This window comes from Vulpes vulpes, chromosome 8, assembly GCF_048418805.1.
Source record: "Vulpes vulpes isolate BD-2025 chromosome 8, VulVul3, whole genome shotgun sequence".
Classification (NCBI taxonomy): domain Eukaryota; kingdom Metazoa; phylum Chordata; class Mammalia; order Carnivora; family Canidae; genus Vulpes; species Vulpes vulpes.
The window spans coordinates 74,838,721-74,910,337 of record NC_132787.1 but is presented as its reverse complement, the minus strand read 5'-3'; the positions used below and the strand labels follow the sequence as shown (position 1 = coordinate 74,910,337).

Here is a 71,617-nt window from a genome sequence, read left to right as displayed (position 1 = left end):
CGGCCTGGGCTGTTGGTCTCTGGTGAGTAGGGTCTCCCTGATAAGCTGCCCAGAAAAAAGATTCCCAGAGGCTTTCTCAAGGACCCACCTGCCAGTCTTCCATGACCCTTGATATTCATCTGTGCACAGCATTTTTCGTTTCTATGAGGCTTGGCCCCTCCACAGAGACCAAAAATGCCCAGGAGAAAAAAGAGAAGGCGTTCATAAGAATGATGATACTATTAATATTATATGATGATAATGCATATGCATTTGTGATATGATGATATATTTATGTTATCATATGATGATATCAGTATATAGCTACCAGGGTGCTATGTCCCTAGCATTCCTGGAAGGCAGGTTGAATATACATTATTCCCTGTATTGGAGGACATCCCCTACTGTTCCCAGGCCCTGAGCTGACCTTCAAGGGGATAGTCACCATGCCAGGGTCCTGCTGTCCAGCTGGGGTCTTCAGGCTGGTTTTCCCTGGGTGTGGCCAACCAACAGATCATTTGATGTGATCTATGAATTTTGGTGATTTTTCTAATGAATACTTTATTATAACAGAAGCAACTACCTACCAAACATGGACTCTTAGCTCAAAAATGTAAGTCAGGAGACAGAGCAGCAGGGTGTGGGTTAGCCAGGCAGAGATAGTGCTGTTGAGCAGAGGAGGGGACTGAGAATGGAAATACCATGTAGAACCAGCCCTGTGGCTCACCAGAGAGACCTTCTGCGATGTCTCCACAAATATCACGAAGATCCAGATAACATAGCCAATTCTATCCAATAATGCCAAACAATATTTGTCAGTGAATTAGATCTTCAAAGTGCTTTTCTGAATTGATATAAAATTTTACAGCCTTAACTTGAACCTGGATAATAATATGTTCTCTGTCTTTAAAGTTTCTCTGAAGATCAAGTGTAATAATTTAACTGAAAGCCTGTAAATCTTAAAGCTGTAAGTACATGTAGGTTGCTATTGTGCTTAATCAGCATTATAAATTTTCTTTCAAACTAGCTGCAATTGGTATTAATCTTTGGAGCTTCTGAGAATACTCCCATTAGAAAGCCCTTGCAATCTTAAATTCTCTGGATAAAAATATGAGTCTGCCCTTGGCCCAGAGCCCGTCTTCTCATTCTAACATATATATATTTCCACGTAGAATTATCAGGAGCTGGCTGGAGCTGGAACTCACAGTAACTTCTCTCTCTTGACCACTCCTCTTCTTACAATCAGAGTGAGAAAGGTGTTCCTCACATTCTTTTAAAAACTTTTAAAATTGAAGTCTAGTTGACATATGATATTAGTTTCAGGTGTACAACATGGTGATTTAACAATTATACACATTCTGCTATACTTGCCACGATTAGTGTAGCATATGAAGTTGTTAAAATCTTCTTGACAGATGTAGATAAGCTTCATCTGTCAGCATATGAAGTTGTTAAAATCTTATTGATTGTATTCCCAATGTAGTACTTTTCATCCCCATGATCGATTTATTTTATAACTGGAAGTTTGTACCTATCTTTTCTTTTTTCTTTTTTAAGATTTTGTTTATTTATTCATGAGAGAGACAGAGAGAGAGGCAGAGACACAGCAGAGGGAGAAGAGGCTCCCTGTGGGGAGCCCGATGTGGTACTCAATCCCAGAACCCCAGGAACACGACCTGAGCCAAAGGCAGACACTCAACCACTGAGCCACCCTGTACCTACCTTTTCTTTTTTCTTTCTTTTTTTTTTGTACCTATCTTTTCTGTACTGCTCCACTTTTCTAGATATGCTGTCCAAGCGAGTGGCCCCCCCCCACCCCCAGCCCTTTTGAAGTCAGGTTTTAAAGATAATTCCTGCTGGGCTGCCCTGCCTCTCAACCTAGGACCTGAAGATCAAGGCTGGGTAGGGCCTGGGCACAGGCCTCTGGCCCTTGAGAGGGAGCGAGTGAGTGAGTTGAGGGCAAGAGCCTGGGGCCTCCTTGGTTTCTCTCCCCACCCCCGAATGGTATCAGGCCGCTCACTCGGTGGGTTGTGCAAGGAGATGGAATGTGGAACTGACAGTGGCAGTCACTGTTATGACTTTTTTGGGTCTGGTTTTCATGATGTTGCTTGCCTATTTCCCAATAGGAGGAATGAACACCAAACCTTGAAAATAAAATGGAAGCTCTGGCCAGCCCACATACCTGATGCTTTCCTGATGAACATGTCCTGAGCTCAGGGCCAGTGAGTTGGTCCTGCTAAGACTGGTAATCAAGAGAACGTCTCTCCTCCTCCAGCATGATTATTCTGAAAGTCTAGCTGGGGCAGTGCCCTTTCACAGATAAGGTACTAATCTGGTGACTGTAGGGCTGAAGTTTGGAATTTACCCTCTTGGAGAAGTGCTGTTGAGATGCCTAGGATGGGGCAGCCCCAGTGGCACAGCGGTTTAGCGCCGCCTGTAGCCCGGGGTGTGATCCTGGAGACTTGGGATCAAGTCCCACGTCGGGCTCCCTGCATGGAGCCTGCTTCTCCCTCTGCCTGTGTCTCTGCCCCCCCCCCCCGTGTGTCTCTATGAATAAATAAATAAAAGCTTAAAAAAAAAAAGATGCCTAGGATGTCTTTTTTTTTTTTTTAAAGATTTTATTTATTTATTTGACAGAGAGAAAGCACAACAAGAAGGGGGAGCAGCAGAGGGAGAGGGAGAAGCATGCTCCCCTCTGAGCAAGGATCCTCCCCAATGTGTGGGACTCGATCCCAGGATCCTGAGATCATGACCTGAGCCAAAGTTGGATGCTCAACCACTGAGCCACCCAGGCACCCCTGACTTCTTTATCATAAACAAGTACTTGGTTTATCAAAAAGATTCTAATAAAATATTTTAAAGCAAAACCAAATTATATCAAGCAGTATGTATTCTTTTGTGTTTGTCAATCCATATGTTTGTGAGGTTTTCTGTGTTGCTGTATCAGCAGTATTTTTCTTTTTGTTGCTGAATAATATTCCATTGTATGGGTATACCACAAGTTTTAGAATTGTTCTTATTTTTGACTTTACAAGAGATGGTCTTTTCAGTTGCCCCCTTGAAACAGGTCACTGGTGGCCTGTATATGTACCGGATCTTTCTCTTCTACTTTTTCTACTTTCTCTTTCTCTTTCTCTTTCTACTTTTTCCTGCTAACCTGAGCCCTTTCTCCCCTATCCCTCTATTGCCTTAGGTCTGCTGTAGAGCAAGCAATTCTTTTGGTTGTTTAAGGTTATGTTAAAAATAATCATTTATTGCATAAGTAGTATAAAGTAACAACAAGAGATGCCAGATAAAAAACTAAAAAAAAAGTGCACTCCTGACAGCCCACCAAATTAAGATTTTTTGCCTGATTTTAGCAGGCTACCAATTCCTTACCATTTGCTTCTTCAAAAGCCTACCCCTTTTTTTGCCAGAATGCATATTTTACTTTATTTTTTTTCTTATGTAGACACTGATATATTTGTGGATGTATCACATTTCTTTTTAGGTGCTTATTTTAAACTGTAAAAACATTTAAAAATAATAGATGAATATGGCAAAACCAGATTCAAAAGTACAGAAGAAATGTCCGTTGAGAAGTCATTCTACCCAGGTTGTCCTCATTTCTCAGGACAGCCACTGGGGAAGGCTGTGGAAAATCTCCCCCCACATTTCCAACATCCAAAATGCACGTTGTCTGCCCCCCAGATAAAACCAGGCCTCTGCATTCTTGCCTTAGCACAGTGAAATGTGGCCTTGCATTTGAAATTTGTGTAGGTCTTTACTGAAGGTCTCTTGAGAGCATTGAGGAGAGGTACACAGCACACACGTGTCTTGGTCAGGATTCTTGGTTGTAAGCAAGAGAAAGCTCTGTTTTCTATTAGACAATATTAGGTGCTCACACTATCTCTGGATTGCTCACAGCTGGGAGCCTCTGCAGGTGAGACCAACCCAAAAATCATGTCATGGAGTTGGTCTGCTTAAAATGTCCTGACCACTGATGTGGGTGCTGGCGGCTGCAGCCTGCAACACCACCACAGCGCCCACTCTCGCCCCAGCTTGCCAGCTGCTAGGGCCATTGCAACCGCCGCCCTGGAGAATGAATGTACTGCCACCATGGCCACCTGTCTCCTGAGTGGGTTTTCTAGAGCGCTTCATATAACAGCTTTGGGATTCAAACACTGATGGGAACCTCTGAATGCTCAATGATTTTATCCTGGCCAACGTAAACATGTGAGAGGGACCAAAATCTGTGTGCATTTTTTATATGAGTTATGTCCTTCTCTGCACAAGGCTTTGGCACCTGACTTTTTACAGCATAGCTCAGAGGTCATTTCATCGTAGTACAAGTAGAGAGCTGCCGTATGTGTTTTGATGACTGATGAGTGAATGAACCACGATTTACTTAATATATCACTCTGGATGAACATGGAGTCGTTCATCGTTAGGAATTCAAACTGTGCTGCATCCTTGTGCTTGCATATCTCACCTCTGTGCATGCAGGGACATGGCTGGGTCCAGCTGGAGGTGAACGCTAGCCCTTCGCCCTCCTAGGCATGAAGTTATAGGGGCTGCTGCCGGTGAGGTCTCCATGTGCCTGTGGGTGGGTGTAGGCACCTGAGTGAGGCTTGGCAGGAAGTCTACAGTGAGAAATGTCACAACCCAAACAGTAGCTATACCTGCAGAGGGCTGCATTTCTTGTTCCACTATGACCAGCTGCATTGTCTGGAGCTCAGAGACTTGGAAGAAAGCCCCAGGAATGGTTATATTAGACGAAGTGCCTGGGACCTGTTTGGCAACTTGGCCTAATATCTCTTGGATATTTTTAAAAAATATTTTATTTATTTATTCATGAGAGAGAGAGAGAGAGAGAGAGAGAGAGAGAGAGAGAGAGGCAGAGACACAGGCAGAGGGAGAAGCAGGTTCCATGCAGGGAGCCTGACGCAGGACTGGATCCCAGGTCTCCAGGATGAGGCCCTGGACTGAAGGCGGTGCTAAACCACTGAGCCACCCGGGCTGCCCTCTCTTGGACGTTTTTTATAGCCACTGAGCAATTCAAATCCTCATTTTGAGGGATAGGTTTGTAGGCTGATCCCTCACCGTGGGACTGGAATGATGTTCGGTTCCCTGTCCCCTTCGTACTCACTCTTTTTCTGAATGCAGCAACCCCATTTCCTTCCACGTGTTCAAGGTCAGGTGCATTCTGGGGAAAGCAGCCCTCCCTAGCTGGTGTGAGGGCAAGTGACTGGCTGAACACTTGATCTGAACCAAAGGCCAAGAAGCGATTCTAGCTGGACTTTGACTTCTGTGTGGAGTGAGGTGAGAGCTGGCGCAGACTCTGGCCAGAGACACGGGGGCAGATGCCCCAGCCCTGCTTGCTCTTCCCATCCCCACAGCTGCCCTTTCTCCCGCCTTCCTGACTTTGGTTTTCGCTGTTTTGTTCTGTGATTCCCACCTTCTCATCAATGGCATTTTTCGTTTGCTACTGTTGGCTACTGCTTGCTACTGTTGCTACTGCCAGAAACCAGCAAGCCTGGATTTGACCTCTGGCTTCTGCGGTGAGGCTATGACAGTAGTCACAAGAACCCCTGACCCCAATCCTCAGGATCTGTGACTGCCCAGTTTCCCTCACTTTGGTCCAGCAGGGTCTGCACTACATGTCTGCTCTCTGCCCAGGCTCTCTGCCATCACAGCTTCCTCCTCCCTGCAGTGGGCCCTCTGGACCCTCCGTAGCTCCCTCACTCCCGCACCCACCCTGGGAGCTGAGGCCAGAGCCAGCCTCGGTCTCTCTGCTGCATCTTCTCCTGTGAGGACTCGCCTTTGCATTCCCTCCTTTGCCTCGCCGAGATTAGATGCTGGAACCTTCTGACCCCAAGAGATTGGGCTCAATCTTTCCCAATCCCATGGCTCTCCTCTGGTCACCCTGAGGCAGGTAGGAGTGTCCTGGTGGGGGTGGATGGGCACAGCTGAGGAACCGGAATGTAGGGGGAGGGTGAGTCACTGGGAGACAGAGCGGGAGCCCCTGAAGAAGGAAATGAGTCACAAATGTGGGCCTGAAGGTTCAACTGATGAATTCTGAGATTTGTGATTTGAAGGTCCTAGAAAATTCTCTTTACTTAGCACTAGCTCTTTTATCAGACTGGGTTAATACAGGATCTTTGGGTTCCTTGTGAAATGAAAATAGTGAAATCATGAACCCATTAAAATCTGGATATTTGAATTTGTTTATCATTAGGTCCTAGTACAGAGCAAGCGCAAGAGGATTAGACACAGGTGTTTTAAGAAGAAAGAAAAACACATCAGAAAATCTGGATTTGAGATCCACCTTCCCACTGAGCAACCTACACAACACATTTGAACTTTCTGGAACCAATCTTCTCATCCATAACAAGGGTGTGATAATTAGCTGTGCACTCTACCTTATAGGATGCTTGGGGGGAGGGGGCAGGGAATCAAACGTAATTAGGAGTTTTGAGCAGCTTAAAGCAGTAGCTGGAGGTTAGTCATTGCAGCTACTTTCCTCCTGGGAAGAGACGCAAGCTCTCTGTTCCCTGGCAGGAGGGGGTACACTGTCAGCCCTTACTGTCCTGGTCTTTGGGCTTGTGGCTGCGTGGGAATGGGGAGCAGAAGGGTGGAGGAAGGGTTTTTCTGGGTGGGCTTGCTCAGTCAGTGTCAAGAGAGAAGAACTGGGCTTTGGATTCAGACTGGGAACCTGCGACGAGACCCCAGGATCAAAGCCACAGGAGCCAGTGTTTTGCAGGATTCTATTGGATGCTTTCCAGACTCTCTCTGGTTTTCTCAGTTTCCAAGTTTGAGTTCATTCTGAAGCTGAGAAGCTCTGGGAATGGACCTTGAGGTTCAAAAGAGGAATGCCCACAATGTGCAGATTAGAAGCACCTAATAAGGCCCCCTCTGCTCTACTTTATCTGCACCTCAGTCAAGCCATTGCCTGCCAACTGTCTGAGAGGAAGCCTCTGTCCCTTTTGGGACAAGATGGTCGCAGAGTGATGGTACAAGAGCTGGGAAGGCTCAGGGAGAGTCAGGGCCTGAAATAGGAAAGACTTGGTGGTTTCAAGGGGTAGAAGGTTGGTGTGACTGGAGAAACTCGAGCCGGGGGAGAAGGAGTGATGAGCTGGGAGAGGCCAGGAGGGGCCCTGGGATAAAGAACTTGAAGCCAGTTTAGGGGGTGAAGCTTTGATACACTCTGCCAGATACCAATTCTTCTTTGGGTTCTTGGGAGGTCTCTCCAGTTCTGGCTGGAGAATGGGTCAGAGCAGGTAAAGGAAGCAATGGCTGTGCTCATGACCTGGAACCAGCTGGGAGGAGAGGCAGCCCTTCCCTCCCCTCCCCATTCCCAAAGAGCCCCTCCTCAAAGCCCCCACTTGTGTCTCCATGGAAATTAGGTGTTGGGCCTGAACACAGGTGTGTTGGATTTTCATTCCCACGCATTTGTGGTTATTGTTTAGGCAGTAAAGACCCACGAAACTCGAGAGAGCCAGCATCTCTGGAACACCAAGCTGGCGGTAAAGTAGGTAGCAGGTGAACAGGTGAAATGAGGTAGCCTCCGGAGAGACCTGCTTGTCCTCCGGGACACTCCTGTGACTAAAAAGGTTTGAGAAGATGTCCTATTTAACAAGAAATCTGGTCGCTGGCTTTGGAAACCCAATGCGCTGCCGGTGGGCCCCAAGCAGAGCCCCGCTCTGTATGGCTGTGGCAGGTCCCAGGGCCAGGCCCGCGGCCAGCCTGGCCTTGGGCCCCAGCAGCTGCAGCCAGCTGGTGTCCTGGGCTCTGGAATGCCACTGGGGCCTGAGGAGCGCCTGGGGTGTTGACTGTGGTTGGAGTGGGGATATCCATCAGGAGGAATTCATGCTTCCCAGGCTCTCCTGACTTTCTTTCCTCCTTCCCCAGAAAGGCCTCCACAGACGGGAGCACAGTTTTTTTTTTCTAACATTTTTTTCTAACAATGTATTAAAAAAATTGATCCCTGGGGTGCTTGGGGGGCTCAGTCGGTTACATGGCTGCCTTTGGCTCAAGTCTTGATCCTGGAGCCCTGGGATCGAGCCCCTGAGTCAGGTTCCCTGCTCAGTGGGGAAGTCTGCTTGAGATTCTCTCTCCTTCTCTCTGTCTCCCCCTCCTCCCCCTGCTCTCTCTCTCTAAAATAAGTAAAATCTTTAAAAAAAAAAAAAGGTTAAAGTGGTAAATTTTCTGTTATGTATATTAGACCACAATAAGAATAAACGAAGTAATACATGCTCATGGTGAGCATAATTTATTCAAGAAAGGAAATGTTTGGGCACCTGGGTGGCTCAGTCAGTTAAGTGTCTGCCTTTGGCTCAGGTCATGATCTCAGGGTCCTGGGGAGGAGCCCCATGTTGTTGGGCTCTCTGCTCAGCAGGGAATCTGCTTCTCCCTCTTCCTCTTCCTCTGCCTCCCTCTGCTTGTGCTCTCTCTCTCTCTCTGTGTCAAATATATATATATATATATATATATATATATATATATATATATATATATTTTAGAGAAAGATATGTTTTCCTATTGATCCTCCCCATCCCCTCCCTCTGGCCCCTGATCCTGTTTACCTCCTCAGAGTTACCCACTGTTAGCAGATGCCGGTGGATCCTTCCAGACATTTTCCCTAGATGTGCTTGTCCTTCACCATGTTTTGTCCTTATACAGATAGAATCATGTTGTTGACTATACCATAATTTGTTTTCCCCTTGCCAATATCCAGGCCATGTTTCCATTTTGGTCTAGACGTATTTGCATCATCCTGTAGAGGGCTGTGTTTTAGGATACTCCACAATTGAGCCAGTTTTCTGCTGATTTTGGTAGCTTCCAGCTTCTTGGCTCTACAAACTATGCTGCACTAAAGATCTTTATATGCCACATTACTTTTGACATCGCTGTGGGAATATATCTGTTGGGTACATTCGCAGACCCCTTCCTGGGTCAAAAGATATGTGTATTAAGTGTTGCTAGATGTTGCAAAATTGCCCTGCAAAAAGGATACTTCCTGTCAATGGGCTCTTTGATCCTTCTTCCCTTCTTTCCTCCCTTCCTGCCTGCTTTCTCCCTTGCTTCCATGGCTCCCTCCTTCCTTCTTGCTTTTTCTCTCTCTCTCCGTCTTTCCTCCCCTCCCTTCCTTCCTTCTTTCTTTCCTTTTTCCTTATATCTGAGAAACAGAGAGGCAAAAACTTTGCCTTTTCCATAGTAACATGACAGGAATAAAAATGAAGTGTACATCACAATTTCCTATAGTTTGGTGGTTCAGCTGGTTCTCTGGCATCTAACTCCTGGGTATATTCATCATCTTGCTTTGTCACATCACCGCATTCCATTAGCATTTGGCCTGTTGATATGGCTTAAATTATCTTGCAAAGTTTGGGTCCGAGGCATTTGTCTTGTCCCTACTGAATTAAAAATACATCTTTAATTCTAATAATGACTGAGCACACTCAGGGTATAATTTTGTATCTGGTTGTAATCACACTTTCTTTATATGATCATTTCCCTATGGTTTTTATTTCATCTTTTGAAGAAGTTAGAAATTTACATGGCTCACAATCCAATAATACAAGTCAGCATACTGTGAAGTTTTTTTCTCCTTATTTCCCATCTCTGATTCCTCCTACCTTCTCTATCCTCTAATATCCTATTTTTAGTTTTTTTTAAGATTTTATTTATTCATGACAGACTCACAGAGAGAGAGAGAGAGAGAGAGAGAGAGAGATACAGGCAGAGGGAGAAGCAGGCTCCATGCAGGGAGCCCAACGTGGGACTCGATCCTCGGTCTCCAGGATCACATCCGGGTTGAAGGCAAAGACCGTGCTAAACTGCTGGGACACTGGGGCTGCCCCCTATTTTTAGTTTCTTATATATTATTCCAGGGTTTCTTTATAAAATACAAGCAAATACAAATATTGATTCTTAACCGCCTCCCCCTTTATACACAGAATGTAGCACACTAATTGTTCTACAACCTCTTTTTCCTCCCATGTTATCAATATACCTTGGAAAATTTTCCTTACTAGTAGATTTTTTCCATAGTTCCATATATATAAGGTATTCTATTATGGAGGGAGCTTATTTATTTAACCAGCCTTCTGTGGATGAGTATTTACTATTTTTTTTCACATTACGAACATTGTTGTAATGAGTATACTTGTATATGTGGTCACTTGAGATGTGTACAAGTCAGTCTTAAGTGTAACAGTGGAGCTTCTGGGTGAGAAGTTTTCTCTTAATTTTGACAGATGCTGCCAAACTTCCTTGCCAAAGGTGTTGTACCACTTCACCATCTCACAAAGAATGTGCGAAAGTTCCTTTTTCCATAGCCTTACCAATGGGGTGGATTATCAACTTGTTGGATTTTTGCCAATCTGATAGGTGAAAATTGGTATCGGCAGTTTTATTTAAAACATTTAAAAATATTTTATTTATTTGAGAGAGAGAGAGAAAGTGAGAGCAAGCATGAGTAGGAGGTGAGCAGAGGGTCTGACACAGGGCCCGGTCCCATGACCCTGAGATCATGATCTGAGCTTAAGTGTAAGCAGATGCATAACCGACTGAGCAGACGTGCAACCGACTGAGCCACCCAGGTGCCCCTAAAACATTTTTTTTATTACCATGTGCATGCATTCATTTTATAACAAATGTCAAGCATTTCTCAAATCACGGGCTTAAGGAAGTTGAGGTAGATTTCTATGCTCATACATGGGAGAATGTCCAGGTTAACAAATGATTTAAGTTACTGAACAATGGTATGCACATCATAATTCTATGCATACATGTGTCTGTGTAGTTGTACATAGAGAAAGGTCTGGAAGGATAGATAGAACTTAACAGTGGTTACCCCTGGACAGTGAGAATAGGGAAGGGCCTTAGTGAGGGAACTTTTAATTTTTTTTTAAATTTATTTATTTATGATAGTTACAGAGAGAGAAAGAGAGAGAGGCAGAGACACAGGCAGAGGGAGAAGCAGGCTCCATGCCCCAGGAGCCTGATGTGGGACTCGATCCCGGGTCTCCAGGATTGCGCCCCGGGCCAAAGGCAGGTGCCAAACCGCTGTGCCACCCAGGGATCCCATGGAACTTTTAATTTTTACGATAGATTTTTCTATGGTTCTTGCCTACTTTTTAAGAAATTTTATTTAAATTAAAATAACAAAAACAGCTCACCCGTTTCTCCTGCCCCCAACGCCCACCTCTGGCAACCACCAATTTGTTCTCTGTATCTATGAGCTTAGTTTGTTCGTTAGTTCAGTCCTTCCTTCCTTCCTTCCTTCCTTCCTTTCTTCTCTCCTCTCTTTCATTCAATTTCTAAAAAGATTTATTTGTATATTTTAGAGAGAGACAGGGAGCATGAGAGGCAAGGAGGAGGGGCAGAAGGAGAGAGAGAGAGAGAGAGAGAGAGAGAGAGAGAATCTCAAGCAGACTCCTCACTGACCATGGAGCCCGACATAGGGCTCAATCTCCGGACCCAGAGATCATGACCTGAGCCGAAACCAAGAATCAGTTGCTTAGCCAACTGAGCCACCCAGGCACCCCTCTTTTTTAAATAACTATATGTTTTAGGTTCCACAGATAAGTGAAATCCTATGGTATTTGTCTTTCTCTGACTTATCTCGTTAGCAAACTGTCCTCCAGGTCCTGCAATTACAAATCCCTGTTCGTTCAAACTGGTTCCCAAACTTATTTAATTACAGCACCTTTGCTTGGTGGAACCCTAGTAACACCTTTGCAGTCGCTGGTTCTGTGGGACACTCCAGGGAGCCTAGGAGCTTGTGCAGGTAATCAAAGTGTCCCAGATCAGGGTCTTAGTGACACGGTGTCCTATGCAAATGTGCTGTGAATCCCGCACTTCCCCAGGGCCTTTCGGGTTTTGCCAGGGTGTGGAAGAGGCCTCAGAGAATGTGAGCCTCCCCTGACAATCCCAGCAGCAGGTGCTGCTGGTGTAGACCACCCTCACCACACCTGCTTATGCAGGACATTCTGTATTCAGCAGCTTTGCTTGTATAACCCAGTGATGGCTGTGGGCTCCAGGCTTATCTAGACATAGGCTTGATCTGAACTCCATATCTCATGCCCTCTAGAAATCCAAAGCACTCCCCAGTGTCCTCACCAACACCCTGAAGATTATGTTCTCATGTTATCTCTGACTTCAGCTCCCGCCCCCATGGGTGCTGTCTCTGTTCTACTCATCCAGATGGTAAATGTCAGCCCTTTATATTTCTACAAAGGGACCTGCTCACACCAAGCATGTGGGGCATGGGAGGTGGTGCTGAAGATCTGGAGCACATGCGGGGATGTGAGGAGGACAGAGGAGGGGTCTTGGCAGCCGATGGCATAGCAGGCAGCCCCACCTTTAAAGTGCCCTGTCTTCGGGGGCGCCACTGGTTTCCGCAGCAAATGTTGCGGCTTTCTCTCTGTCTCCTTTTCTCGCCGTCTGTCTACCTTCCTCTCGGGAGCAAGACTCCTGACTCATGCAAGAGAAGTTCAGCTCTATCTTTTGATCTTACCTTACTGGAAGGGGTTTCTCTGGCGGTCAGTCACGAGCATGATGTGAGGTGGCCTGGCCTGTTGGAGCATGATTTTTTTTTTTTATGACTCTTGCTATTTGTTTTTCTTAGGGTTTTGGGTGTTTTCTGGAAATTCTGCTTTCTGAGGCTCTAGGAATGGGAGTCAGGGCACCCTAATGTGGGAGCGATGGAGGAAGAGGAGCAACAGTGAGTGTGTGAGAAAGGGTTGGGAAAGGACAATGAAAGGTGATATAAACACAAGGAAAACAATCCAAAAAAAAAAAAAAGAAAAGAAAAGAAAAAAGAAAACAATCCAAACTGTAGAAAACCGAATATAGCATGCAAAGCAAGCCTCTCCCCTCCACCATCAGTCCCCACGTTTGCTTTCCTAAAATAACCACTGTTACCAGCTTCTTATTGATTTTTTGGAGATATTTTATGCATATATAAGCATAAATTACATACATTATGTATATGCATTCTCTTTTAAAAATAAATGGTAGCCTGTTATACATAAGGCTTTTCTTTAGACATTTATTTATTTAAGTAATCTCTACACCCCACGTGGGGGTCTAGCTCACGACCCTGAGATCAAGAGCTATATGCTCTTCTGACTGAGCCAGCTGGGCACCCCTTCTTTTGTCTTTTAAAAATTTAACAATATATCTTTACTATTTTTAACGGAGCTACCTATAAATATATACACATAACCACTCACACAAACATATGTATTTTTTCTTGTATTCGTATAAAGGGCAAACCTAAGTGACCCTCTTCATTGGCCAGTGGGAAGCCTTCTAGGGCATCGGGGTTTCTGTATGAGGAGGCATTCTGGCTGCTGGACATTCCGATGTCAGATTCAGTACTGGAGGTGATGACAAATACCAAGCATTGTTTCTGAGGGCTCGTGGCTGTGGTCAATTATAATTTCATTTCCAGGTATTTCCTGTCCACTCCATAGAGCTTCTGTACCCCTGAATATGACCTTCAGTGAGTGCATCCCCGTGGGAGGAGTGGACATGTCCCCTCACTGGCATCAGGCTTGGCCACATTACCTCCCTGGGCTGATGGAAGTGAGCCGAGGTGACACCTGCCATGTTCGAGTCAGAGCTTTCAGAGCCAGCATGGGCTCCTGCTGTGTCTTTGTCCTTGGACATGAGAATGGAGACAGAGATTATTCTGTCAGCCTGGGTCCCAGAACCAGGGGACATTTGGTCAAAAGCCACAGCTGATCCACATCTTATGAGTAATATGGGTGAGAAATAAACCTTGCTTGTCATGAGCTCCTAAAGCTCTGGATCTTTTGTTACCGCAGCCTCACCTTGTGAAAACTGGCTTATGCCGAGCAAATTGCAAGGGCTGTGATCAGTCACAGAGTCCTAGATGGGTCTGGGGAACTGCTTTTTTTTTTTTTTTTGGGTGGGGGGAACTGCTTTACCTGCCCACAGTGGCCTCTGAGTTGGATCTGGATTTACCACCAACTGATAAAGAAGCCCTGGTAATTATAGGAATCAAGGTATGCCATGGGCACTACGAAATCCCATACTTTGCTAGTGGCAGGACCAGTTGCTTGGAATGTTTGAAAAGCCATTTGGCAACGTATAATGAGAGTCCTAAAATAATTTTTACTTCTAGAAATCTAGGTCAAGAAAATAACCGGGGATATGCAGGGAGGTTCATAACAGAGTTATTTGACAAATTGGAAACAACCTAAATGCCCCATCACAAGGTCATAGTTTATATTTTATTCTATATGATGGATACTATGCAGCCATAAGAATCAAGTAGCTGGATGTTTAATACGGGGGAGATGATTGCATTTTAATACTGAGTGGATAAATGGGATACAGAACTATAGACATATGACAATCCTAATTTATATAACAAATACAGGATCATGCTCTCTATAACTTTGTATATTTTTTCACTTACATCATGTGAATAAGCACTTCTGCCAAGTGTCAAACATGTAAGTATGAATAGACAAAGACTGTGAGGAAAGAAGCAAAACTAGTGGTTATCTCTGGCTTGCGTTCTCTTTTCTGTGCTTTCCGTATTTTCCAGATGTTCTATGATGAGTATGTACTACTTTTATAATCAGAAGTAACTGCTATTTAAAATAAGAATTATTCCAGTCGCCTCTAGGGCTGTGCCTTTGCGTGGTGGCTGTCCAGGGGCCCTAACTGGGGCTCCTTGTCTAAGAATAAGGCCAGGTGTTTAATTAGGTCAGTCTCTTGCTGCCCTAGAATCCTTGCACCGAGCTCAGCTTGCGCCGCCCAGAACCCCTGAGACGGATCTCAGGCTGGAGCGCTGAGCCTCCTGGGCCGCTGCTGTGGCTGCTTAGTCTGGATTTGAGAAATCTGTGAACTGTCACCCTGCCCTTCCAGAGCAGCCACCCTCCCGTCCCTCTAACATGTCTCCTTCAAAAAAGTAATTTAGGGACCCCCGGGTTGCTCAGTGGTTGAGCGTCTGCCTTTGGCTCAGGTTCTGATCCCGGGGTCCTGGGATCCAGTCCCGCATGGGTTCCCAGCAGAGAGCCTGCTTCTCCCTCTGCCTGTGTCTCTGCCTCTCTGTGTGTGTCTCTCATGAATAAATAAATAAAATCCTAAAAGAAAAAAAAAGTAACAGACCTCCCAATTTTATGGAAGAGAAAAGTAAGACTCATGAAGTCAACATTCTGAACATTTTGGGTTGATAGTAATCTGGGATGACAATAGCTGCTACGCCAGGCACCTCTTCTGTCTTGCTCCCTGGGGCCTCCTCCGTAAACCGTGTCATACCCTGGGGGCCCTGGAGTGGCTGGCAGGTGGGCCCATGTGGGAGGGAGTATTCTCAGAAATCTCATTTGCAAGAGAGCCCCTCTCCTGGTTTGGGAACCCCATCCAAGGGAAAAAGGAGTCTGCGACCAGCCTGATTGTAAAGGCGCTGGCAAGGGCCACTCCCCTCTATGGATTCCCTAACCTCTTTATCCAGGTTTGCGGGCGTGGTGGGAGGATGTGAGTGAGTGGTGGTGGGCGCTGGGTCCACAGTCCTGGGCAGGGCGGGCCCAGGGGGAGCTGCGGTGCACTGGGGGACTGGGAGTGGACAGCGGGACTGGCAGCCTCAGCGGAGCGGAGCCGGAGTTGCCCAGGGCAGCGCTGTCCGCCTCCAAGAAGAGCTTTCGGAGCTGTCCTTACAATCATCTGCCTCAATGCTGAGTGATTTCTCTGTCAGTGGAGCACAGACCTCCCTTGCCTCCCAGACCCCAGGCTCCCTTGGACCTGCTTCAGCTCCACCCGGCAAGGCAGCACTTGGCCTTGTCTTTTCCCAGACTGCTCCATATCTGAAACCTTAAACTCCATCATCCTGAATTTTTTTTATTGAGGAATAAGGTACATACAATAAAGTACATGAATTCTTATGCATGTCTGTACGATCTGCCCATGGTGTTGTGGATAGTGTAGTTTATTCTTCACTGCTAATTCCATTGGATGGACGTATCTCCATTTATTTATCCATTCTTTGGTGGACACACATTATCTCCATAAGCTGCTTTCTTTTCTCGCCCTCTTTGTTGCTTATTGACACCCCAAACTGGCAGCTGCACCACATTTTTTGGTTTATCAGTCTGGTTACTGTGCCCAGTCTCATTTCTTTTGTGGTCAACACCCCTGCAAGGGGAGCCTCTCCCATGCTACTCCTGCTTCCCTACCCTCTGCCCCACTCAGCTGTCGTCATCTTGACTCTGACGCCCCATTGGTCCAGGTCTCCTCTGACCTACCTTTGTCATTTGTAGGTGACATTTGGGGGTTCTCTGACTTGGCCTTTCTGTGGCTCTGTCCCTGCTTATGGCTCTTTCCCCACAAGGTTTCGGGGACAGCCTTTTCTACTTCTCTCCTGCAAATCTGGCTGCTCCCTCTCAGCCTCCTTTGCTGTCTCCTCTCCTGTGTCTATCCCCACGTGGTTGTTCCTGGGGCTCTGTCCTCAGCTCTCATCTCTACTGAAGGGCCCTCTTGAGTCATTAGCTACCATAGATACCAATGCAACTTCCTTCCTCCTCAATCCCTAGATCCCCAAACTGAAAGGATTTTCCAAACTCATTTGGTGGCAAGCCTTGAACAGGCCCTGACATGAACTTGTTTATTGAAGTTATATACCCACTTCGTGTGAGTGAATATTCATACGTTGGCTGCAGGAATGTTAATGTGTTTGGTTATGGGCTCTTGTCCCAGACCCATCAAGGGTGTGATTGTGCATATATACAGTAAATCATGTATTACATTCTTAAACTCAGAAAATATTGAAACATATCTGGCCCCTTGGACTTCAGGTAAGGTTTTGCAGACCCGGAGCCGTCTCCCCACCTCATGCCCTGCCAACAAACCCTTTTATTTCCTGCTGTCATCTCTGAGTTGGTGGCCCCTATACCTGTGGCTCTTCAGTGTCTTAGCTTTTTCCTTCCTTAGAATCACCTCCAGTTCATCATTCCCCAGGTCCTGATTACCCCAGTGACTCTCTGCTTACCCCTCCTCTCTCTGTTCCCTTTAATTCAGGCACACCACACCACTACCAGGGCTACTGCAGTGACCTCTCAGTAGCTGTCCCTTTTCCTAGCTGGCCAGTCCTTGGCACTGACGCCAGAGGCAGCTTTAAAAAGTTTTAAAAAAAATTTATTCATTTGAGTGATTGAGAGAGTGACAGAGAGAGTTAAGCAGGGGGAGAGGCAGAGGCAGAGAGAGAAGCAGACTCTTCATTGAGGAGAGAGCCACATGCCAAAGCCTTGGGGCTGATCCTAGGACCACAGGGCTCCCAGGATGCAGAGATCATGACCTGAACCTAAGGCAGATGCTTAACCATCTGAGCCACCGAGGCGCCCCCAGAGGTAGCTCCTTTAGGGTCAAGGTCAAGTTTGTTCGTTCTTTTCTTTCTTTTGATTTTTAAAAATTTATTTAAGAGACAGCGAGACAGAAATAGTGAGAGAGCACAGGCAGAGGGGAGAGGGAGTAGCAGGCTCTCCCCGTCCCCCGAACAGGGAACCCAGTGCGGGACTTGATCCGAGGACCCTGATTTTTTTTTTTTTTAAGATTTTATTATTCATTCATGAAAGACACACACAGAGAGAGGCAGACACAGGCAGAGGGAGAAGCAGGCTCCGTGCAGGCAGCCTGAGGTGGGACTCGATCCCGGGTCTCCAGGATCACGCCCTGGGCTGAAGGCAGCGCTAAACCGCTGAGCCACCCAGGCTGCCCAATCCCAGGACCCTGAGACCATGATCTGAGTGGAAAGCAGATGCTTAATCAACTGAGCCCCCTAAGCTCTGTGAGGTCAAGTTCTTTAGTAGAACATAGGACTTTTCCTGATCTGGTTTTGCTTCCCTACCTTACCTCTTTGGGTCTCCTAGAAAGAGTGTGGGCTCGTTGCACCCCTTCTTACTTTCATACTTGTAGTTGTCCTGCTGGGAGTTCTTCACGTGGTCTGTCCAGGGAGCTCCTGTTCTTTGTAAAATCTGGCTGGAATCCTTTCTTCTGGGACTGCCCTCACCCCTAACAGAGGAGTTCCCTGGTTGCTCTGGCTGGCTGCCTCTGGACCTCATGGGCAGCATCCTGTGCTCAGGACATGGGTGCTAGATATTGGTATGATCAGGGGGCCCATTCTTCAGGGGAAATAAAAAGTCTTATTTAAAACAAAAATATCAATTATATAGCATTTTGTATTCTGCTATTTTCATTTGGCATAAGTATTTCTCGAGTTTCTATGTCACTTCATGTAGCTCTTTTTTTTTTTTTTTTCATTTTCAAGCCATGTATCAGACTATTGAGATACTAAAGACAGGAAATTAAATATAACCTTACATTTTGACCACCCCTGGGTGACTCATACGCACATTAAGCTGTTGTTTATTTTGAGTTATTGTCTCCAGTCCTTTTGTGTCTGCATTTTGTAAATGGTTGGCACGCCAGTGCAAAAGCAATTTTGTGTTCTGCTTTTTTTCTTGCATGACATTCTGTCTTTAGCAGTTTTTGAGTTCAGCTTCTTAACCACAATTAGTAAAGTTTGTTCAACTGTTTAAAGATACAGATGTGCTCTTTCGTTGGACATTGAGGTGGTCTATTCTTTTTCATGAATCATCTTACATTTAGCTTTTTTTCTTTCCTAGGTGGTTTTGTAAAGGATGGATTCTCAGAACTGGAGGATTCAAATGAAATGGGAATTCTTGGGACTGGATCTGCCTGAAGCCTGGTTTCCCTGGGGAGGGGATAGTGACTGCTGACAACAAACGGTGTATGTGGAGGGCGTGGTCATTCTCGGAATGTGGCCCGTAGGACAGGCCCAGGTCCCATGCTCTCTCCACGTCCTGCCTGATTCAACAGGAGATAGTGGCCAGGCTTGCAGAGGGTTTCAAGCTCAACAAAAACATTTGGCTGCTGACCCCTCCCCTTCTGCCCTCCACTCCTTTATACCTTGAGCAGGGCTCCTGGCCCAGTGCAACTGTAAGGATTTCTAGTCTTGTTTTTTTTTTTTTTTTTAAAGATGTATTTATCTGAGAGAGAGAGAGAGAGAGAGAGAGAGAGAGAGAGAGAGAGAGAGAGAGAGAGAAGCAGACTCCTTGCTGAGCGCAGAACCAGCCTCAGGGCCTGATTCCACGACTCTGAGACCATGACCTGAGTTGAAATCAAGAGTCAGTTGCTCAACCATCTGAGCTACCTAGGTGCCTGCAACAGGGAAATCTGTTCTTACCCCTGCCCTCCATCTGTCTACTGGGCCAAGTGGAAGAGGGACTAAGGACCACCCCTCCCCAGCCACCCTGCCGACTGGGATGGGGCTGTGGCTGAGACTCAGGGCAGACTACATGGAAATCAGCAGGGATGTTTGCCCCAGAACCTTCTCCAGAGAGTGGGTGGTGGTATTGTTTGTGGTGGCATCAGGTCTTTAAGAGGAGGGTTAGTGAAGGAAAAAGCAAAGCCTCAGAGAATGAAGAGGAAGCAAGCCCTCAACTTGGCTCAGCCTCCATTTCCTCCTCTAGAAAGAGAAGAAGATGGTAATAATAGTAATAATATCCATAGTACAGGGGTGAAGTGAGAATCAAATGAGAAAATGAACTGAAGACATAGTTTTAAAAAAATGCTAGGTGTTTCCATGAGGGATGAGATTCCCAAGGCCCAAGGATAGGGCAGCTTCAGCCTCCATGTGCACCCACTGTATCTGGTGTTGGCTTGATTTGTTAAATGTCTTTTTAAAGTGAAGTCCTGAACATTATAGTACATTATACTCACCTAAGTATATTATACTCACCTAAGGAGTAAAAAATGCCCAATACTTAGGTCCCACTCTGGACCAGTTATATGCGAATCTCAGAGAGGGAGAAGGTCTGCCCACCTGCCAGGCTGTCACTCAATACTCAGCACTCAGTCCTCCTGGGCTCGAATGCCCCCCCACCTGCACTTGCTTGGCTGATGCTCACTCATCAACAGGTGATCTAGCTCCCCAGGTGATTTGCACATGCAGCTAAAGCTACATCCTTGTCACCCAAATGTGGTGAATGTGGCTGGCATCATGCCAGTGATGATTTGGGCACTTGTTAGAGATGTAAACTCTCAGGCCCCACCTCAAACTGCTAAATCAGTAGCTGCACTTAACCAGACCCCAGGTAATTCCTATGCACCTCACAGTTTGAGAAGTGCTGACTGGTATACTGTCCTAAGCACATTTGTGGGGACCAGAGCACAGAGCCTGGCCTCTGGATGCAGTCCTTGCTCTGCTGTGTATTAGTTTTGTACGTCTGGGCAAGATGCTAAACTCCTCGGTGCCTCTGTTCAGTCATTTGTAAATTTGGAATAGCACGAGGCCTGTCTCATAGGGTTGGTCTGAGGCCTGCCTCGTGGTAAGCGCAATGCAAGGATTCTTTTACTGTTACTATGACAAATATTTTCCTGAAGGGTTCTGAAATGAAGCAAGCCTCACATGTGTGACAGTGGCACAGGGGTCAAGGTCAAGAGGGCCCTGTGACAGCCAAAGGTCCTTCTCTAGCTGGACCTGTAGGTAGTTAAGGAGCTCTTCATGTCCTGGGATGGGAGCAGAGACTGGCCACCAGAGACTGGCCACCTGAGAAACACATGAGATCTCCAGCAAATTTTTATATCAACTAACAATAATCTTAATCTTCCACTACTTGGCCTTCTACTAGCAGCTACCGGCAAATCCGCCCAATTCGGACTACACCCATCACTTCCTTCAGTGTTCATCACTGGCAAACACGAGGAGAAGCTGGCTCCTAGCTGTGCCAGCGCAGGTCACAACAGGCCCCACAGAGAAGTGATGGGCAGTAGTTGCCAGCTACAAGCATGACCAGGCATAAGCCTCACATCGTTCAGTCCCCTCTAGGAGGTGGCTGGGAGTGCATTTGGAGAAGTGGCCCAAGAAAGAGCTGAAGTGACAGAGTGTATGAACGTCATTGGCTGACCTCCCTGTCCTCAGGTGAAAGGGAAGCTTTCATGAACATGGAACCCCATGTTTGCCTATAGGAAAAGCAAGTGTTGTGTGTTGACTCCCAGTGGAAGGGCTAGGAACTCCCCAGTGATTTCCTATAACCAGGACCCCCCCTGCGATCCTTTGTTTCTGACTAGATGGGAACCATGCAAAGTACCATAGGAAGGGTACTTTTTATTTTTTTAAAGATTTTATTTATTTATTGAGAGAGAGAGAGAGAGAGAGCATGAGGGGGGAGAGGCAGAGGGAGAGGGAGTGAGAATCTCCAGCAGACTCCATGCCCAGTGTGGAGCTTGACTCAGGGCCTGACATGGGGCCTGATCTCATGACCCTGAGACTGAGACCTGAGCCAAAATCAAGAGTTGGATGCCCAACCAACTGAGCCACCCAGGTGCTCTGGAAAGAGTGATTTTTAAAAGGTTGACTCAACATAAGCAGAAATCACAGGATAATGGGTGAAACGGACTCTGGAAATCCTGCTTTCTGAAGCTTGATATTCCTCTGACACTCTCAATAAAGCCTGCCATTTATGGTCCATCTGTCTGTCCATTCATCTACTCATCTAATTGTCCATCCATCCATCCATCCATCCATCCATCCATCCACCCCCTCACCCACTTATTTATATAAACATCCATCCATCCATCCATCCATCTATCCAACTGTCCATCTGTCTGTCCATCCATCCATCCATCCATCCATCCATCCATCCATCCATCCATCCATCCAGTGAAGGACTATAGCTCCTGAATCTCCAGATTCTTACTTCATCATTCTATTTTTTTTAAGATTTTATTTATTTATTAATATCACACACACACACACACACACACACACACACACACAGAGGCAGAGACACAGGCAGAGGGAGAAGCAGGCTCCATGAAGGGAGCCTGATGTGGGACTCGATCCTGGGTCTCCAGGATCACACCCTGGGCTGAAGGTGGCACTAAACCGCTGAGCCACCAGGGCTGCCCTTGTTTTCCTTTTAAAAAGAGGACATGCTACATCCATATGTCTTTTCAGATGATCCAGGTCGAAGCTGTAAATGGCAGTCATAGTGATTTGTTGTAAAATCAGCACTGAGGGCCCTCAGGACTCTTTGCAGCTCTACACTCAATGTCTCAATTGCTCTGCTCTTGATATTCACTTCATACCACTTTTTTCTGATTCTGAGATTCTGCTCATCGGCCACTTCGATTCCCACAGCTTATAAATCTCTAGCCTATGAGGCACTGGCCTTTGAGTTACTGCTGGAGTGCCCAGTGTGCATGGGGTACCTACGTGAGATCCTGCGTTACACCTGCGACACCTCCTCCCCCACTAGGTGTATGAGCTTGCTGGGGAGGGAGGCAGTGGCCAGTTGCCAGCTCTGGCACCCCCATCCAAGGCCTCTGCATTCTCTCCCTGGGGGGCTGGTGTTTGATGTGCTTGATAGGAACCCGCCGAAGGTGGGCACCCATGGCCTCACCTGCCTTTCAGAGTAAGGGACAAGGGCAAAGATGCTGGAGGAAAGAAGGAGGTGGGAGGAGAAACTGGGGCTCACAGCAGAGGTGTAACACTGCCCTCTGGATAAAAGAGGGAGAGCAGGGGTGGGTGGAGGTGGGATGGAATGGCAGGGCTTGAATGGGCCACTAGGGAGGGGCCATTGAGTGCACCCAGCCCACTCCCCCCCAGGGCAGAGATCTGGAGCTTCTACCCCAGCAAGTTCATTCAGAGGGACGGCCTGTAGAGGTTCCACATCCTCAACAGGCTCTTCAACCTGTCTGGTGAGGGCAGGATAGGGGTGTCCTCGGGGCACCCAGCTCTGGCTTGGGCGGGGTGCTGCCTGGATCCCTGGGCCAGGGACTGACTGGCCTCTCCACTCCAGAAACCTACCTGTAGGTCTGCATGGTGGACTTCTCTGGCTGTTCCCGCTATACCCAGGGTGTCCTGTGCCCTGTCCAGCCCTGGGTGACTGACTGGACACTGCCACTGCCCAGGGCCCAGGCTCTGAACTGGGGTCCCTGTCAAGGAGCAAAGACCCCTGCTGAGGGGCTCTAAGAGCTCAGTGGGAAGACTTTCACTGCAGGCCCCACCCCCCTGCCCCCCAAAGGATGACCCTCAGCACAGGTGACACTCCTTCCAGCATAGCTGGGACATAAACCCAGTGTGGTTCGAGGGCTGACTCTGGTATAGGGTCCAGGTTTGGTGGTCACCTCAGCCGCCTCATCAGCCTCCCCTGTCCTCTCGGCCTGCCCCAGCTGTGACACTAGCTATCGGCATGGGAACCTCTTCACTCCTTCCGAAGCCTCTTCCTTCCAGGACCAGAGTGATGCCTCTCTCCTGTCTGGCTCTCCCCTTGAGGAAGAACCAAGTGTGGGAGGGGGCGTCTCCCACACATGGGCCTCCCTGGAAGTGGTCAGAGAGAGCAGGGGGTGGGAGGCCAGTGACCTCAGCCAGGCTAAGGGAGGACCTTTTGGGGGGTGGGGGGGAGGCCACGAAAAGGCAGTCAGACGTTGGAGGAGATGCAAGGGGGTGAGATCAGGCTGTGGCAGACCCAAGAGAGGGGAGTGTGTGACACACCCTGTGGCACCGTGTGTGACCAGGAGTCACTGGCAGGCTAACGGGTGAGCGGGGCTCTAAGTCACCAATGGCACTCCTATCCTGTGTCCCTGGGTCGCTGACCGGGCATGAGCGCTGCGAGGGGCTCTGGAGGCTGACAGGAGAGCCCGCACAGTATCCTACACCTGCTCCCACGAACTCCTTTTGAGCACTTCCTCATGCCGGCGAGGTCATGGTCAGGGAGGCTGGGAGCCAGATCCAGGGGTGCTGCAGGGCACGTGGATGGGCTATGACCTCGGGGCTGGCAAGCTTCCCCCGGCGCAGAGCGCGGCTGAACCTGGGCCGGTGCCCCTGCCAAGCAAGGGAGGGCGGGGGCAGTGACCGCAGGAGCCGTGGGCTGTGTCACGGTCGGGCCTCAGCCGGGCCCTGGACGTCCTCCTGGGACCAGACTGTGGTAGACACACTGAGCGCGCCTCTCTGCCGAGGGAATGGGGCCCAGACAGAGCAACAGGGTAGTGGCCCTAGTGGGGGGCTGAGGGCCCTATGGCTCGTTGTGGGGAGGGAGGCTGCCCCTCAGGCTTGACCTGCCCTTGGCAGCTGCCTCCCTGCTGCTCTGTCTGTCCCTGGAGCCCGGGAACCAGGGTTCCCCTTCGGGGCTCGCTGTCACGTCGTTCCTCCCGCACCCCGTGGTTATCCCTGCCGCTCCCTGCCGCTTGCTGCCACCGCCTCTCTCTGACCTGGGTGCCCCCTGCCCCAGCAGGACTTGGGCCCCTGCCCGGGGCCCCACCAGCACCGTGCGGTTGACTCTGGACGCACCAGCTCCCTCCTGGCCCCCCTGCCTCCGCAGGCACCGTACCTTGACTGGGAGCCCGTGTCCCCAACCTGTCCACCGGGAGAGGGGCCATAAGCAAGCCTGTGTCCCCTTGGCAGGGCAGGCTCCTCGGACGAGGTGTGTGAGCTGCTCGGGGTGCATGGGAAGGATATTCTGTACATCGGGGACCACATCTTTAAGGACAGCCTCAAGTCTAAGAAGCAGCAGGGCTGTGGACCTGCATGGGGGTTCCTGAGCTGTCCCGGGAGCTGGGCGTCTGGCTCCAAGGGAAGGGTGAGCTGTGGAGGGGTCAGGGCCAGGTAGGGGGGCGCTGGCCACTAGTGCAGAGGCCTGCCCCTTCATCATCTTGCTCTCTTTCCTTTTGGGGGTTGGTAGTGACTATAATAATATGGTCCACTCTGTGGTCTACTTTGTAAACGAGGAAACAGATCCAGAGAGGTTAAGCCGCTTGCCCAAAGTCACACAGCTAGAAAGGGCAAAGCCGACTCAACTTCTGTCTCCTCACTCCTGAGTACTGTGGTGTTTAGGTAGTCTGAGGCTTCCTTCCTCACCTGACTCTGCCCTCCCCACTCATCTGAGGACTCTTAGAGAGTGGAAGGTACACTCCCCGACCTGGGAATGCCTTAAGTATCCTCAGGGGCGGGAGTGACTATGAGCCTTAACAATTCTGGTTTGTTCTAAGAGATGGGTTTGAGTCATTGGCATGTGATTTCGGGTGGGTCACCTGATTCCCTGACCGGCTTCCTTACCTGTCCCACAGGACCTTTGCTGTCTCTGCTTTGCTCTGGGTGGAGCTTCACTTGATGTAAGGAGGGGGTGAACGATGTTATGCACACAGCTTGGGGTGGTGGTGGGGGGAGAGGTGTGTAGACCCCTGGCGACCTCTCTACCCTCACCACATGGTGGACCTGGGCCTGGAGCAGACAAAGGTAGGCAGGACTGTCACTCCCCCCACCCCCCTGCTGTCCCCGGTCAACTTCTCAGAGTGGAGGGAGGAGTTGAAGAGGTTGGACATGCACCTGGTAAAGCTGTACCTCGAGAGCCCTGATGGGCCCAGGGTAGGGTCGATCCCCACCTGCAGAGGGGGGATGGAGGGTCCTGGTCAGGGTAGTCAGGAAATCTAGTTCTGTTCCAGGCTGGGCTTCCCTAGTAAACTGGATTTTTGGGATCCCTGTGGCCCCCTTGGGCCACACTGTGTGTGACCTCTAGGCCCTTCCTCCTTACCCACTCATCATGGACTCAGGTTGCCTATCTTCTCACCCATGTGTATGCGCACCCAGCTCAGGGGCCTCACTGGGTGCCCGTGGATGCCCTCTGACCCCCCTGTGGTCTAGGGAGGTTGTGTCTGGAGCTTGGAGGCCAGGTTCCTCTTCTCCTGGGTCATGTGGCCATTTTTGCACTAGGCACACGGATGGGAGCAGCTATAGGTTGCAAGTCATCAGCTCCATCAAGAGGGAGACGCAGGTAAGAGTGAGTGCTGAGTGAGGAGGAGACCCCGGCGGGGCTGGGGCAGTGGGGTGTGTGCCCCCATCCGCCGGGTCCCAGGTCCCGCAGCCTCCGCCGAGCGCCACCTGTCCTTGTCTGCCGGCGCCCTCTGCCGGCCCACGTTCCAAATGACAGCAGAGGTCCGCCGCGGAAGGGCTGAGCCCGGGGTTGCGGGGAAGGAGGCGGGGCGAGGGGGGGCGAGGGGGGGCGGGGGGGGCGCATCTCGCAGTCTCCGTGAACCCTCCTCGAGACGCGGCAGCCTGCCCGCTTGGGGCCTCCTGTGACCTCCTGTGGCCAGCTGTGATCCGCGTCTGGGGGCAGCTGGAGGCGCCGCCCCGGAGGGTGGGGTTTAGGGTCAGGGAGCTGATGGGTCCTGGGAAAAGGAGGAGGGGAGACGCCCTGTGGCGCTCCTGAGCAGCCACCGAAGCTGGGGGAGTCCCACAGGCCGGGTGGACGGGATTGAGGCCATTTGGCTTACACAGAGCCCGCTGGGCCCAATAATGAAAGATCTCTGCGGAGCCTTTGGCGGGGTATAGGGCCCCTTGCACGCTACTGGATCCTTCCATAGCCCTGAGAAGTGGGCTCGGCAGGGGCAGTTATCTTTATTTTACAGATGAGGAAACGGAGGCTCAGAGAGGGGTGATAGCATGCTTTTGATCAGTCTGGGAGGAAATGTCCAGGCCAGTTCTCTAGATGCTAAAAGCAAGGCCTAGTGATGAGGTGGGGGCCTGCAAGGGGGCAGGCATGGGGTCCAGTGCGCGGGCCTCTGCAGAGCCCTCTGTCGGGGCATCAGAAACTACCTTAAGCTGAGCGTTTAGTCTGGGTGGTCATTCTCCAGGTCCAGGCAGGTAACCATGAGGAAAGCAGGGAGGGGGGCCCGGCGCAAAGTGGAGAGCTGCCCACCTCCCAAAGCACCATGCGCCGCCTCTGGGTTTAGAGAACTTAGCTCCTTCCCTACGGGGAAAGAGGCTCCAATGTCCTGGGGCGACAGACCCAGGGAGGGCAGAGGGGGTCCAGCCCCGGCAGTGTAGGGTTGGCTCTGGGTGATGCAGGTCCAGGTGGGACGGGATCGCTCCTCTCCCAGCGCGTCACGGAGGAGCGGGCCCTGTGCTACAGCACGAAGGGCAGCCTGTTCCGCTGCAGCTTCCGCCAGACGCTCTTCTCCAAGCAGCTGCCGCGCTGTGCAGACCTCCAGGCTGCCACCTGCCTCAACTTCTGCGCTAGCCGCTCAGCTGCTGTTTCAGGCAGGCCCAGAGCTGGTGGGTCCTAGACCATCCTTGGCATCCGCGATCCTCTGCCCCAGCTGGTCCCCAGCCCCGCCAAGAGCTTTCAAGGTCACTATAGACCCAATCTCCCACCTCCAGACACAAGTGGGTCAAAGCCTGGCAGGGAACTGTGGTGACATAAAAAATGCAGGGGAGGAGTTACAGTTATGGAGACAGGATGGCTCTGCTGGGGAGGTTTTCTTCCTGCCCAGCCTTCACACCTGCTTTAAACTGAGACCACATTACCTCGGTATTTCCTTAGTAGAAAGGGTGCCAGCTGCTAGGTGGAAGGCTGCAGTCCCTGGACCCTCAATTAACAGTGACTTCAGAAGAAATGGACGGAGCAGCAGATGATACAGTAAACACCTCTGCTGGTTTTCCTCTGGAACACCTGCACACACTCCTGAGTCAAGAGCAGGGAGTGGGGGTGGCGATGATGCCACTGGGTTAGCGGGAGCCGAGAGACCCACCAGTGCAGCACTTCCCTGAGCACTCGTGCCAGTTCTCCCAACGAAATGTCAGTATTTTCATCGTAGGACATGTGGTCTTGTGTCAAAGATCTGGACTGGCAAGTATTCTCCGGGGCTCCTGGTTTCCTGCTTTGCTTGCCACTGTCAGCTGCCTTCCAGATGTTCAAGAGGGGAAAACCATTTTCTGAGTGTCTCCTGGGTTTCATGCATTGGGCTTGGGGGCCTTTGCCTTTTTTTTTTTTTTTAAGTAATTTTGCTTAATGTTCAGTATAACCCACCAGTAGTTTTTTAAAATCCTCATTGTACCATTGGTGAAATGGAAGTGCAGAGATCCTAAGTAACTTGCTGTGTCACGCTGCTGGGAGACTGCAGAGCCAGGATTTAAACCCGTGCTTTTGAAGAACTGAGGACATGCTCTGTCCCCTGCACTGCACTGCTGCACGCTGGCAGAGGGGAGTGAGCCCTCTGGGTGAAGCCTCATCTCATCTCCAGGTTTTTAGATGAGCAGGGCTGGAGCATTCCTGGGGATCCGAAGCCTAGTTATCGGTGTTATTGGACATCATTATGAAAGTAGTGACCAGACAGGTGAAGAAAAAGCAACCTGAGTACCAGAGTGAAGCATGTAAAGAAATCCGACCTTTACTTAGCCATGCTGGCCTGGGATTTTTGAGAAAGTGATGTCCGTCTGCCAGACCCTGCCTTCTCCACCTGACCCTCCTGAGCTTCCTCTTGCGCAGCATCATTGGACAGGAAGCTGGCAGCTGTGGGCAGAGTGGAATGGGTGGTTGTCTATGCATAACTGAGGGCTTCCAGAAAGCCTTGCCACTGAGGGAGCTGCTCCATCTCCACCTGCATTTGTCTTTACAGATGCCCCATGGGTCAGCTGTGGAGCAAGAACGAGCTAACCTGGATCCCCTCGCCTAACTCTTCTACAGCCAGAGAACGAGTTGCTAGGAGGTGGCAGGTTGCTGATTTCCACAGTGGAGCTGGGAGGAGCCCCTTGGCTGTGTGTGTGGGAGCTCAGCTACCTGGGACTACCATGGGCTAGGTTAGGGGTTCCCAGTGGAATGGTATTAAACTGAGGAGGCATTTTGGAGATTTGTGGGATCTTTGTTGTCTTCAGTGTAATCATTCCTGAATACTTATGTAGAAATAGATATTATTTTATCATAAATTGCTTTTCTTTTTATTTCTCCTGTTATAGTATTACATTGATTTTTAAAGTTATAGAGACAATAATTATATTATCTATGAACCTCAATTCAGGAGAGGAAAGAAGAAATGAAAATGTTTGTTTTTAAAATGGGGCATTGGGTCCCCTAGGGCCGGGAAGCACTGGCTTGAAGCCCAGATTCACAGGTCTTGTTCAGCAGAGGTTAGCTGGTGCCTCCCATCTCTCCAGACCACTTTTGGCTGATTCATCTGACAAATCTATTCCCAACTCTGGAAAAGAACACATGCTCTTCTGAGCCAGGATTCCTCTCCAGACAGCCTTTATAAACACAATGAGAAGGGCCTCTTCTTCAGCTCCTTTGTCACTTTGTGCTCCTGGTCCCCCTGCGAGTGGCTTGGCTCCTAGCCTGGTTTTGCATCCCTGAGCCTGGCATGAGGCTTCCTGGGGCTTGAGTTTTAACATGGCCATTTCATGGGCTTCCTGTGGCTGGGCGGTTCTAGGCTCAGTGTGAATTTTTTCAATCAGTGTTTACCAAGTGCCTCTTGCTTGCCTAGTAATTTAGAAAGCGAATCATAAGCTACTTTACTCATGCCTAGGAGGAGCTCACAATTTAAGTACATTAGCAGTCTTTTATCAGTGGTCTGCAACTATTTTTCCATCTTGACCCACCAGAGGGCTGGACACAATCCCATCAGAACTGCGAGTTCTCTGGGAGGATATGTGTGTGGTTTGATTTCTCTACCCCTCATCTCCATCCCAAACCAGACTAGGGTATTTTGACACATTCTCTACCCTGGATTGGGAGCCATTGTGTGAGCTCAGGAGGGCAGATCCCATGACGAGCTTTCTTTGTTTCTTAGAAGGCTGAGGGCAAAGAGAGATGAGGACCAAGAGGGCTGCGTTGAGGCTGAGTGAATCCTGGACATGGGCTGGCATAATAGTAGTCTTCTACTTGAGATATTTTTCAGATCAATGGAAAAGTATGGAAGAGAGAAAAAGAGGTCATACTGAAATCTAAATGTAACAGATTGGAGCCCCAAAATTTGTCTTTTAGGGAGAAGGGAGTCCTCATCCTAGAAGACATCCCCTGTGGCCTTTGAACCATTTGAAAATGGGCATAACAAGTAGAATTATTTTACCTAGGTCCCCTGAGTTGCATCATCATTCACATCCAGTTTTATTTGTACACATTTCTTTTTAAAAATAGCATTTTTGGGTACTTTGATTCTGTTACTAGTATTAACAATAATACTCAATTGGCCTTACATGCCTTCATTAACTGTTCTTTCTCTCCAGGTCACTGTGAAAGACAGGAAATGAGACAGCCCAACCATCTTTGAGCTTGATGTATACATGGCATTAGAACATATACAAAGGGCGGCCCAGGCGGCTCAGCGGTTTAGCGCAGCCTGCAGCCCGGGGTGTGATCCTGGGGACCTGGGATCGAGTCCCACGTCGGGCTCCCTGCGTGGAGCCTGCTTCTCCCTCTGCCTGTGTCTCTGCAGCCCCCCCTTTCTCTGCGTCTCTCATGAATGAATAAATAAAATCTTAAAAAAAAAGGGAACATATACAAAGTCATACTTATGACATAAAGACTCATTTTATGGGGATCCCTGGGTGGCTCAGCGGTTTCGTGCTTGCCTTTGGCCCAGGGTGCGATCCTGGAGTCCCGGGATGGAGTCCCGCGTTGGGCTCCTGGCATGGAGCCTGCTTCTCCCTCTGCCTGTCTGTCTGTCTGTCTCTCTCTCTCTCTCTATCATAAAATAAAAATAAATCTTTAAAAACAAAAGACTCATTTTATTTTGGCAGGAGCTGCTCTGCGGTGCTAAGCCTGGGCCCTTCATTGTTCTGATGTCACTGATTTGAATTCACTTCTGCGGCTCCTGTTTTGTCTGTTAGTAGCATCATCTGGCATCATCTAGAGGCTTAGGATGAATATACCTACATAACTGAAATGACAAACTCTTGAAGGAACAGGTCTGTGAAACAGTTCACTAGTTTTACTTTCTATGGATAAACAAGGGAAACATTTGGAATATCTGAGGATATATAAGGGTTTATTTCAGAATAAGTTTCAGAAGCTTCTAGGTCTGGCACTAAGGCCTTTTGTTCTTCTTCCTGGATTGACCTTTGGGCCTGAGTCTGTAAGGCGGATTCTCCAGGCAGAGACCAGGTATCCCTGGCCTTATGTTTTCAAACACTACATTCTTATTCAAGGGCCAGAGGGTAGAATTTTATCAGAAAAATTGCCCAGACCCTAGGGCCCATGCTTTTCTGGAAAGATGCTGAAATATGGTGCAGTAGCTAATACTACCCACCAATGCTTAGAATTCCCTCCAAGGGTAGCAAGAATGCAGAGAGGGCTGGAGGATGAATAGTCACCAGAAGAACTCTTTGGATCTGAGGAAGAATGGGGGGGGGGGGGGGAGATGTGGCCAAAGGGCCTTTTGCTTGCTTTCCTTCTGCCTGAAGCATCCTCTACCTCTTCTGTTAAACTTCTCTTTCCTCAGACTTAACAGGCCTCCCTACCTCCCTAACTGGATCAGATCCTTCTCTTAGTCTCTCTCCTAGTGACCTCTCTTTCTGAGGATTATTCCATTTTCACATGTGTCCCCCCAAGACTCTTGGCTTCACTGGGCCAGGTCACGTGGCTCATCGTTGCATCTCTGGCATCTATGGTGTCCTGTTTTACTGAGTGAACTACATCATCTGGTTTATTATTACATTGCAGGGGAAAAGGTGGGGCCAAAGATTATTATAAGACAAGAGGAAGTGGGGAAAGACTAGAAAGCTTTGGATTAGAACTCTTCCAGGGGCACCTGGGTGACTCAGTGGTTGAGTGTCTGCCTTTGGCTCAGGGTGTGATCCTGGAGTCCTGGGATTGAGTCCCTACATCAGGCTCTCCCTGCAGGGGAGAGCTTCTCCCTCTGCCTATGTCTCTGCCTCTCTCTCTGTGTCTCTCATGAATAAAGAAAATCTTAAAAAAAAAAAAAAAAAAAGCTCTTCTTAACTCTTAGGAACTCAGCAGGGGCACGGCAGGGTGGAAGATACTTCCATTCAGGGGCTCTTCATTTAATGCAGTTTTTTTTTTTTTTAAACTAATGTTACCTTTGTACTCATTTTCCTACACCTTAGTTGGAAATGTACTCCATTATTCCAGACTGTAGTAGATACTGATAGTCCATTTCAGGAAGAGTTTTTAGTTGGGCGTGTGGCCACCCAAAATGTTTCCCAGCCTTCTTTGAAGATAAATGCATGTGCCCGATGGCCCTGCAATCCTAAGTAGGAATAATGTATCCAACTTCCAAGTTGTAACCTTAAAAGAAGAAGGGCATGTCTTCCACCTCCTATCTTCCCCCATCCCTCTGACTGGAATATGACATTCTTTGGAGCCATCCCTGGCCATATGAATGAGGCTGTACCCTGGGGATGGCAGAGCCACAAGACAGATGTCACCTGAGCCTGGCACCTGACACTGGACAGGTTCACTTGGATGCTTTCCCTTTGGGATTAGTTACAGCACCTGAATTGATAATTCTGACATCCAGCCCTGAGCAGTCAGAAATAAAGGGAATGGAAGCATCATTCCTGCGTTGGTGGCCTAGTGATTAAAAAAATGTGATCAAGTCACCTCATTTGTAGAATAAACCACAGTACTCTGGCTGTCATAGCAATTTGGCAAATGGGAAGTTCTCTTTCCTTATCACCTTCCTACTCATTATTTTACTTCAAGTAGAGGTGGGGATTGAAAGCTCTGGACTTGGCACCAGACAACTCTGAGTTTGAAATTTCAGCCCTATCATTGACTGTCTAACTATTGTCTCCATCCCTATGTCATAAGGCTATTGTGAAGATGTAGTGAGATAAGATGCCCAGAACATGGCCAAAGGAAGCAGTAAATAACAGTGTCTTACACTATTGTTTGTGTGTGTAGGACTTTTCTCCTAGCAACTGACAGAAACCTAATTGAAACTGGCTTTTAGATTTTGTGATCTCTAAATAACTTCCTGGACATTATTTGGCTTTGCAGGTAAAGGAAGTCTGTCCAAAGGAAAGGACTGGCTGTGTGGATTCCTGTATTTTTGTTATGGTGACTATCTATTCTTATTGAAAAGTAGCGTATTAACTTTATGGTTTTATAGCCCAGTTTTATGGATCTTGTTATTATAAACCTGACATAGAGGGATGGTGCTTCCCTTATTGTGATAAAATCTAGTTCCTGGGTGAGGATGATGGTCAGACCCTTGATCAAGAGGAGTTCTCCATGGCAATGAATGTTCCCTATGAGGCCTCTTAAGATTGTTTATCAGTGTTTCTTGGACAAAACCCTAATTCTCCAGGCTAAGTGATTATCACTGTTTTTTAAAAAAATAATAAATAAATAAGCAGGAATGAACAAAATTTAATTATTTTGTTTTAGATAGTACTTAAATATTAAGAAAGCTAAAATTCTAAAATTCAAAATATGTTGGCTAAGTTTTTCTACACATTATATTTACATAATGATTCTGATTTTACCTAAGAACAGTTGCCCAGGAGGAAGGAAAGGAAAGCCTCTGGGGCTTGTACAGTCTTCTCAGGCCAGGTGTCCCATAGCAAAGAATGGAAGTGAAGAAGCAAGTGACCCTCCCCTCCCCTCTTTCCTGCTCCCTTTTGTTTTTATTTGAAGCATTTCTGAATAACAAATGTAAAATTGGATTTGGATATAAAAAGCTAGATGACTACCCCAATTCAGAACTGTGTTTCATTGGAGAAGCCTTGGCACAGACAGGACGTGAATTGCCTCTCATCTATAGGGACGCTGTGTCAGAAGTCAAAGTTGCACACAAAAAACATGTAGGATCTCTAAGCAAAAGCATAGCTAGCATCAGCTCCATAAAATGAGGGGAATTTGATCAGACAGTCTGTCACATGGCATCTGGTCCAGAAGGCTAGCTTCTAAGCTCCACTGTCGGGGCAGGGAGGACTCACCCTCTCTGCTAAGGCAGATGTAGGAAGAAAAGTCTAGCATACTGTGGCATCAACATTGTGATATAAAAAAGAACTATATTGAGAGTAATTTAGATCAATAGAGTGAAATTTTTTACCATACTTGTGGGGTAAATTAATATTCAATAGTTTAAAATTTATATACTATAAAACTGTGGCAAACTATAGTCTTCAATAAACCAAACACAGTCCTGTGGGGATATTAAATTTGAGAGTAAGCCCAGTGAACACTAAATCTTGAGATCCCACAATCTGTCTGTCCATTATAGTTTTTTCCAGGTCACCTGGAGAAGGGTATTTCTTGGTTCACAGAGGCTCTGAAACATCTTTAAGAAAATAAAGGGCATCAAGAAATTATCACTCGAGGACTTTAAACCCTAATGTTACAGGCAAAGCCTCATTTTTACGGAATATAAAACACTCTGTTTCTTCCACTTCTAACAGCTCATTAAGAGAAGCCACGACTATATCATGTTCCTGCAACATTTCTGGGTAGCGGGACATGGCTCGTTCAATCCTTGCCGAACGCCGTACAGGGGTGATGAGCTTCATGTCTTGCATGTCTGGCATTCCACTTATTCTGTGAGAAAGAAAGATGCATTCAGAATCTTATAATTTCTTTTGAAATTCTTCTGAATTTTTTTCTTCTTCCCTAATAATATACGGTAGACATGTCAAGGAAAGTTGATGTAAGAGTACGTGTAGGGCCACTCTCCTCCGAAGATGGCTTTTCCTTGATCATCAGAATGAACTGGGTGGTATCCATCTGCTCTCAAATGGGATAAGCACAGGGATTTACTGAATGAAGTGTTAAGCGTAGTTTTTATTTGGAGTCAAATACTTGGCATTTGGTGTTTGTTTATTCCATAGACTTTCAGAGAGTTGCTAGGTTTTGAGGAAACTGGGTCTAACACCAAATGGCGTTGGACTAATGAATTCTAACATTCTTTCTAGCTTTGACAGAAAATTATTAAAAAAATACCTTTAAAGATGGGGGACCAAACCACAAACTGAAACTAGAACAAACGGGTCATCTTCCTTGTGAGTTTTAATGTGTTCCAATAAAAAGTAGGCAGGAGGATAGTTTGCAGAGACCTTTCCATGTAGTGAATCTGGTCTACGCCTCACAAACCCACTGACTACATTAGCCTAAGCAAAACTAGCAGGCTAGGCTGGTCTGCTAGAAACTCTCATGAATTCCAGAGATTATTTTCAGATCATCTGCTTGCCTTCATCTGTCTGTGAGCTGGCTGTAATGCCAGGACTGAAGGAGGGGTTTTGGACTGGAAGAGGCCCAGCTGTGCTTTCCAGGGAACTAAAATATAGAACTGAGTGGTCCTGGTACTTTTGTTTGGAATTCCCTTTTAAGATCACAAATAGGGCAGTCCAGGTGGCTCAGTGGTTTAGCGCCACCTTCAGTCCAGAGCCTGTTCCTGGAGACCCAGGATCAAGTCCCACCTTGGGCTCCCTGCAGGGAGCCGGTTTCTCCCTCTGCCTGTGTCTCTGCCTCTCTCTCTCTCTGTGTCTCTCATGAATAAATAAATAAAAATAAAAATTATTTAAGATCACAAATAGAGGGTACCTGGGTGGCACCATTGTTTAAGTGTCTGCCTTTGGCTCAGGTCATGAAACCAGGGTCCTGGGATCGAGTCCTGCATTGGGCTCTCTGCTCAGCAAGGAGCCTGCTTCTCCCTCTCCCTCCTTCCCTCCCTCTTTCTCTCTCTCTCTCTCATGGATAAATAAATAAAATCTTAAAATAAAAATCACAAATAGAGACTGATGTTATATTAACGTTTTAGGAAACAGCACTGGTACCCTGACACAGTTCCTATGAATTCTATCTTAAACTTATACTTATTCAAAAACTGAACACTTTCAATAAAATTAGCAGCTTCTATCTAGTACATACCTGACTGCACAGCCTGTCCTTATAGGCCTATTGGCTGTCCCTTCTCTCCCACAATTACAGAAGTTGTCCCTGCTTAGCACTCTGTGTCCCTCCCTGGGGCTGGGAAGAAAGGCGGGTAGGATCTGTGAGTGCAGGACCAAATCCAGGAGGGAGGGGAAATCCATTCCAACCCGTCTCCACATTCCAGCATCACCTTCCTCATGGTGGGTTAGGTCTCCTTAGAGTGCTGTGTTGGGAGATGGTGTGTATGCACAGAAAGGGCACAGATTTCTTGTCAATGGTTTCAACCCTCCCCTCACCCTCAGCTCCTTTCCTTAATGCCAAAGATGGATTAGACCCCCTTGGTCTTCACATGATGTGGGGGTGTTCCCAAACTGCTGGTACTCTGGATCTATGGAAGTGAGACTGAGAACAGGGCTTGAATTAGATCTGTAAACACATAGCTTACTTTAGAGGTTGCTTACCTAGGGATTGGGGCGATCTGTAGTTTGATACTAGGATGATTATCTTGTTCTGCCTTGGTTATTTGGGGTGTTGCTGTAACCTGTTCTCTCTCGTTCAGAGAAAGACAAGACATTTCAGATTCTGTCTTATTGGCCAGTTCTTCTGTTGATGTTATATTTGTGTCAGTAATTATAGAGTCAGAGGTAACTCCTGTATATGCAAGGTCAAGAAGGAAAATAAGGTTTAACAACTTAATACTGAAACTAAAAGGCAATAAAATGAAAAATCAATATATACAATGATTTCCCAATTAAATAAAGAGCAATTGATTTGAAATGAGATGTATAACTAGTTTTTCCTGCCCAGCCCTCTAGAAACACCCTGCTATATCAGGCCATCCTTCTAACCAGTCCTGCAGACAACCTTTGGGTTTTCTTGCCACTTGAGATGGATCCTTGATACTTTTTCAACATTCTGAACACATCCCTAATCTCTTATTCATTCTTGAGGGAGGTTCCCATAGGGACTAATCATTGTCCTTTACCCTAATGCTGTACCTAGGGTCAATTTCCTTGACTTACTAGGGTTAACTCATTTGACCTTCCAATCTCTTCCTACCCAGGGATGACCTCATGGCTATTATCTTGGGAAGTGGGTGAAAAAATGTCTTGTGATAGCTCAGTCACAACAACTAAAATGAAAGGATGGAAATTAGAATGAGATAGGCAGATATTATGGCTGGAGGCTAAAGCTCTAAGAGAGGTCAATGGGGGCCAAGAAGTGGGAAAGGCATGGATTCCTGTCTTTCTTCTTAGCCTTCAGAAGAATAATGCCATAAATTATAAATAAATATCTGAATAGTAACATCATGCCCAGTATAAGGGTATGATTGCATATATCTTCTCTGTGACCTTATCACCAAAAGTAATGGGCTAGTTAGCCATCATTCCACATGACTTGATTATTCCCCAAAGTTCAATCTGTCTTAAAAGAAAAGCATTTGTCACCTTCCAGAATCAGAAAATGAATCTATTTTATTTTCTCAAAGTAGCTTGTTTTTTCTTTCCATTCATATAACAAATATAAACAACTATAGTGGGCCACTACTGTGTTTGGCACAGTATTTTTCATAGAAGAGTTTTCTAAAGCTTCTGACCAATTACAGCAATGGTTAACTGAGTGAAAAGGTTTCCACTCCAGCTATTTTTAAAGGCTATAATGTGAATTTGGATGTAAGTGCTGGTGGGTTGTTATAACATAGAGGCATCTCTCCCTTCTGCCTCAGTCTTGTCTGAGAAAGAGCCACTTGTCTGCTCCTACCTAGTGCTCCAGGGAAGCAAGACACCTTACTCTAGGCTGCTTTTGTGCAAATAACCTTTGTGTGGTGCTGAGCAATATATTTACCTGTAAAAATAGAAATAAATCAGCTACTGACCGTGGCTAAAAAAATCAGCTACTGACCGTGGCTAAAAAAACTGTGGCTAAAGGAACCAAGAAGTGAGAGGGATTTCAGGGGACTTCTAATTCTTTTCTTTTTTTGCCCTTTTGAATTCCTCAATGACTTTTACTTGAGCAGCTGGAGGGAGTGAATTTAAATACAAAAACAGCAGTACCTTCTGTGGTTCTGTTTGGGTCTTGCAAAATTTTAAGAACAACTTCCCGTAACTCTTGTATTGGCTAGAAGAAAGAAAACACATAAACAGTATTAAAAACATTAATGGAGAAAATGATCTAAGGAATTTTGCTTACCAACCAATGAGCTTTTTTTTAATAATAAAAATGTTTCCTTTTTCCTCTTATCTAACTATAACATTTAAAAAGTTCCAGACTTAGAGCTTTATGTGAAAAATGAAGGAACAAAGATGTTGGTTAAATGCTGGCATGCTTGACTTTAATGAAGAGATATGCTTATGGAAAGCTATCTGTAGTGACATTTCTCTAATCAGTTAATTATCTTAATGACTTATATGATCCCCCTGAAGTGTGTTTCCACATAAAGATTCTGGCTCAAAGATGTAAAGTTAGCTATACAAAAATGTAGCATATGTTTTCAGTGTTGTCTTAAGTGTCTTTGTGTTTATCATAAAAGCCATATACTATTATATCATATTATTATTACAGGAAAACTGAACAATATTCAAACCTAAAAAGAGAAATCACCCACAATCCAATCACCCAAATACAGCCTTTAGTTAGCATTTTGGATAATTTTTCCCAGCCTTTCCTTTCTTCTTTTATTTAGTAATATAACAGCACTAAACATAATATATAAAATAAATATTAAACCTAACATAAAAATATAATATTAGAAAAAATCCATTATTATTAAAAGTACTTTTCTGGTAAAATATTAAACAGTACTTTTCTGGTAAACTTTTCTGAGATAGCCTTCCTTTTTTCAAAGTATCTAAACCACACCATGGAGCAGAACATCACAAATGAACTGTAATTTTTCATAGGAATATTGTATTTGGAGCTTGGTCTTCTTGTCCTGGGATTCTGTATCAAATAAATGATAAATGTAAACTGACAATAAAGCATAATAGCAAAGCTATTTATACATTTTCACAAAGTCTAGTGTGCTTTAAGCTTAAGGGAATGGGAATAAATGTACAGAATACCTTGCAAAAAGTCTGAATTATATAAAACATTTATCAAACATAGTTTACATTTTTACAGTCTTCTAGTTAAAGATGATGGATTCAATATACATTTATTTCTAACCCCCACTGAACTCTACTAAAATGATAATGGGAATAAAGGAAGCAATAGCTACAAAGAATAGAAGAAATATCAAGATTTGGAAGCTAGAATGTAGAAGGAAGAGGTAATCAACTTAGCCAACTTGAAAGACCTGAATCCTAAGCTGGCAGTGTGGCACAACATGATTCAACCCCAGGGCCTTTCGGAAAGGCTCAGGAATGAAGGGTGGGGTCAAAATCAGGAGGACTCAAACATCTGTTCAGCAGTCAGACCTCTAAGTCTTTTTTTTTTTCTTTGTTTAAAGATTTATTTATTTATTTATTCAGAGAGAACGAGAGAGAGGCAGAGACACAGGCAGAGGGAGAAGCAGGCTCCATGCAGGAAGCCCATGTGGGACTTGATCCCCGGTCCCCAGGATCACACCCTGGGCTGCAGGTGGCGCTAAACCGCTGTGCCACCAGGGCTGCCCCTCTTTTTTTTTTTTTTTTCTTTAAAGATTTTCTTTATTTAATTGAGAGAGAGAGAAAGCACAAGGGGGGTGGGGTGGGGTGGGGAGTGGCAGAGGAAGAGGGAGAGGGAAAAGCAGGAAGCCCAATGCAACCTATCAAGCCTGGAATATGTCAGAAAGTTCTGGGAGAAGGGTTTCTAAGAAAAAGAAATTGCTAGGATATCTGATGTTTTAAAAGTATTGGGATATTTTGGACCTCATCAAGATAAAAAGCTTTTGCACAGCAAAGGAAACAATCAACAAAACTAAAAGGCAACCAATGGAATGGGAAAAGATATTTGTAAACGATATATCTGAAAAAGGGTTGATATCTAGAATCTATAAAGAACTTCTCAAAATCAACACTCCAGAAATAAATAATCCAGTTACTTATTGCTTCTTCAGGCAGAGAACATGAACAGACGTTTCTCCAAAGAAGACATACAAATGCCCAACAGACACATGAAAAAATGCTCAACATTACTTGCCATCAGGGAAATACAAATCAAAACTGCAATGAGATACCACCTCACACCTGTCAGAATGGCTAAAATTAACAACTCAGGAAATAACAGATGTTGGCGAGGATGCAGAGAAAGGGGAACCCTCTTGTTTTGTTGGTGGGAATGCAAACTGGTGCAGCCATTCTGGAAAACAGTATGGAGGTTCCTCAAAAAGTTAAAAATAGAATGATAATTCTATTTTTAGAATTATAAATTCTAATCACCAGCAATTGTACTACTGGGTATTTATCCAATAGATACAAAAATGTTGATTCGAAGGGGTACGTGCACCCCAATGTTTATAGCAGCACTATCTACAATAGCCAGAATATTGGAATGGAATATTACTCAGCCATCAAAAAGAATGAAATCTTGCCATTTGCAACAACATGGATGGAACTAGAGTGTATTATGCTAAGTGAAATCAATCAGTCAGAAGAAGACAAATATCATATGATTTCACTCATAGGTAGAATTTAGGAAACCAAACAGATGAACATAGGGGAAGGAAAGGAAAAATAAAATAAGATGAAAACAGAAAGGGAGGTGACGCTTAACTATAGAGAATAAACAGAGTTGCTGGAGGGGAGGTGGGTGTGTGATGGGCATTAAAGAGGGCCTTATTGTGATGAGTACTTGGTATTACGTGTAAGTGATGAATCACTAAATTCTACTCCTGAAACCAATACTAAAATACATGTTAACTAACTTGAGTTTAAAAAAAAAAGCATTGAAAAATACAGACAGAGAAAAGCTTGGGAATTAATTATATAGTAATAAATACTCAGAGAACTAAGCAAAGGACTAAGAACTAAGAAAATAAGACAAAAATTAACTTAAGGAAAGTAGAAAGTTGTGCTTGAAAGGCAAAGTAACCATAGTATATATTACATGGCTGTATGTATTCATGTATTTCTTACATATTCATAACAATATAAACACAGCATTATTCATAACAATAGTGACCAGGATTTCCATATGACTCTAGTGGAAATATGGAGGATGGCAAAAGTTTGCAGGCATGTATCTCTTGCAGGCGTGTATGTGTGTGTGTGTATGTGTGTATGAGAGAAAGAGGGTTAAATCCTCATATTGCACAGTTGGAAGTCTACAAATCATGTCTAAAACTGAAAAATCAAGAAATAGCAATATAAGTATAATATCTCAAACTATCCAGGTAAATATGAAAATAATCAGTTTGCTCTGGGAAGTGGGGAATGGGAAAGAAACTTATTGAATGTTTTTGACTTTAATCCATATGTGTGTACAACTCTGATTTTGAACAATCATGGGAAGAGGCACATTGGAATATAAAATGACATGGTAAGTGACATTTAAGTGAAAAGAGTCATAAAACTGTTGGAGGCAGTCTTTGTTAAAAAAAGTTATATGGAGGGGCAGCCCAGGTGGCTCAGTGGTTTAGCGCTGTCTTTAGCCCAGGGCGTGATCCTAGAGACCCGGGATCGGGGCCCACATTGGGCCCTCTGCATGGAGCCTGCTTCTCCCTCTGCCTATGTCTCTGCCTCTCTCTCTCTCTCTCTCTCTCTCTCTCTGTGTCTCTCATGAATAAATAAATAAAATCTTAAAAAAAAAAAGTTATATGGTGGCAGTGGTTTTACTATGTTTTAGAATTAAATTTTTTCTCATGCCCTGGCTCTGAATTATTGCTGAGTGAATATTGACATGTTGGGCTTAATGTGTTTTTAGGTCCTTTATAGTGGGGTATGACTTTGTAAGTACTGCAAATTGACGTAACTTTCATGCTATTACTTTCCACAAATGCCTATTCTACAATGAGTGTAAAGTGAGACACACTCACTTTACAACAACAGTGATTCTATTGGTTTACATGAAACCCTACTTCTTGCCAAATAAATTAAAAAAAATATTTTCAAAGTTTATTCATTTGAAGGAGAGAGTGCGTGTGCACACGAGTGGTGGGGGGGCAGAGGGAGAGGGAGAGAATCTCAAGCAGACTCCCTACTGAGTGGGGAGCCCCACATGGAGCCCGATCACATGATCCATGGGATCATGACCTGAACTGAAATCATGAGTTTCTATATACATTTTTAATTAAATATACATAAAGGACATGTTGTGCTTTGTATATTGTATATAACTTTATGAAGTGAATTAGAGATTTAACATGACACTGTATGACTGCCACATTGCAAACAACAGACCACTCACATGAGAGGATTTTCAGGAAGTCACCCAGCCAAGACAGATAGATACTCACTGTTGCCCCATTTCTAATGGCCTCTTCATACAGTCCAATAACATCAAAGGTACCTTTACTTGCCAACAACTTTGCTTTAAGGATCCAGAATTTAGCAAATTTTTCAATCTCAGGAATACTGGACAATATGGTTAATATTGCATCAGAAGGTACACCCTGTTAAAAAAAATACCCAGAGGTATTATTACCACTTTGTTGTTATTCTCACATTTCATATTCATCAGTTATATAGAAATCAGTCTGATCACTTTTTCTTAATTTAAAAAAAAATTCAGTCATACTGAGGTACAGTTTACATATAATAAAATGCACCCATTTAAACAGTTTATTTAAATGAATTTTGACACTGGTCATTTAATTTTAAGAGTTATATGAGACCAAATAGGAAAACATTTTTCATAGCTGAAGGTAAGGAATATGTTTACATTTTAATGCAAAACCAACCCCTAAACCGAGCCAAACCTTAGAATAATCAACATGCATATATTTCTTACAAATTTATAATACTGTAAACACTGAATAGTGAATAGAATTTCCATATGCCTCTAACGGAAGTATGAAGTATGTTTTAGAATTAAATTTTTTTTCATGCCCTGGCTCTGAATTATTGCTGGGTGAATATTGACATGTTGGGCTTAATGTGTTTTTAGGTCCTATTTGGCATAGGTAAGCAAGGGTCAAGGGCTATATATATGTGTGTGTTTGGGGATCCATGCAGTGTATATAAAAAGGGCTAATTCTTACAAAAAGTAACTTTGAAATGGCCTCACTGATTTGGTCCCCTTCTGGCTTGTACCTGGAGCAAGGCAGTGACATGGACCCAGAGGAATGTGGGGAGCTACCATGTCCAGAAACCCAGATACTGGCATACCTGGCCAAGCAGTGCCTCCTACTCCTCCTGAGACAGGGGAGCCCCAAAGATAAGCTCATAATCAAGAATCATCAATGTTTGAGTAAACCAACACTACATGAAAGAGACATAAAACTCAACAGAGTTGAAGAAGAAATCAATGAGCTGATAATTTGGCTGTGGAATTCTCCCAGAACTCAGTGCGACAGAACAAAATAATGAAGAGCATGAAAGGAAGTTGAGTTCTGGAGGGTATATCTATTACTCAGGAATTCCAACACTCATCTAAGAGAGGGAACATTCACCAAGACTGATCAGACACTAATTTCAACAAATTCTATCAAGCAGAACACATGTAGGCTACATTTACAATGCAGTATAATTAAAAGTTAAAAGAAAAATAGAAAAAAACCCCACAAAACAAAACAGAACTCTATCTGGAAGTTGAAAAATATTCTTCCAAGATAACTTTCGGGTTAAATGAAAATGGAAATGGAAATTTCAAAATGGAAACCTCAAACTATCTATAGAGATGAACAAAAATGAGAACACGTGTCAATTATTAACTTAGGGTCTCCTAGATCCAAGCCCACCTTTTATCCTCTGCTTTGTGAGGTGGGGGGGCGGGGGGGCGCTGGGATTCTGTAAATCACTCGCTGCTTTCACAGCAGCTCCTTGCTGGACTCTGCCAGTAGGGGGACATTGAGGGAGGTTGTGGGGATGGAGAAGAGAGGGACTTCCTCTTTCCTATTTCCTTTTGCCAAGGCAGCAATGGGCCTTCACTATGGCAGCAGCAGTTAGTTCTACCCTCCACCTTTTTTCCTGGTACTTAGACATCCTGCCTCACTGTGCTCCTTCAGTGGCAAGGGCACCAACAAGGTAGCATCGTTTCCTCAAGGTCTGAGTCCTAGACCTGCTGGGCCCCTCCTCCAGTTCCTCTGGAACCCGCATCTCCTGGCATCTCCTGGCTAGTTCGTTAGAGTTGGAATTTGTCAGTCTCAGCTTCTTGGTTCCTACCCTCAACCTTTCTTTGTCCCCACCCCCCCAGACCCAGTGGGTGATAGCTGCTTCCCAAAGTTACTGCCACTGTTATGTCAGGTTCCCTTTTGCTGCCAGCCCTGTGTGTAGTACCCACATCTCCTCTGATGGTCCCTTTACCATTTTTTGTGCACACAGGCTCACAAAGTGCTTTCATGTCCCACAGCCAGCATCTGCTCCTCTTAGTATGTACCGGGGAGTCAGGGTGCCTGGGAAATTGTCTCTCCAGTGGTGGCTGTTAATCAATGACTAGGGAAGTATTAATACTATAGCTCCTTGCCCCTAATCAGGATGACTCTGAGAGGTCTGATCCAGTCTCCAGAGCTCCCCTGTGGGATTGTGCTCACAGTTATATTCCCTGGATTTTGTTTGATACCACATCCTACTTGTTCTCCTTTCCCTTCCTGGCTTCACATCCCCACTCCCCTCTCAGTTTTCCTTGGGATCCTCTTCCTAATAAATTAATTTCACACAAATTCTCCTCTCCATGGTTTGCTTCTAGGGAACTTACAAAAGACACTGTGAAAACAACCTTTACATTACATTCTTTTTATGAAGATACCTGGTGCAGTTTCTGCTTTTCTGACTTGACTCTAACACAGAACACTACTTAGTCAAATGTAAAGGGTATGACCAAAGCTAAATTCAGAGGCAAATTTATAGCATTAATTATATTTAAAAAAAAATAAGACTGATATAAATGATTTAAGCTTTCAACTAAAAAGGCTAATAAAAAACAAACATAAAAATAGATGCAGACATGGATGCAAGAGAAAAAAAAATCAATAAAACCCCAAAGATGGCCTTTTAAAAAGATTAATAGAGAAATCTTTAAATAAAAGGCACAAAATTACTAACATTACCTGGAGAAATATAAAATCCCAATAAACTAATGATCATAGAAAAAAATTGAAAAGATATACCTAAAACTATCCCCCATAGTCTAGATAACTTTATGGGCAAGTTCTTACTAAACTTTCAAAGAAAAAAATAATTCTCATGTTGTATAAACTATTTTCAGAGTATAGGAGGAAAGGAAAATGCCCAACTTATTTGACAAAGCCAGCACAATACTAATTTTAGAGAAACATAGGAAAAGACAACTAAAGAATATACATAAAAATCTGAAATAAAATATTTGCAATTCACAAAATTATATACTTCCTTTCTCTTCTTTTATGATAATTGTATGAGATCATATAAAGTGTTAGAATAGGGCCTGGCATTCAAGAGCCACTATTTAAGTGCATGTCATCATTATTATTGCTACTCTTCTTCTATAATTAAAAAAAGCACCTGAATTTCTGCTTAGACCGGGTTTTTTTCTCTTAAACCATATTTAAGAAAACTGTTTAAAAACCCTAAGACAAAAAAAATAAAATAAAATAAAAACTCTAAGACTCTAGGCCAAGGCTTTGGGAGCTTATGCTTCTCACCTCCTCAATGAGCTGCAGACATTGTGTTAGGGTGCTGTTAATTTTATTGGACAGTTCAAGTTGTGCTTTCTTTTCTTCATCTTCTTTTTCCATACTCTTCCAGAATGAAATATTCATTTCCTCTATTACTTTTCTTTTTGGTTTAAGTTCCATAGGAGGCCGTTTATAGATTTTCCCCTTAGACTTCTGCCATTCTTCCAGTTGTTTCCTGTTATAAAATTAAAGGGGGTGGGGTGGGAAAATGCTTTAAGTTTCTTTTTGTATATAGTCACAGTTCCGAAGTATAGATATGCATGGATTGAGTACCGCTAAATACCTTCACCGATACACAAAATTAGGAAAATGGAATAAAAACAATTTACAAATGGGTAATGGCAGCACTGGTTGCCCCTACCCTTCAGAAGGCAGACTGCAGAGGGATTACTAGGATTACAGTAATCCCTGTGGTACAGTGGCTAGTTATCTTAGTCTTCAAATTCCTCGACTTCACGATTATTCTTCATTATTTTTTTCTAAAAATTTTCATTTCACCTGTATATTACCTCTGGTATTTGCTTTCCTAGGAGATCCTTCCATCTCTGAGATCTCAAACTCAGTACTCCATTTCTCTTACCATAAACTCTCTGCCATTCAAACAGACCCACCAAACCTGTATTCTGCCCTTATTAGGGTCTTGGGCAGAATGATCCACTTTACCCAGTTCCTTAGCCCTCTCCTGACCACATATGACCCCCTTTCTTCCTAAACAAGATCAGTAATTTCAAGAGTGTTAAGGAGCTAGTCTCTGATGGTGGCCAGGTTCTAATCCTCATTCTCCTCCACTGTTCACATCTTCCACTCCTGTTTCTAAGCAGTCAACAGACTACTGTTGGAGGAGGCATCAAGCCCCATGGATTCAAGCATGTGAATGTAGGGTCTTTAGCTTCTTTAAATTACTACATGTTTATAACTCACAGATATATATTTCAAGCCAGATTTTTCCCTGGAGCCTCAAACTTTGTAAAACCCACTCCTAGTTGGTATTTTTATTAAAAATTTTCTAAAAAAATATTTTATTGGGGCCATCCCTGGATGGCTCAGTGGTTTAGCACCTGCCTTCTGCCCAGGGCATGATCATGGAGTCCTGGGATTGAGTCCCGCATCGGGCTCCCTGCATGGAGCCTGCTTCTCCCTCTGCCTGTGTCTCTGCCTCTCTTTCTGTGTCTCTCATGAATAAATAAAATCCTTGAGAGAAAAAAAAAGATTTTATTTATTTATTTTAGAGAAATAGAGCAAGGACAAGCAGGGGGAGCAGCAGACAGAGGGAGAGGGAAAAGCAGGCTCCCTGCTGAGCAGAGAACCCCCCTCCCCCAACATGGAGCTCAACCCCAGGAACCTGGCACACTCAACTGACTGAGCCACTCAGGCACCCCCTTGTTGGTCTTTTTTCTTTGATGTCTGGCAGGCATTTCAAATTTAATACTGTCTAAAACAAAGGTCTTGATTTTCATCTCTAAACCTGTTCCCAAACAGCCTTTCCTACATTGGTGAATAGTACCCCAATCTACCCAGTTGCTAGGATCTAAAGCTAGGAGTTGTCTTTATGTAGTCCTTTCTTTTTCCACATCTGACAAACCACTGTAGAGGCAGTAGGCTTCTATCCCTCCTACCACCCTCCTAGTCCATATCACTATCACCTTCTGCCTGAAATGCCATAGCAGCCTCTTTCCTAAACCATGTCCTTGCTTCCACTTTCATCCTTATCAAATTCATCATGTGCACAGTAGCCAGAGTGGTTTTTAAAGTGTAAAGTGGACCATGCCACTACCAGAAACTTCCCATGGCTCTTGGAATAAAATTAAACATATTTTCCATGGTGGAAAGGCAGTATAATTTGTGTCCTGCCTGCCTCTCCAACCTCATGTCATACCACTTTCCCTCTCCCTCCCCTCCAGGAGCTCTGGTATCCCTTCAGTTACTTGAGCCACGCTCATTCCTGTTCAGGGTCTTGAATTATCGTCTTCATCCAGTCTTCTGCCCAATGACACCTCTTTAAGAGGTAATTATCGGTAATTATTTTATTTCATCAATGTGTTCATTTTTTGTCTTCTCCACTAGAATGCAAATTCTGTGAAGGCAAACACCATGGATATACCAGTGCCTAGCTCAGTGCCTAGAACACACAAGTGTTCAGTAATCTACAGCAAAATTCACTTTTTTTCAAGTATATAGTTCTGTGAGTTTTGACAAATGCACAAAGCTATCTAACTATAACTACATTCAATATATACCTTCAAAAATTCCCTCATGCTTCTTGGTAGTCACTTCTGTTTCCCTTCCCAGCTCTCGGTGATCACCGATCTATTCTGACCTTATGGTTTTGCTTTTTTCCAGAATATCAGTAATGAATTAAAACCTCTTTGCTTCTCTCCTTGACTCCAGAGCACAATCCATAGCGCTTATTTCAGGCCCAACTGCCCTGCTCCCTTCACCTTCATGTTGATCACCTGCTTATAATGACAGTTGCTGAGATTCTGGTATATGTTTCCTCTATGGTCCTGGCATTCTTCCTATCTTAGCCTTCCTTCCAATGATAAATGAAGAAGAAATTTACCTTTTTCTAAAGCCAACTTATTCCCAGAACCTCAATGCTATGATTTTGTTATTCTAGTACTTTCCATATAGACACCAGAAAAAACTCCACTAAGGCGGACTGTGTGCTCACCCCTGTATCTCTCAGTGTCCAGTACATTATAGGTGCTGAAGGGACATTTGAGCAATGAGTCAGTGGTCTATCCCTCTTCACAGATTCCTCTTATGTAATCAAACATGGTCAGCACTCCACACACTCTCTTAAAGACCCATCATCCCTTATCTGGTCTAGACTATGAGCTCCAGGGGAGAGACCTTGACTTCCTCATTCACCAGCTTGAGGTCTTGTACTCCGTTTCCTCTTTGCTCAGAAGGCTCATCCTTCTTTTTGTCACTATCTTTTCCTAGACCAGATGTCACTGTTGAAAGTATTTCCCTGACCCATCTATCTCAAGAAGTCAACTCAGCCTCATTCTCTCAATCACTTCACCCTAAATTAAACTGTTTATTTTCTGTCTCTTCAGGAGGGCAGAGAGCTTGTTGGTGGTGTGCAGGGCCGTATTCAGGGAATAAATCCTGCCCTCACTTCATCCTGCTATATACCTTTTGGCTACCATCTCATTTTCCACGTTCATTTCACCTTTGTCGGGAATCTCCTTATTTTCTACTCCAACCAAGTATACACAGGTGCTTCTTCTGGGAGGTTCACTGCATTATGAGACTATATCAGGTCCTGTGCAGGCAGACAGTGTGAAATCCCTTGGCTTGGTTTCCAGCTACATGGGTGTTAATGTTAACTCCCAGTACCCTGAGATCCTGATTTCTACCATTTGAACTCTGGATGTGAACTCATTGCTCCCTCTTTGTCCTGGCTTACGTTCCAAACGGCCTGCTCACACTCATGGAAGTTTCCTGTTCCTTCTTCCCTGATAGCTTTTCTGAATTTAACCACTGGTCTGCTTAACAAGGACTACCAGCTCCCCACGTGCTAGCTATGTAAATTCAGTGTTCTAGCTCCTCCCATTTGGCCTCTTGCACTGCTCTTCAGTCCCTGCAGGGTGTTTCTTGAATGAGTAGTCTACATCTTCAACCCCTATTCCTTTCTCAACCATTGTTTCAATTTCTTTTTAAAAATAAATTATTTCTCGCTTCGGCAGCACATATACTAAAAAAATAAATTATTTCAAGCATACAGAAAATTACAGAAAATAATTTCTAACACATGTATGTACTACCCAGCTCTATCAAGTCTTAATATTTGTTATATTTGCTTCCAATCTTCTCTTTTTCAGGGTTGTAGCTAAAAATTACTCAGAATCCATTATTTACAGAAGCCTATCTCCTGATTGAGTATTCCTGATGCTCAGTTTGCCTAATCTTAAATTGCAAAACTATGGAATTAGACAAAGTACCTTCGATCCTCTGCTGTGATCTTCTTAATATTTGGATTGGTCTGGGTCCCATTTGGGACTCTTCCTCCATTTATAGTTTTGTTACCAGCTTGAGTTTTGGGAGCTGTCTTATTAAGAAAGTGGTTCTGGGGAAGAGTCTTTTTCAACTTGGAGTCCAAAGTCTGTGCTTTTTGTTCATAGCTGTTGCGGCATTTATTACCACTGGTTCCATTTGCTGTTATGACAGGGGTGCTTGGAATGACTGAATTAAAACTGCCAACTGCCAAATTAGGCCTTTGGCTTGTGCGTTTTGATTTTTGTGGTGCACATGACGTCTGAGTTTTGAAACAAAGTTGAGTGGATTTCTGATCTTGCTTAATGTTTGGATGTCTGTTGTTAAAGCCTTCCCGAAGCACACTGGGGCATGTCCAGGGTTTGGTTTGTTTTACTTTCTGTTCAGTAACAGTGTGTGACTGTAACTTACTTTCATTTGGTCTTTCAGAGTTATCTCTATTAACCTTTATATCCTTTATGTCCTTGACCAGTGGTTTTTTTGATGCCTGAGTCCTACCAAGGGTCTGAACATTGTGAGATGGAACTGTCTTTGGGAGTTTTTCTCCTGGTCTTGCAAGATTTGTTCCTCTTGAGAGTTGCTGTGACTTTACTGGTGGTATCCTAATTTGTGTTTTTCCAACAAACTGTTTATTAACTCTGTCTTTCAGAACAGCACTATTCCCTGAACCTTTGCCCAAGGCTTGTTTAGGAGCCAAACTGCTCTTGACTTGATTATAAGAGTTAGTCTTTGGCTTACCTATTGCCCATAATTCAGGATTTGGCTTCGTTTCAGAGTCTGGTAAAGTTTGGGGCAAGTTCTCTTTGTTCATCTCTTTTAGAAAGCTATCCAAGGGTTCATTTTCAACATGATTACTGTTCACAGAGTCTGCATATTTAGTATTTCCTTGATCTGCTACTTGCTGCTTTGCAGTTTTCAATTCTTGCATATTAAGTGATCCCATGGTTTTTCTAGATAATTCTTCAGTAGTGGATGATACAGCTTTATGCTGTTGGCCTTTGCTGGAAGGCTTACAGTTTGAGTTAGAAGAAACACATCCTGAAGTCAGCCTTCTACCCAGAAGTTTTGGTGGCTCCAACTTTGGCTTCTGGGATCCCATAAGATTGGCAGGTCTGGGCTGGAGCTTAATGCTGATGGGTCTTGTAGCTTTGATAGGCAAAGCAACATGATTGGTAACATCCTTTTTGGGTATTATATTCTAAAAAGACAAAGAGAAACATCAAAAAAGTAAATTCATCACAATCGCTCACTATTTTTATTTTATTTATTTTATTTTTTATTTATTTTATTTTTTTTATTTTTTAGGGCTCACTATTTTTAAAATAAAAAATTACTAAAAAATAAAAAAAAATATTTTATTTAGAATTTAAGAAAGCTGAATCTGAGAAAACAAATGCTCATTGATGACTTAAAATTTATTTATTTAATTTAGAGAGAGAGCATGAGTGGGTGGGGGCAGGGGCAGAGGGAGAGAATTTCAAGCAGACTCCCCACTGAGCGCAGAGTGTAGAGCCAGAAGAAGGCTTGATCTCCTGACCATGAGATCATGACCTGAGCTGAAACTAAAAGTCAGATGCTCAAATGACTGAGCCACTCAGGTGCCCCTAGATGATCTTGAAAACTTGAACTGTAATCAGAATATACCAGAATATTTAAGCTTGATAGAATTAAGCAGAGATACAGTGAACATCCAAAAATTGCTGTTTAAAAAACAAATTTGCCTCAGTTGAACAAGTACTTGCTGAATGCTCCATTATGTTCCAGATCAAGTGTCCTTCTAGGGAGGGACTCTGGGAAGATAGATACATAATAAACTTCTGTTGAGGTATCTCCCAAGTGCCTCCTAGTAGTACTGTGTATTGCTCCACTAATTTTTTCTTCTTCCTTTCTTTTTTAAACAACACTGCTTTTGTAAAGGTCAGTGTCACACAAGAACCTTTGTCTTGTCTCTGGAGATCAGTGCAAGGATAGGTGGTAGATGCTGGGAGGCCTAAGATACTTTAGAACAGTTTTCAATAAAATCTAACATCTTAGTAGAAAGTTAGTCATAAATTTAAAGCCATGACAGGGTTTTAAGGTTAGATTCTACATTATTATCAAGTAAATATTTTAGTCATGTGATTTTATCTTGGAAAAGAAAGGTAGGACTAGGTCATAGAGAACTTAGAAAACTAGGGATAGGAATTTATAATTGATATGGGAAATAATTAGAGCAAGCCACTGTGGATTCTGGAGCATTTGCACTGAGAACAAGTATTTACTTATTTATTATTATTATTATTATTACTTTTTAAAGATTTATTTATTTATTTATTCATGAGAGACACAGAGAGAAACAGAGAGGCAGAGACACAGGCAGAGGGAGAAGCAGGTTCCATGCAGGGAGCCTGACGTGGGACTCGATCCCGGGTCCCCAGGATCATGCCCCGGGCTGAAGGCAGACGCTAAACCACTGAGCCACCCAGGGATCCCTATTTATTATTATTTTTAAAAGATTTTATTTATTTATTCATGAGAGACACACAGAGAGAGGCAGAGATACAGGCAGAGGGAGAAGTAGACTCCCTTTGAGGAGCCTGATGTGGGACTCAATCCCAGGACCCTGGGATCATGACCTGAGCCAAAGGCAGATGCTCAACCACTGAGCCACCCAGGTGTCCCTGAGAGCAAGTATTTAGAAAGGAGAATTTGGCAGAGATTTATAGATTATATGTGTCCAGGGGAAGATATGGGAGTACTAGAGTTACCACTCTTTACTTTTGATTTGGTAATATTCTTGAGAATTACTATGTAAACTTTGTGAACATATAAAGAAAGTCTATAATCAGAACTATTTGACATTAAGGGCAGAGATGTTCACTCTAGAATGGTAAATGTACAGCAATGTTGCTGGGGGTGGATAGGGCAGGGTTGGAAGTGGGAGGCAAGGAGATGGATGGTTACATGGTTACTATGGTTAAAGCTGGGTTACTCCTTGAGTCCTAACGTTTACATCCACCTCTGATCATTCCATTATTGCTTAGTGAAGAGGCAGGGATGATGGTATCAAAGTTTCCAAACACGTGCTATTCATTAGTTGTTCTTTTTCTTTAAATTGAGATATAATTTGCATCCCATAGAATTCATCATTAAAATGTCTAAGTCAGTGAGTTTTAGTATATTCACAAGGTTGTATAACCATCACCACCCTCTAGTTTCAGAATATTTTCATCACCCCAGAAAGAAATCCCATACCTGATAGAAGCCACTCATTTCCTTCTCCCCACAAACAGTGGCAACCACTAATCTACTTTCTGCCTCTACAGATTTGGCTGTTCTAGACATTTCATATGAATGGAATCATATAATATGGGCCTTTTGTGTCTGGCTTCTTTCATGTAGCAGAATGTTCTTGAGGCTCATTCATATTGCAGCATGTGTCAATCTTCACCACAATTTTTCAATAATAAACTTTATTTTTTTAGAGCAGTTTTAGGTTCAAAGCAGTTTGAGTGACAAGTACAAATTCTCGTAAACTCCTTGTCTGCATACATGCATTTCATTACTTTTTATGGCTGAATAAATATTCCATTTCATGGATATACCATATTTTGGTTATCTACTCATTGACTGATGGGCATTTGAATTGTTTCCACTTTTTGTCTATTATGAATTATGTTGCTATGAACATTTGTTGTAAGCTTTTATGGAAGCAGATTTTTTTCAGTTCTCTTGGATATATACCTAGGAGTGGAATTGCTGGGTCATATGGTAATTCTGCTTAACTTCGAGGAACTGCTAGACTGTTTTCCAAAGTGGCTGTAGCATTTTACATTCCCACCAACATTGTATAAGGCTCTAATTTCTCCACATCTTCCCCAATCCTTGTTATCTGTCTTTTTTTTATTATAACCATCCTAGTGGGTATGAAGTTTCATTGTGGTTTTTATTTGCATTTCCTTGATGGGTAATGATATGGAGCATCTTTTCATGCCCTTATTGGCCACCTGTATATCTTTGGAGAAATGTTTATTCAGATCTTTTGTCCATTTAAAAATTATTATTATTATTATTATTATTATATTACTATTTTTCTTTGTCTATTTTAAAGTTGGGTTATTTGTCTTTTAATTGTTGAGCTACAAGAGTTCTTTATATATCCTGGGTAGTATAGGTTCTTATCATATATAAGACTTGCAGGTATTTTTCTCTTTTGTTCAGTTTTTATTCCTTTGAGATCAGCCTGACCTTGCTAATTTATTTAAGTGGTAGAAACGGTCCTGTCCTTCAGTTTTAAGTACTAAATGCTTACAAGAAACACTATGCTTACAAAAGTCATCTGGCTAACAAAATAGCCTGCAATCAATATGCAAATACAGACCATTAAGGCTGGAATTTTATTTTATTATCATCATTATTATTTTTTTTTAAGATTTTGCTTTTAAGTAATCTCTATACTCAACATGGGGCTCAAACCTACAAATCAAGATCAAGAGTTGCATGCTCTACTGACTGAGCCAGCTGGGTGCTCCTTGGGTTGGAATTGAGCCCCTCCATTTAAGAAGGAAAGGTCAGGCATAGGCAGGGCTGGAGCTAGAACTTCAGTCTCCAGCTCCTCATCTCTGATAACTCACCTCAGAATTGATGGATCAAAATGATTAAAAAAAAAAAAAATCCAAGAATGTACAAGAAAGAACAACAATTGATTCAAACTGAATTGGGTCACTTTATTTTGGACATATGAAGCCAGAGGAGAGAGAAAATGCACAAAGGATATGACTAGGATTTAAATCAAGACAGGTTTTCTGGATGTATACTAGGCACTGTGCCAGACTCTAAGGGCATGCAAAGATGAGAAGAGAGGACACATGCCGCTGAGGAGCACTAATAGAAAAGATATATGCACAAAAAATTATGTTATGATGAAATGAGGGCTCTGGTAGGGCTGGGAGAGATTGCAGAACTCATCTTTTTAAAAAAAATTTAAATTCAATTAGCCAACATATAGTACATCATTAATTTCAGATGTGGTGTTCAAAAATTCATCAGCTGCGTATAACACTCAGTGCTCATCACATCATGTGCCCTCCTTAATGCTCATCATTCATTTACCTCATCCCCCTAGCAGAGTTTATCTTACCAGTGTTTTTCAAGCATTTTTGTTCATATAAGCCCAAAATAATTCTGACAAATTCTGTACCTTTTCATACTTATTAAAGTTAACATCTAAAGTTTTTCATTGCTATTTCAAATAGTTACAAAAAGATGTCATTTCAGGCACGCTGTAAATACTGGCATTTTAATATAAAATGATATTTGACACTCAGTATAATCCATTTATAAAACTATACAAACATACTCTTATTTAAAAACTGAAAACATAACACATTTCCCTTTTTCCCTTGGTCTATTTTTGTTCCAGTTCACCACAATATTTTTATCCTAGATTTTTGTGCTTAGAAGCTTATAGTTCATTATCCTATCATACTTCTCAACAAAAATATAAGTTTATAAATTTATCTCAATTTGTATTTGTCATAACTATAAATAGTTCATCAAAGAAGATAAATGTTACCAATTTTGATCACAAATTATCAAACATAAGTGTAAAATATTTTTTTATAAAGAAATAGAAATGTATCTTTTAATGAGTTAATTGGAGCACCCCATCCCCTAGTTTGTTTTCATTGGGAGACATTTGTTGCTGCAATGAGACAGAGATCTACATCAATTTTATTCCTTTTTCTTTTTAAATAAAACCAGAGAAAACATTTTCACGTTAATAAGTAGATGGGTTAGAATCCAGAATACATAAGGAACTCACACAACTCAACAGCAAAAAACAAATAATCCAGTTGAAAAGGAGGACATGAGCAGACATTTCTTCAAATAAGACATACAAATGGCCAACAGACACTTGAAAACATCATTTGTCATCAGAGAAATTCAAATCAAAACCACAATGATATCATCTCATACCTGTCAGAATGGCTAAAATAAAAAACACAAGAAATGACAGGTGTTGGTGAGGATGTGGAGAAAGGGGAACCTTTGGGTACCATTGGTGGGAACGCAAACTGGTGCAGCCACTGTGGGAAACAGTATGGAGGTTCCTCAAAGAGTTAAAAATAGAACTACCTTACCAGCCAGCAACTGCACTTCTAGGTATTTACCCAAGGAATATAAAAATACTAATTCAAAAGGATACATGCACCCCTGTTTATTGCATCTATGTGCAATAGCCAAATTATGGAAGCAGTCTAGATATCCATCAGTAGATGAATGGATAAAGAAGATGTGGTGTGTATGTGTGTGTGTGTGTGTGTACGTGTGTGTATAATGGAATATTATTCAGTCATAAAAAAGAGATCTTGCCATTTGCAACAACATGAACAGATCTAGAGAGTATAATGCTAAGTGAAATAAATCAGAGGAAAACAAATACTATAAGATTTCACTCATTTGTGGAATTTAAGAAACAAAACAAAGAAAAAAAGAGACAAATCATAAAACAGACTCTTAACTATAGAGGACAAAAAGCTGGTTACTGAAGGGGAGGTGTGAAGGTGGAATGGGTGAAACAGATGAAGGAGATTAAGAGTAACTAGTTTGATGAGCACGGAGTAATATATAGAATGACTGAATTACTTTATTGTACCCTTGAAACTAATTTAACACTATATGATAACTATACTGGAACTAAAATAAAAAAAAGTACATGGGAATAGATGTTTTGTTGCAGCAGTAATAGTCAATTCTCTGAACTCATTTAGAGACAAATGCTAAAAATTACATAGTGATCTCTCATCAAAAAATTATTTTTCATGTTTTACTAGATGACAATGCTGAATGCAAAGAACTAGAAGGCACCTGAACTGCAAAAGGTTTTCTCAATATCAACACCATTATTTCATTATTGTCCCTTGATTTTGTACCCTGGAGGTATTCCCATCCCAGGGCAAAGCATCATATTAAGATTAGGGATAAGGAGGGTGAGTGGTTTATCTAAAAGAGCAGAGAAAGAAAGAATTGAAAAATAGTAGAAGGATGACATTGCCAAGGGATGTGGGAAAGGATTAACTGTATGTGAGGCACATTCTACAACAAATCAGTTTTAAGCAATGGAAGTTGAAAATCTAGAAATTGATTCTACTAAAATGTTTACCCATTGGAGATATTTATGCACCTCCAGAGGATCATACAGTCCAGTGTGTAGACATTTCTAAATGTATTTCAATATGCACTAACTCAATCCCTTTGAACAGCTCTATGAGATACCACCTATTATTTCCATTTTACAGATAAAGTTAAATAACTTGCCCAAAGTCATTTAACTAGAAAATGAAGGAGTTAGGATTTGGACCTAGGTATTTTTTAACAATTATGCTTTACAGTTTCTCAATAAATTTAAGAGCATGGCCCCAAGGAATCCTTTCAAATCTTGGTTCAATATGTTAAACTGCCAGATAGGAACAGAAGATGAAAAACATTATGTGTTCCTTTAAGTAGTAATACTGTGGTAATAATATGCCAGAAAAGCTTTGTTCAAGTCCTGGCTCTAACCCTTAATGGCTGTGCAATTTTGGCAAAGTACTCAATCTCCTTTAGCCCCAGTCTTCTCATCTGTAAAATGGGAATAACAATAATGATATTTATCTTCTAGGAAGGGTGTCATAACATTCTGGTTTTCAAAAGATAGTTTTTATTTATGGCTATTGGCCCAACATAACAGTTTCCCCCTTTAATCTCAAAAGTATCTGGGCATTAAATCGTAAAGCCACCCTTCTTACAGGGTTGTTTTGAATATTAATGGAGATACTGTGTGTAAAGTGTCTTGTCCAGTATCTGGATGATAATTACTCAAATGTTAGCTATTACAATTAGGTATGAAAATGTTTTATAAGTTTTTTATAAATTCTGTCATATAAATGATGACTATTATTTGCCTAGTCCTTTTAGTTTCTCCTATTCCATAATTGCCTTCCCCACTTAATTTTTATCTTCACAATTGGGTAAAAAAGATAGGTAGGCATCACCTCACGTAAGAGATGATTTACTGAAAATCAGTATTGTCAGCTTCTAGAGAAGCCTCTGGGAACTCTGAATGTGGACAGTTTTTTTCCCAGCAGATTTTTTCCTCTAAGACTTGCATGCTACACTAATTCAATCTGCATAAAGTAGAAGTTTAACCTAGTGATTCTCAACTGTTCACATCATGAAGTACCAATTTTGCCTTATATACATTTTCTATCCTTCACAGTGTCAATTATGTTATATGTAGCCTTTCAGAAGGCTAATTTTTCCCATTTAAACCTTGAAAATGTGAGGATCCTTTACCACTCTATCCATAATCTAGCTGAATTGAACTGTTGAGGAAGCTATCTTGTTAAGCAGCTTGGAAGATCTAATATAGGTCTTCCCTTTTAATGGCTACCGAGCCATTTAACTTCATGGCAGTACCAAAGTGGTTAAGACCATAGGCTCTCACTCTAACATGTAAGAACTATGTGACCTTGGGAAATTACTTAATGTTTCTGTGAGTTAGGTCCCTCATCTGTAATATGGGGCTACTAAGTACTTACCTTATAACGTTATAAGGACTCAATGAGTTAATGTTAAGTCAGAAAAGTGCTACACATAGCATGTACTCAATTAGTGTTAGTTATTAAGAGGACCAATGTACACCTGAGGATTATTTTGGTTAATAAAGCTGAACTATAACATGCTATACTTTTCAAAAAGTGATTCTATTTCTTACTAAACCAAATGTTTTTTATTTATGAGAAATATCTTTGCATAACATAGTCTTTAGGTTGCAAACATCTTTATTATTTTTACCATTAATCATCCAAAATGATGATTATTAGTTTTAAAGATTTTAGAGATTTTATTTAGAGAGAGAATGCATGTGGTGAGTGGGGGAAGGGCAGAGGGAGAGGGAGAGGCACAATCTCAAGCAGATGCTGCTGAGCACAGAGCCTGATGTGGAGCTGGATCCCAGGACCCCGAGATCATGACCTGAGCCGAAATCATGAGTCGGTCGCTCAACTGATTGAGTCACCCAGGTGTCCCCAAAATGATGATGATTTTTTTTAAAGATTTATTTTATTTACTTATTTTAGAGAGAGAGAGAGAGAGAGAGAGAAGGGGGAGGGCTGGACTGCAGGTACATCTTAAGCAGACTCTACACTAGGGGAGAGCCCGATGTGGGGCTTGATCTCACAACTCTGAGATTATGACCTGAACCAAAATCAAGAGTCAGGCACCCAGGCACCCACAAAATAATACTTTTTTAAAAAGACTTATTTCTACTTACAGATTTAGAAGGTGGAGGATTCAGACGATTACTCTTGGCTTTTAGATAAGGCCTATAAAAGATAAAATAAGATTAATTCTTAGTACAGAATGATCAGTAAGGTTTGGGAAGTATAGTGATTAAAATTTATTATAATTAGAATTATAAATAACTGGAATTTCTGTATATAGTAAAATAATTCAAAATTATATGCAATAAAGTCTTCTTATTATCCCTTTCTTAGGCCTGCTATTCTACTCCTCAGTGACCACACCACTCTCTCCCATTTTTTTGTGATTCTTTCAGAGATGTCCTATGCATAAATACAGTACTCTAACAAGGTTAATGAAATATATGTGTTTTCTTCATATTTACATAGTGTTGTTCATTCAAACATCATTCCTTGAACACGGCAATGTGTCAGGCTCCTCTAGAGATACAATGTCAAGTAAGGTAACAGCTCCTTTGAAAAATTTCCTTGTTTTAAGTATCTTTCACCCTGAATATTCATTATTTACCCCTGAATATTAAAAAAATAAAAACCAGAGGCATATATAAAATCTAGCCAGTGAGACAGAAAATGCAAAAAAGGTTAGGAAAGTAGAGGAGTATTTAGAAGGATTCAATATGCATGAATCAAAAATAATTGCTAGCCTAATAGGGACTTTGATCATGACTTGCTGTTGGTTTCCTGTATCTTGAATATAAATCCTGGAGGGGAAGGGACCTCTCTGTCTTTTTAAGTACCATATCTTCAGAACCAAGAGTGATTGATATAGCAGAGGTATTAAATAAGGATTTGTTGGATAAATGAATTAGATTTATTTAATCAAGGAACTAGAGTTGAGTGAAATCCCAGAGTAAAAGGAAACTAAAATACAAGGCCAAAACTAACTTTGTAAAAATTCACTTCCAAATAAAAATTTAGCAACATCTGGGGAGAAAAATACATCAAGACTAAAACAAGAGGGACTAATAACACCACTACAATGGCAAGCTGTTGACAAAAGATAAAAGTGAATTAGTCATAATCTGTCCATCTCAAGAGTAAGTGCTAAGAGAATGACCAAAGAGCACTGTCAGGCTGGAGGATGATGGTGTGCAGCTAGGGAAGACTGACTAGAACTGGCTCTCCTGCCTTACTAAGGACAAACAGAACCAGCATCATTCAACTCCTTAACTCTTTCTAGCCTTCACAAGAATCACTTTCCCAGGAAAGAAAAAGCAGGGTCAGGAAAAGTTTCCAGTAGGCAATGCTGTGGACCTTCTCCCCCTTCCTACAGAAACTGTCACAATAATAGTGCTTGGGCTGCCCAGGGGTTTCTGTCATGTCTGGACTAATACACCCTTTTTTGAGGGATCATAGGATGTCAGTGCAGGCTGAGTACACTGCAAACAATAGGGCTATGTTTTGAAAGGCTTTAAATTGCTAGTTGCAACTAGGGCAACCAAACTTGCATAACTGTGTGAGACAAACTCACTTGGTGGTTTGGCACTTCAGTTTTCCTTTGGCTGCTAGGTACTCCTGGAGCTTTCTCTGTCGCTCTTCTGCAAGATAGGCAAGCAAACAAACAGCAGGACTTTAGATGGAGATTTTTAACCAGTTCATCTATATTCTAAAAGATGGCACTTATTGGTAATGATTTTGGCGTTGGACCATATAAGTCCCTAGATCCACAAATTTGCCTCTAAGTTAATGTCTATATCAACAGTATCGTTTGTGTGCCATGTCCTATACTAAGTTCTTCATATTTACATTATTTTTCTTTAATCCTCATCACAAGGTTTTTTACAGTCTGAAATCTAAAGAGGGTAAATGAGATGCCTAGCTGATATGTAGCAAAGCTGGGATCTGAAACCATGTTTGTCCAACCCCAGAGCCCTTGCTTACAGCCATTCTCAGCTACAACATATGCATTGCATGAAGAAATCTGTTACTGGCTCACCTGAGTTGGTGAACCAGTCTTGATCTTTTTTAAATACTTTTTTTTTTTTATTTTGAACTTGTTTTTAAGTAGGCTCCATGCCCAGTATGGATCCCAACATGAGGTTTGAACTCACAACTCTGAGATTAAGATCTGAGCTGAAATCAAGAGTCCAGTGCCTAACTGATGGAGCCACCCAGGTGCCCCGGCCTGGTCTTAGTAGTTATATATTTTTTTGACAGGGATGATGGTTTTTGCCACAAACCCTTACAGGGTTTCCTTTGGGCCTACAGACAAAATAGGCCAGGTTAGGTGGTTCATGGCAAACATCTATTACATGGTAACTTTCTAAGCAAGGCATTTGTGAGGGGATGAAAATGCAGTATTTCTGTCTTCAGAAAGTTTCAATTTACTAGGGGAGATAAAATAAACACAACAATAATTACATATAAGGCAAAACCTGGGTACCATAAGAAAGGGTCAAAGAAAATTACAGTAGTTCGGAGGCAGGAACTGAGAGAGAAGAATAGGTGGTTGGAAAAGTCTAAAATGAAGAATAGGTGGTTGGAAAAGTCTAAAGTCAATAATGGACACACACACAAAAAAGATAATAGAGGTGCAAAACTATTCTTAATTTCACCTAAACTGAGGTGCTGTGTGTTTTAATATCTGGCTCTGATGCATTCCTAGGAGACAGCTTTGAGGATTATGCATTTTACCCTTTGCCAGGCAGTATAGACAGGTGCTAGACACCCAGCTGGAATCCCAACGCTGTGGTTTCTAGCAAGTTAGCAAGCCTCGCTCCTGCTAAACCTATAAAATGGAGACAGAAATTTCCATCTTGGGGTGCCTGGGTGGCTCAGTTGGTTAAATATCTGCCTTCAGCTCAGGTCATGATCTCAGAGTCCTGGGATCAGCCAGGTGTTGGGCTCCCTGCTCAGGAGGGAGCCTGCTTCTCCCTGTCCCTCTGCCTGCTGCTCCCCCTGCTTGTGCTCTCCCTGTCTATCTCCATGTCTCTGTCAAATAAATAAAATCTTAAAAAAAAAAAAAAAGAAACGCCCGTCTCTAAGTGCTGTTATGTAAAAGGCCTAGAACAATGCCCAGGTCCTAGCAGACAGTCAACAGGTATTATGAGTTACTGAAACTATCAAAACACTGAGTGCATTTGGGAGGTGGTTGGCATCTGAATTGTATTTTGAAAGGCAAGCTAAAGGCTCCCTGTACATTTAGCTGGTCAGGGAACCCAGGACCCTCAGTTCTTGGTGCAGATTTAACCATCAACTTCCAGTGCCCCCAGTTAGGGTCAGACCCCGCCTCTAAGCAGCTGTCAAAGTTCAGGCCGCAGCACAAATGACCGCACCCAGGCTCTGCCTGTAGCCAAATCTGGGTGGCAAGAGCGCCTGGCTTTCTTCTGGATGTGCAACCGGAGCAAGGGAGGGTATCAGGTTTTCCACCTAAACGAGGTGACAACGACACCTCTTTGCAGAGTGGCTGCAGGAATTACGGGGAGGATGCCTGTGAGGCATCTGACCCCGCATCTACTCTCCTCTACCAGGGCCGGCGTCTGGGCTCGCGTCAGCGTCCCCTGGACTGGAAAACGCCCAGGGGGAGACTGAGGCAGGCACGCGAGCGGACGGCCACCTCCCGCAGAAAGAACTGACTGGGTGGCCTCCCTTCTTCCCCGCCCTTGCTGGAGCGCCTGCAAGACGCAGGGACTCCTGGTGATACTCACGGGCGGCTGCGGATGGCCCCGGTGGCACCATGACGGCTCCGCGACAGTTTTTTTTTTTTCAAAGCCCGCGCCTGAAGCTACTGCTGGGGCATAACGCGTCTGCTCGCTCTGATTGGCTCCTGTGGGTTTGAAACCCGCCAGTAGGAAGCAGGGGAGGGCGGGACAAGAGGGAATGGGCGTCTTGCGATTGGCTCTGTCTTCGGAGCTCTCCCCGGGGCCCTTTGATTGGAAGACTGTGCATCTCCCAGGCTTTAAAGGCGGCTGCAGGGCTGCAGGCCGTGTCCGCCCCGAATCCGGCTGGTGCCTTCTCGGGCGCGGTGGGCAGCGGGTTGTGGAGTGGTTCCTGGAACCTGCTCGGCCGCATAGGCAGGGCCGCCTTACACCTCAGCCCCCAAGGTTCACAGGAGCTCTGAAAAAACAAGGTAAACCCCAAATCTGATGAATTCGGGGGCGCCTCCCCAGTATATTAGCTTTACATGTGAAGGTTCTCATGAATCTAAAAGCTCTAAGTTCTTAGTACTGCAGGGGGGCTGCTCTTATTGTTTCTAACTGGTTAAAATATACGTAACAGAAGTTACCATTTTAACCAGTTTTAAGCGTACAGTCCAGTGGCACGAAGTACATTTAGAATGTCAGAAAGGAAATAAAATTGTCTCTCTTTTCAGATGATATGATAATATATATAGAAAACTCTAAAGACTCAACCAAAAAAACTATTAGAAACAGTAGATGAATTCAGTAAATTTGCAGCATAAAAAAAATCAATATATAGGAATGCCTGGGTGGCTCAGGGATTTAGCGCCGCCTTCAGCCCAGGGCGTGATCCTGGAGACCCCGGGGATCGAGTCCCACGTCAGGCTCCCTGCATGGAGCCCGCTTCTCCTTCTGCCTGTGTCTCCGCCTCTCCCTCTCTCTCATGAATAAATAAATAAAATCTTTTAAATAAATCTTTATCTATATATCTATATCTATATATATCAGTTGCATTTCTATACACTAAAAATGAACTATCATTAAGATAAATTAAGAAAACAATTCCATTTACAATAGTATCAGAGTGTATAACCTCAGACCTGTTAGTGTGGTTGTCATCAAAAAGACAAGAGAAAACAAATATTGGCAAGGATATGGAGGAAAGGGAATCCTTGTACAGTGTTGATGGGAATGTAAATTGCTGCGGCCTCTATAGAAAACATTATGGAGGTTCCTCAAAAAACTAAAAATAAAACTACCAAATAATCCAGGACTTTCACCTCTAGACATATATCCAAAGGAAATGAAAACAAGATATCAAAGAGATAATCTGCATTTCTACATTTATTGTAGCATTATTTACTATAGCCAGGATATGGAAACAATCTAAGTGTCCATCAAAGGATAATGTAAGTATTTTAAATAAAAATAGGATCACACTGTAAAAATGTTTATGACCTATTCTTTATGGTCTCCAAAATACTATAAACAAAAATATGCACACCAAATTACAGATGTCACAAAGCTAAAATGGAAGAGCCAATATATATAAAATAGAAATTGGGAGTCTGGGGACACCTGTGTGGCTCAGTGGTTGAGCATCTGTCTTCAGCTCAGGGCGTAATCCTGGAGTCCTGGGATCGAGTCCCACATTGGGCTTCCTGCATGGAGCCTGCTTCTCCCTTTGCCTATGTCTGCCTCTCTCTCTCTCTCTCTATGTCTTTCATGAATGAATAAATAAAATCTTATTATTAAAAAAAAAAAAAAAGAAACTGGAGTCTGGAATGATCTAGAAAGAACTGGGGCCAAATTAACAAGAATAAATTTACAGAGATACATTTAAAATTTTGAAATTAGATTCAGAACCCATAGGTGTTAATTGCCTACAAACACTGAATCACTTGCTTTCGAAGAGCTAATGTTACTTCTTAGTGAAACCTAGATGGCATCTAAAATAGGAAGGACAAGATGCCACGTCTAGTCTGTGCTGGTCTGACTATATCTTGAGTACTATACTCAGTTTTTGGCAAAAATTTTATGAAAGGTATTGATAAACCAACACTGGTCAAGATGCAGGGGGCAATTTTGACAAAGGTATATAGTCATAAAACCCAATCAAGGAATAAGTATAGATATACAAGCATATTTTACATCTACCACAATAATTATTGCTATCCCACCTATTCCCATCACTCAAGAAAGTTCAAATTTAAGTATTTTTAAGTGTCATAAGGATTACAGTGGGAAGTGGGTTGGGGAAATATTTTTTGGCTTTTTGTTTTTGTAGCTTAGACTTAAAAAGGTGGAATTTTGGCTTTCTCTCATCAATTTGGAAACTGATATATAAGACTGTAATAAAAGAAACAGACCCCAACAAGTTCAGTGCTGAGACTGTTGAATTTCATTGTGGTGACCTTCTTACCAATTAGACAGTGGGAGAATTTGGACTAGAAAATATATAGAATCACATTTTTAGGCTATTTCTAGAACAATTTAATATTTCACTATTAAAAACTGAGCCGGCTATTATACTTTTAAGGTTTTCTTGAATTGGTATTGCTTGCTCAGTGCTCTGTACTTCTCAATTTCTTAAAGTATCAAGATACTAGTTTTACTGTAGCCAGACTTGGGTATGGAGACTGAGGGAAAGTTATGGCAGCTAGAAGGAGCCAGGTGAAACAAACAGATCAGACTTTTTCCCTTTTTTGTTTGTTTGTTTCTCCCTGTGGTGCCCTATATCAGTTAGGCTGAGTTTGGTTGTAAGTAATAGGAAACCAGATGATAATGGCTTAAAACCACAATAATGTTTCCTGTTTTTTTGTTTTGTTTTGTTTTGTTTTGTTTTATGTCTGGCAGTGAGTAGGTAGTTAGTGCAACAGTGTCATCATAGATTCTGGCTTTTTCTCCTGCCATCTGTCTTCTTCAGCATGTCTTTGTGAAGGTTGCAAGTTGGCTACCATAGTTCCAAACTTCACATCCTCATAGAACCTGTCTCATGCAGGAAGGATGGAAGAAAAGGACTTTCTTCTATCTTTTATCAGAGTAGAAAATCTTTCCTGGAAGTACTCTCCAGAAGATTGACATTTCAATTAGATGGGATTTCCTCAACATGACTCAGTAATGTGAGGATAGAATGAACATGATTGGCTTAGATCAACTTAATTTGTTCTTTAGGTCAACACATTTTCTTCTGAATGAAATCAAGATTCTGTTGGTAAGGAAGATGGAGGGTTTGGCAGTTAAATGTACAACCAACATTGTTCACCATATGCTTCTCTTCTTTTCTTTCTCTGATGTCACTTTAGGATTTTACCTGCTATAAACTTGCTGATGTCTTCCAAATCTACTATCTAGTTCTAACTTTTTTCCTGAGTTCCAGACACATTGTCATCTGTCCATTGTACATCTTCATTTGGGTGTCTTGCCAGTAGCTTGAATTATGGCTAAAATGGTACTCCTTATACTTCACCCTGGAACTGAGAACTCCATATTTCTACCAAAAATACTGAGTAAGGAACCACTGTTCACTCATTCTCTAGTACCAGGAAATTGAGAGTCACTTTGGGCTACACCTTCCTCATTATTTCCCATATCTAATTTCAAGATTCCCTGACTCTCACTTTTTCTAATTCAACATATCTTGTATCCATGCTTTTCAAATGGATCCATTAGTTTTTAATGTGGTTCTATATGTGTGAGTTTGTATGGCTATATGAACACAAGTGTTGCATATGTGTAATGGAAGCTTTACACGAACCTGGAAATATTATCGTTCTTTTTTAAAGAAAGATTTATTTATTTTTATTTGAGAGAGAGAGAAAGAAGGAGGTGAGGGGAGGGGCAGAGGGAGAGAATCTCCCTCCTTTTTTTTAAATTAAATAATAAATTTATTTTTTATTGGTGTTCAATTTGCCAACATACAGAATAACACCCAGTGCCCATCCCGTTAAGTGCCCCCCTCAGTGCCCGCCACCCAGTCACCCCCAACCCCCGCCCTCCTCCCCTTCCACCACCCCTAGTTTGTTTCCCAGAGTTAGGAGTCTTCCATGTTCTGTTTCCCTTTCTGATATTTCCTACCCATTTCTTCTCCTGAGAATCTCCCTCCTGAGCAGGGAGCCTGCTGTGGTACCAGAACTCACCACCCTGAGATCATGACCTGAGCCTAAATCAAGAGTCAGATGCTCAACCAACTGAGCCACCTAGGATCCTCTCATTCTTTTTTTTTTAGAGATATTTATTTATTTATTTATTTATTTATTTATTTATTTATTTGGGACACATAGAGAGAGGCAGAGATATAGGCAGAGGGAGAAGCAGGCTCCTTGAAGGTAGCCTTGTGTGGGATTGAATCCCAGGACCCTGGATCACAACCTGAGCCACGGGTAGATGCTCAATCACTGAGCCATCCAGGTGCCCCCCTCCTTTTAAAAAACTATTTATTTATTTATTTATTTATTTATTTATTTATTTATTTGAGAGAGTGAGAGAGAGAGAGAGATCACAAGCAGGGGGAAAGGGAGAAGGAGAGGCAGATTCCCTGCTGACTAGGGAGCCCAACACAGGACTTGATCCTAGGACTCTGGGATCATGACCCAAGCCAAAGGCAGATGCTTAACTGACTGAGCCACCCAGGTGCCCTCCCCTTATTCTAATATCATTTATGCATATTGGCAAGCTAATAAAGGAGAGAGAAAAACCATACAACCTTGTTTTGGTTTTCTAAAGTAACACTAATTACAGTTATTTATGTGAGGTTTTATAATTCATTCCTAATTACCACACATTAAAATAATGATTAAGACAATACATGTGTGTCAGATTTACTTCTTTTAGTAAGTTTTATTTAATTATGACTTATAATAATGTATTAATTGTTATTGTTGATAGTAATATAATACTGTAGTTTGATCACAACTTTTAGAACCTTGGAACATTGTTTACATTCCAGAGAAGAAAGTTTAGATTTACAGTTGTCTCATAGTTACCAAAGTTGTTTATCCCATTTTAGCTAGTAAAACTTGATAGCAGGTGAAATTGATTGAAACAAGAATGCTTAAGCAATTTAAAAGTAGAAGAGTGAAAGATTGGTTAATTATCAGCACAATGTATTAATATAATTTATTATCACAATTATAGGGCTTCTAGGTACTACAAAAAGCAGAACTCGGACCAAAGTGCCTCAGTGTTACTAAATCAAACTCATTTAGCCTAAAAAACACTCTTTACTATTGTTAAGGACGACCAGTAACAGAGAATGCAAGGAATTGACATAAATATAATAATATGTTATAATTACCTTAAATATATTTAAAAATATATATGTATACATAAATAGTAATAATAAATATTCATGCTTTCCTTTCTTGAGGCTCAGTATTTCATTCAAGAAGCATTTTACTAGACTGATCTCACTGATTGGCATAAAATTCTGTTGAGGCAGAAAGGATATCTTCCCCTCCATTTTGAAGATGATCAAACTGAGGTCCCAGAAACTTACAGTATTTGATTAGGAGTCCATCAGAAACTTAAAGGCAAGCTGTTAGAATGAAATTCTGGGCCTATGACTTCTCATTCCAACTCCTGTTGTGGGTATTTGGTTTTCTAATGCCTCAGTTACTTAACCCATCTGTAATATGGGTAGAATCTTTTCAGTAGCCATAGTCAGTAGCCCTGGTCTTCCCAAGATTGTTATCAAGAGTAATAATGAAACTAATTGGTAGTTTGCAAAGTATAGGGTGTTCTTTAAATAACAAACAATATTATATGTTAGTGTCGGTTCCATTAGACCTTGCTCACTCTCTTACAAAGAGAGTAAACATTCATTTGGAATTACAAAGGCTCAGCACATTCTCAGCAAGTGACTACGAGTAAAGGATTGGACTCCTCCATGTACACAGTACATGTGGACTGTCAACACATCACAAGTTATAGACTCCAGAGTCAAGGCTGGGTTTCCAGTAACCAAAAGTCAGTGATAGAGGGTTGCCCTCTTGCCATGTGCACCAGTTTTCGTTCCTGTGTGGCAATGAACAACTTTGGCTGGGCAACTGATTTGAAGTAGTGCTTACTGCCATGACGCTCCCAAAAGAAAAGAAGGTTTGTCTCATCTCTGATAGTTTTGGGTGTCTCAGGCATCTCCTATGATAAGGACAACAGAGGTATGTTAGAGAACAAGATTCTAGACAAAGAACTGAAATGCAATCCCTTGACATCTGGCCTTTGTGAGAAATATAGCTCTTTAGGACTCTGACTCTGAAATATGATGATATAGATTTTTCATTCATTTGTTCATTCAGCAAGCATTTATTACATGACTATTAGATGTGTGGCCCAGTCTACACATAATAGTTAATTTCCTTACTTAACTGGAGAGAAATCCAAATTAGTCATGAAGATTGCCAATGACACTAGTGTCTCACTGTATCCTGGCAGGTAGAGTAAGACACTGTTCTTGTCCTGCCTTCAACATGAGGATAAGACATTTTGCATAAAATCTAAGCACTAGCAATTGAGACCTCTAAACATTTTGACCTCTAAGTGTGCAGATCATATCTTTGGGAAAATAATTTATTATTAGAGATGTTTATCTCCATATTTAAGCCAGCAATTAAAAGTTTAAAAAAATCCCAAACACACACATACACTTCCAGGTATATCAGCAACTGGCTCTTCTCAATATAATTTTTGACAATTGTGATCTCTTTAGGCTGTATTATTCTTGAGAGTATGAATGGAATAACAATACTTTCATGGAAAAGTGAATTCAAATTTCAACTTGAGATGCTTCTACTGTGTTCTTTTTAATTTAGAGAAACTTCTTAAGGTTTCCTTGGGGTTTTTAATGTCAACAAAAATTTATTTCCCAAACCCATTCCTCTCCTAGTTTTTTCCCAACTCAGTAAATGTATTTTCTTCACACCCTCCTGTTGTTTCTATCTCTAAAACATCACCAGTTCTGTCTACTTATTTCTATCTGTCTCACTACCCCAACTCCCATGACTATTATTATTATCCCCTAATTGAGCTCTGTGCTTTCTCCAATGTCTTCCTGCCAACCTATTCTCCATTTTAGAAAATATAAGTGAAGTCAGGACACTTCCCTGTTTGAAACCCTTTCATGGTTTTTCATTGTACCTCAAAGGAAACCTAAATGCAAGGCTCTGCAAACAATAGCCTTTGCTTATCTTTCCTCCTTCTTACAGTGCCCTGGTTCTAGAGTGTTCCTTCTGATTTCTGAAGCTGGCTTTAAACTCTTGAAGCTCTAGGTCCTAGATATGCTCAGATCCCTCTGTTTGGAATGCTAACCCTCACTCATCCCCTTGCATGTCGTGCTCCTTCCTATCATCAGATCCCATTTCACAGGGAGCTCTGCTCTTGCCACTGTATGTAAAGAGCACTCTCCCATTTTTCTTTATCTCAGCTCCCTGTTCATTTGCTTTATGGCATCTTGTATTTTTTGCTAGTTGTTTGGCTTGTCTACTGTCTGTGTCCTCAAGAAGACCAAGTTCTATAAGGCTAGGGACTTTGGCTTACCATGGTCTACATAGTTGTTGGCACTATGTTTGAAAAATAGAAGGCTCTCAATAAATAATGCCTGTTGAATGAATTCATGAATGGAGCTACTGCCCTAGTCTGTAGAGATTACTTTTACCTCAGTTGATCCAGGTAGAGAAATACATGCACCTACAAAAATCCTGGTTGGATTTGGGGGTTTGCACTATCCATTTACTAAATAAGAGTCACCTATTTATCAGTGGAGTGAGCATCTAAAGCTACAGTGGATGTGTTTAGGTGTCTATATGTTTGAGGGGAAGGTGGTAGTGGAGATGGGGCTGGGATGAGGGATAATGCTGACACCAATGAAGAGAGAGGTAATAGAGTCAAAAGGCCAGGGTTTGAGTCTTGGCTCATTTTTTTGCTTTGTGCCCATTGGCAAGTGATTAACACTCTCTGCTCCTAGTTGGCTTATTTGAGTTTCTTGGAAGAAGGCCCCATTGTCCTAATGCCTACCATCACATAGGTCAGATGGTAGATGTTAGTAAGATGGATGCCCTGGGTTGGAAGGTGACTAGGGTCAGGCAGGGTAAGGAAAAAGAAGGAAGAAGGCAATTTACCTTTTATTCACTCTTGCCACCTCCATTTTACTTTCTCATAGATCCTGCCTAGAAGTGCCTCTGGGGACGGTGAGAAGTAGCATGTGGGGGCAGGTGGGCAGGTAGAAACTGTGTTAGGAAGGGAAAAGGACTGTGCCACCTTGCTAGGGGTATCTGCCTATTGGAATCATTCACAAACATGGGATGTAAATGAAGGTAAATTGGAGACTGAGAACCACTGACCTTTAGCAATACAGGTTCATCTTCATTTTGGGCACTCACAAAGAGTCGAGTTTTTGATATTCTTAGAGTCACAGGAAGTTTAGAATCTTCTGATGTGTAAGCTCCCATGTCAAACTTCACTAGCAAAGAGAAAAGCCAAAAAGGAAGTAAATCCATTGTTATTTGAATGAAATCAAGTGTTATGTAGATTGTGTGTATGTGTGTTTGTAGTTAGGTCTCCAACTATGGTGTAAACACCAGAATGGAATTCCACACATCTTTGTATCCTTCACAATGTCTGCTACATTTACTAGGCAGGTAAATACTTGGTTAATGTCTTTAGAATTTTCTGTGTTGAATGAATGCCTGGGGGCTGGCTATTTGTTGAATCTCTTATAATTACATTAGTGGGATAAGACCCTTCAACTTATGAGCTCATGAGTTTATAATAACCTAAAATGGAGGGGTTTAGGGAAGCTGATATACTCATGTTGCTAGTGCTAGTGAAAACTAGTTGCTTTCCTTAGAGAACAGTGCTTAATAAGAACTATATGATTATTTATTCCTAGGAACCAAGAGTTCCATTTTTGGGGTATGCTCCAAAGAAATAACCTCATAGGGAAAAATTATATATACAAAGATATTTGCAGTATAGTTACTTAGAGCAAACCCAAGGCACCCAAATAGCAACATGATTGAATATTCTAGTGCCATTAAAATGCCTGGGTGGCTCAGTTGGTTAAGTGTCTGCCTTCTGCTCAGGTCATGATCTCTAGGTCCTGGGATTGAGCCCCTCATGGAGCTTTCTGCTCGAGAGGGAATTTGCTTTTCTCTTTCTCTCCCTTTGCCCCTCCCCATCACTTGTTCTCTCTCTTTCAAATGAATAAAATCTTTTAAAAAATGGCAAATATGTATGCTATTTCAATATGTGAGGAAATTATGTGAAATTATATTAAGTAGGAAAATACAGCACAAAATAATTTGTAAATGTCAAGGAGTAGAAAGCATATTATCTGAAGTATGTCCAATCAGAAAAAGCCCTGTTTGT

The 71,617-nt window shown here is 43.1% G+C and overlaps 3 protein-coding genes across 5 annotated transcripts in view; 1 reads left to right on the top strand and 2 right to left on the bottom strand.

Annotated features, from left to right (window-relative positions):
* The first annotated feature begins 12,221 nt into the window (after positions 1-12,221).
* Positions 12,222-28,467, top strand: NT5DC4 (5'-nucleotidase domain containing 4). Its single transcript, XM_025994708.1, is given in 12 exon segments — positions 12,222-12,270; positions 15,455-15,649; positions 22,157-22,274; positions 22,625-22,716; positions 22,818-22,900; positions 23,126-23,347; positions 24,252-24,303; positions 24,427-24,533; positions 24,536-24,603; positions 25,315-25,386; positions 25,727-25,787; positions 28,411-28,467. Coding segments are annotated over 12 exon segments (1,176 nt in total).
* Positions 28,468-33,099: 4,632 nt separating this feature from the next.
* On the bottom strand, positions 33,100-62,401 carry CKAP2L (cytoskeleton associated protein 2 like). Its single transcript, XM_025994709.2, has 9 exons — positions 62,282-62,401; positions 60,106-60,172; positions 58,646-58,697; positions 49,299-50,548; positions 45,316-45,523; positions 41,992-42,147; positions 37,673-37,736; positions 36,080-36,269; positions 33,100-34,286 (listed from the first exon to the last, which is right to left on the bottom strand). The coding sequence occupies exons 1-9, from the start codon at positions 62,310-62,312 to the stop codon at positions 34,064-34,066; spliced, it is 2,241 nt and encodes a 746-aa protein (XP_025850494.2). The 5' UTR covers positions 62,313-62,401; the 3' UTR covers positions 33,100-34,063.
* A 4,674-nt stretch (positions 62,402-67,075) lies between these two features.
* Positions 67,076-71,617, bottom strand: part of IL1A (interleukin 1 alpha) — a 9,978-nt gene continuing 5,436 nt past the window's right edge. For all 3 annotated transcript variants that reach the window (XM_025994371.2, XM_072767138.1, XM_072767139.1), the window contains 2 exons: positions 70,591-70,709; positions 67,076-68,392 (listed from right to left, as the gene is read on the bottom strand). In XM_025994371.2, the coding sequence (XP_025850156.1) occupies positions 68,195-68,392; positions 70,591-70,709 (317 nt within the window). In that variant the 3' untranslated portion in view covers positions 67,076-68,194. The remainder of the gene's footprint in view (positions 68,393-70,590; positions 70,710-71,617) is intronic.

Bases quoted from the DNA above. Each gene is read 5' to 3' on its own strand.
- CKAP2L (XM_025994709.2), bottom strand. From the start codon at position 62,312: ATGGTGCCACCGGGGCCATCCGCAGCCGCCC. The intron at 60,173-62,281 runs GTGAGTATCACC...CCTATCTTGCAG, and splicing joins GGGGCCATCCGCAGCCGCCC to AAGAGCGACAGAGAAAGCTC. The intron at 37,737-41,991 runs GTGAGTATCTAT...TCTTTCTTCTAG, and splicing joins CCATTAGAAATGGGGCAACA to CCAATACAAGAGTTACGGGA.